General features: G+C 37.1%; 1 protein-coding gene across 1 annotated transcript; it reads left to right on the forward strand.

Moving 5' to 3' along the window:
- The first annotated feature begins 3,993 nt into the window (after window positions 1–3,993).
- Window positions 3,994–51,237, forward strand: LOC149142589 (uncharacterized). Its single transcript, XM_089451519.1, has 7 exons — window positions 3,994–4,050; window positions 50,131–50,263; window positions 50,372–50,443; window positions 50,533–50,676; window positions 50,786–50,857; window positions 50,971–51,042; window positions 51,156–51,237. Exons 2-7 carry the CDS (start codon window positions 50,142–50,144, stop codon window positions 51,235–51,237), a joined length of 564 nt encoding a protein of 187 aa, XP_089307645.1. The 5' UTR covers window positions 3,994–4,050; window positions 50,131–50,141.
- Window positions 51,238–72,089: the final 20,852 nt, after the last annotated feature.

Here is a 72,089-nt window from a genome sequence, read left to right on the forward strand (position 1 = left end):
GCGATTGAGAGCTAGTTGGGACAGATGGTACGCCGGCGAACATTGTTGGATTTGCAGCAGGTAATTCTGCCGTCGCCATGTCATTTGACACAGTCCTAGATGTTGACGGTTGTTCAGACATTTTTAGTCTATCCAATTGATCGCCTAGTGATTCTACAGGAACTTCGACTGGTGATGGACAAACTTTTGTTGTAGCAGGAAATAGAGTGACCCCTACTCCAAACTGAATTGGAGTGGATACTTGTGGTTCCTCTATAATTTCCTCTATCGCAATCAGACCAGGTGGAAGAGGAAGACCGTCAAGTCCGTAAAAGATTTCCGGTGCCGAAGAAGGGGTTGTATCAAAAGCGACAGATGTTTGAGGAACAAAACTCTCTGGACCAGTTACAGATGGAACTGGTTCAGTCATACAGGTATTTGCCCCCAGACTAGGATCAGTATTACTGTCCCTCTGTGGCGGTTGAACTTCTTCTATGGAGGCAGGGTTTCCGGAAATGTTTGGAGTGACCAGAATCTCAGATGTTGTTGGAACACTTGTTCTAACTTTTAAAGGAGATTTTGAACTGGTTCGACGAGTTCGCTTTGCCCGGATTGTTTTCGATTCCAGAGACAAAGACGGTTGACTCGCAAGCCTCCGAGAACGACGGATATTCAATTGACTTTCTTCCACGATTGCGGATTACTCGATCAACTAAAATATAAAGGGGAAAATTTGTGTTTCCGATTTGAATGAATTTTATTAGACGCTTTTAAACATAACTTTGCTTTTCCATGTTTTAAGAGTCGAGAAAAAGCTAAAGATGACTCTAGTCTCCTTCGATGTATTAACGAGCCCGAAGTGACAAATGCTCGGTTGGACCTTTTCAGTTATAGAGTTTGAAAAGGGCCAAAAGAAACTGCTCTGGAGATCTAGGCAGAGGGTGTGCCAAACCTTTCGCGAAACCACAGAATACGTTTTACGGTACGGGTGGTCGATCTTCGTGAATGTTGTGTTCACTGCATCGCGATCAGTAGGGCGGCCGACACGGCTTCCTATGGATAAAGGATAATTGCCTATAGGGGTCTCCCAATATATACGCGACGGTTCGTGGGAGCACAAGTCCGTATTAGTGCCACCGACTCTCAGGAGGAATCACCCACCTTCGTAGAGATCGACAGTCACTATGTTTAACGACGCCAGAACACGTCTCTACCTAGACCTCTAGATGTTTGCGTTATGTTACAATGCGTTGTTAGGTTCATTCAGTATATTTTAAGTTGATCTTTTTAAAGTTTGCCTTTCAAGGTTCACCACGAGATGTATATGACAAATTCCTAAATGCAGCCTAAGATGAGAAGCAAGCTTTTTCAAATCTTTTTGACTAATGAAAATCTTAACTACTGAGGGAGAAGAAAGGCAAATTCTTTTCACACAGCTCATACAGCACAAACTAATGCACTTTCTCCTAAATCATCATGCAAACTTTTTCAAATGCAAAATGCACAATGCATGTATTTTCTTTTCCCTTTCTTAATGTCAATGGATTACAAAAAGAAAGTGGTTATATAACTTTGATTTCGATTTAGAGCGAAAACAAACAAGTTTGTCCAAAATCAAAAGACACCTTAAGATTCACTTGCTTAATCACTGGAAATACATGAAATCAAACCATACTAACGAAAGTAAAATGACTAATCAGCTATGGACAACAAACAAGTTAGCTCTTTAGACCAGCAAAATGCCTAACACAGGTTCAGATCAAAGAGGCCAAAAGCAAGACTAGTTTACTCTTCGTTATGGGAAATTGTAAATGAGTAAGAAATACAAAGAACAAGTACAATTTCGTTATATAACAGAGGCAGAATGATGGCAAGTAATATAGGTTTCAGAATAGGTGCAAGACTGGTAACTGGCAGCCAAATCAATGGTGAAAACAGGCAAGAGAAAGGGAGGAAACCCCAAATGCACTAGGCAAATTTGGGCCAACGCAGGTGCTGCACAGCCAAACTGGCTCTCAGCGCAGGTAGCCCCTTCGAGACCTGCGTTGCAAAGCAGGTAGCCTGTGTACTACCTGCTTTGGAAAACGAGAATTGCGTTTTCACAGTTTCCGGGTCATAACTTTCTAAAAAATGCACGGTTTTTGCTCAAATCAGAAACAATCAGTCAAGCACACTCAAAGGGATGATTAGGAAGGTAAAAAGCTATCACTAAGAGCTTACAAGGATCTTTGTAGATCAGCTCTTCAAATCATGAACTTGCTCAGAAATGAGCTAGAGTAGCTGCCCTCTACTTCGCTTTTGATATAGTCAAAAGCTTTTCGATTTGGTACTCTTTTGTTCAGGAAATGAATAGCAAAATACTACAAACACAATCAAACGGATACGATCCCCAGCGGAGTCGCCATTTTGTTGTAGGGAAAAGTATCCGACTCGGATGACCCTATCCCACTCTAAGGGTGATAGTTCCTTAGCAACAACTGTAAAACAAACTACTTAAGGTTTACTTCTTTATGAAAGCAAAAGAGAATGGAGAAATGCACTAACCGTTGCCTTGCGCTTAATGTCGAATCCAAACTCTTCTCTTTGGCCGCTTGCTCCTAGCTCCTTGTTCTTTTGCTTGCCGAGCTACAATGAGATCCTGCAAAATAACAAAGAAGGAAACTACAAGAGGCATGCAATCATAACTGGTTCATGGATTAGTGTAAACCAAACATGCAATCATCACAATATATTATTGAAACAAGAGCACATAGAAGAACCTCAATAGCTTTTATTAATGAAGAAGTAAAGGTTCTGAGAGTATTACAACCATTGAAGGCTCCAACCCAGCAACACCTCCCAGCAGAAAGAATTGCTCCTCTTCACCTCTCTCAAACAATCACCCAATAGCTCAATAGTGAAACCAACAGCATGTCATTACTTTGCACGAAATTCTAGCCCCCTGAGCTCATAGGAGAGAGCTCAATATATAGATGAATTGAGAAAGGATGAGTCAGCTTGCAACTGATGTGTAGCTGCCTTGTGTCCTCTCTCTCTTCAGTTAATCTTTAGTTGATCTTCAGTTCTTGAGTCCACTTGGAGAACCTTGCTTCCACTTGGAGAAACAGAGCCTCTGACTCATCACAAGGCGAAATCCCTGATCCAAGTGTCATTTTTGGAAGATTCAAGAGCAATGACTCAGTGTGCCACTTGTCCCATCTCGCTCAGCGCAGGTGGCCTTTGTCCCACTTGCTTTGCAACGCAGGTACACCATGGAGCAACTGAGTTTCAGCGCAGAAACCTAGTGGAGCACCTGCTTTGATTTCAGGATTGCTTGTTTTTGAGTGTTTTCAGGTGGAGAACTGATCTGAGAGCTGTTGGTTTGCTGACCTTGTTCCTCTAGGGGTAGGAACATCATGTTTAGGGAACTTTGGATCCCTTGGATTATTGACAATTCATGCTTGTTGCTGTAAGGCACAAAATTGTCTATAACACTTGGGAGCCTTCTTTTTTAATGCGTTGATACAATTGACTCATCACCTTATGTTGTTTAAGTTAATCACTCCAAGATGCATTCAAATTGCATGAATTAACTTAAACTAGAGTTACGTAGTGTGATAGCTAGTACAATTACTTAATTACACTCTTATCTTTTAGGTGGCTGGTTTCCTTAGGATTACGCACCCACTGCCTCTAGAGCCTTCTTTTTTAATGTGTTGATACAACTAACTCATCACCTTATGTTGTTTAAGGTAATCTCTCCAAAAGGCATTCAAATCACATGAATTAACTTAAACTCAACTTACGTAGTCTGATAGCTAGTATAGTAACTTAATTACACTCTTATCTTTTGGGCAGGTGGTTGCCCTAGGATTGCAGACCCACTGCCTCTAGAGCCTTCTTCGTGGCTCCCAGTTGGTTCTTCATGCATAGGAAAGTGCGTTCAATCGATGATATTCTGGCATTCTCCAGATCGGACGATGGAGATGGTTGCCCACTGGTCTAAGCTCTTACTTAGTATGGAGTCTGTTCATTTGTTGCGTTTTCCTCATGGAGGTTTAGGCTTCAGGTCTCTATTGAGCTTCCTTCCAGGTAAATGACTCTGCCTTTTACCTTCTTACCTTTTGTGTCGCTATTAATTCTTGGTCTGAGATACTTCCATGGAGTCTAAGGGCCATCCTCTGATCCATAGTTCATCCTCCGTTTCTATTCTTACCTTCAGTTGCTCTTGGAATGTTATTCATGCTTGGTCAGGTATGTGTTCCAATTTCCACAGTCTTTGAAAATTCATTCTCTTTTTCTTTTTTTCTTTTTTTAAAGCTGATATCTATTCTCCAGTTCTTGTCCCTCTAGGTTTTTCCAGGTTTTTTCATGTTTAGTTGCTCAAGTTCTTGGAGCCCCTTCTCCACCTACCGGATCCCTCAATGCTTAAGCAAGGAAGCATCGGGTATGCATGAGGAATTTTTTTATGTTAATTCTGGAAAGGGTTTTATGATTTCTCCTCTATTGAGTGAATCTGGACTATATACATAATAGCAGTTTCAAGACTATATATTTCTTTAAGGCTCAAATCCAGTATTGTAACTGAATGGGTGCGACCTACATACTTGTGTTCTAACTTGTAATTTCTGACTTTCTACAGTTGAAATGTTTAATGAAGGATCTAGTGTTTAGACTCTGTGAGCACAATGATATATGAAGAAACCCTCGATTTGGGGTTTTGGTTTGTACTCGTCTTTTTTGGAACTAAACCTAATGGTTCTTCAGTTTATATTCATATATTTTCTTTGTTATTTCTTTTCTAGTTACTAGTTATAACGATGCTTGTATTCTCACTTTTTTGCCTTGCCGGGGATTTGTAGCTCTAATCCTCTGTTTTTTAAGAATATTGGAATTACTCTATTCGAAGTTTCGGTTAAGACTTTTACTGCATCACTATATTCTTTTGTTGACATGCGATAAGTTAGCATTCTGCGCTTTTCATTGTTATTTCTAAGCAAAGTTCTTCTCATTGATTATTATTTATGCACCAAGGGTTGTTTTCTTTTAAACAGAAGTATCATGCATCTAGTTTCTTGATTATAAAATTTAATAAGTTTAACATTTCGTTGAATGTAGTTTTGGCTCTACCCTTTTTTAGTCTAAATTTGGTTCTTGAGACCCTTCGACCTACCTTCTAAGATTTGGTTACCATTGTTCACGATCTTTCTTTTTCTCTACTAAGATTTAGGTTTTCCTATTCAGAGACTCAGAACAATTTCTCATATCTCTCCTAATTTTTTGGGTTTTTGGGTTATGCATGTTCTATATTTAACCTCTACGAATTACCACAATTTCTCATATCTCTCCAAATTTTCTGGGTTACGCAGGTTCTATATTTAACCTCTATGAATTAACAAAAGTATTTGTTTGCATTCTTCCTGTCTGCAAGATTACACATAGTCTTTTTCTTATCTACTGAATATATGAAATAACAGTAAATAACTATTTGGTATTTACCATATCTATAGGGTTAAGTACAGTCTTTTCTTCATCTATTGAGTCTATGAATTAACATAAATATTTTTCACTTACCCTAGCTATAGGTTCACACAAAGTCCTTTCTTTATCTACTGAGTATGTAGTTAACAGTAAATAATTATATTCGAAACATATTCAACCTGCCATTCAATAAGATAAATTATATGATTAAGTGTCTATGATTTCTAGCATATACTTATCTTCCTCACTAATGTTCTAGTTGAAGTGGACCTTAATCTTATGTTTTGTTTTGCCTCCCAACCATGAGAGTTGTAGTTACAACCTTCATGTTTCACCAAAATCTCCCCCCGAGCTACCCCTCATAGGGTCTTTCCTCAAGACTTTTTTTCTTGAACAATAGTAATTATCTAGTCTTAACCAGACTTAGGTCCTTCAAGCTGTCTATCCTTCCAGCACAGTTAACATCCTTAAAAATTTCCATTCCTCTCTTTTTTTATCTTAGATACCTTTGTCCTCTTGATCCCTTCCTTGGAATAAATTTCTCAAGGAAGAAGTTAGGATTAGGTAACCTCCCAGCCTAACTCCTTGAGAAAGTGAAACTGTCATCCTTCAGACATTTCACTCCCATGTAACTCTAATCAAACAATTACTTCCATCACTCTCTCATTCACTTTCGATGCATCTTTTAATCAAAATTAATTGATTATTTAAACTTAACAATATTCAGTTTGTTTTAAAATGTGGTAAATTATCTCAAAATTCTCTCTTTCTCGTAAGCTATATTCACTCAAAATTCTCTCATCCAACTTTGGCTTATTAATTTCAATTTCTTTCATCATCGAATTCAATATTTACAAATTTTAGGAAACGAAGATCATGTTAATAATTTCTTCTTTATGTTACAAGTGGTTGAATAACAATTGGTCGTTCGGAAATATTCCCACATCGCTCAGTTCCATTTATTCATTGCATGTATTGTAAGTTTTTTACAGCATAATTATACCGTGATTTTCATTATCATAATCATCAGTAAGCCCAGGGAGTCTTTTAGTTAATATAACATCATATTCTATGAACAAAGATTTGTCACAGAACAATCTGAGTGGTCTAGTTCCCACAAGTTTCTCCTTTGCACAATTTATTAGTCAAAGGTAACTTAAGTTATGGTAATGCTTATCATAGCCTGTAGTAAAACCACATCCCCTTATATATAATTTTTAAGGAAGAATAATAACTGTATGTATTGCTTTTGGTTCAGCTTCATAGGAAACCCTAACCTATGTGGCCAAGTTGTGGGGAAGCCATGTGGTCATCCACAATGCAATAGGAAACTGCACTAACGTCTATGCAGTGTGGCAAAGTCGCAGGTAATTCATTTGCTCACCGAAATGGTCTTACTCAAATCAAAATGTCAATAAATTATTGGTCACCCTAAACTCCATGGAGATTTTATTTCCAAATTTTGAAAACTCGCAAGTAGTAGGGTTTTATGTGATACTATAATAACACATAATAGATTTGAATAATCTATTATTGGTCCATGGAGATTTTGTTTATAAATTTGGAAATCCTTCAAGGAAGGATTGAATATTATATGGGGAGAGGTTCAAATATTGTAATGGGAGTGTGCAAGATAGATTTGAATATTGTATTAGAATAGTACGTAACTGTATAAATTTTTTATCATATTGGATGGTGATCTCCTTTTCACAATAGTACAATATATTGCATTTGCATGATGATTTTCTCTTTCACTTTAAAAATACCAAATTATTCTCACTTAATTACATGGTATTATGTAAAAGGATTTCTTTGAGGTCAAAATATATTCTAATAAATAATATGTCAAGTTTATTATATTATTATTCACACTTATATATATTGAATAATTGCTTGTTAGTTGTCACGTAGTCATTATATTAATACCTAGTTTATTATATTAATACTTTTATTATATCAATACTTAGTCTATATTTATATATTTCCACTCTATTTCAAAATGTATCTAGCCAAACAAGATTCATATTCATATTCATATATATTGAATGATTATTTTCACTTTCTCTTTAACAATCAAGTATTCATTAGGCTTCCTATTATGTTTATGTATGACATATATGGAAAGTAATATCTTCTACTTAATCTTTACTTTTCTCATATTGGTATTTAGTTGCTAATAAAAGTCTATAGCATACATGTATCTAGTTTGTTTAGTCTTTGTATGGCTAGTATCAAGGACCTAGCCTCCAACCTCATCCTCTACTTCATCATCAATAATATAATTGATTTTAGCCTCTTGATCTTCTCTCCCCATTTCATGAAGCCCACACTACACATATACAACACTCGAGCATTCCCTTGAACTTTAGGGCACCTTGACCTTGAAAATCAAAATTTTGTGCATACGAATGATATATAAGGAGATATGAGTTCATAATGTTCTTCAAAGGTGATTTGATTACAAAAGTGGAACATCTTTTGTGGACTAAAATTGTCACATATCCAGAACTCATCTATATAAAAAGTTTCCAAGACCTATTTAAAGACCTACATCATTTATCTTTGAAAGGAAATGAGTTCCTTGAAGAGAAGGATGTTGGCATATGCATATATATATAATGATTGAAGTAGCCCTAGCCATAGGAGCAAAGGTTTAACAATCTGAGAAATTCTAAAATTTACAAGTAGCTCTTGGGAAGACCTTGACATTATAAGAAGTCCTCGTCCTTAATATATTTGGAGTATTCTTAGCATCTTGAAGAAAGAATTGAAGTAAACATTGAGGACTAAGGTATCGATAATCATTTTTCTTATGAGTTTCACTCAATTGGATTACGGTTTTTAAATCATATTCTAAGGTTTGTAAACTTTTTGTGATAAGTGTTAAAATTCTTGTAAACCCTAGTTAAGAAACCCTAATAACGTGAGCTTGTTAGTCTCTAAAATTTGTAGATAGTCTAGGAAGAAGTTCTAATACCTTCGTAAAATATAGAATTGGATTCAAAACTTTGGAATTAACATCTTGAAATATGTCTTAGGGTTTAGAGTTTTTTGTCATACTCTTGTACTTGTATACTTTTAGCACTTGTCAAAATGAATGTTGCATGCACATGTAGAAATTTTGATCTTATACAAAGGAGTATTTCAAGACGAATCTTCCAATCTCTTACATAAGATAAGTATTATATATATCTATATTTACCTTTACTATACTTTCTCGTGTATTGTCCTTGGAAGAACAAGCTTGCACTTATTAAGATTATGGCTAGATTCATAGGGATATGTCGAAGGAAGGACTTGTATCAAAGCCTTGTTGTAGAATATACCCTACAACGTTTGTGATAGGAATATCTCAAGGTATGTAGCAAGTCTTCTTCATAAAAGAATGTATGATCATTTTTCATTTACTTTATATTACTAACTCCTTCATGTCTAGGGTTTTCTATAGAATTGTTAAGGTTCTATATTGGTAGGGTGATTAATCTTTATATTCAATCTACGGTTATCATATTATCTTCTTTTGTTTGTTCACTTTTGTAAGACACTAATCTATATGGTTCACTAGAGAACCCTAACATTCTGATGTTCAAGGTTAGCTTGATAATGAAACCTTAAACTACTTAGGGTTTGTCAATAAAGTCTAAAACATATGATCAAATCTTCCTCTCTTAGGGTTTGTGGATATTATGAAACCATATTCTTTTAAGGTTTGTTGCTCATGTCTAGGTTATATGATGAAACCCTAAACTTTTTAGGGTTTTCTAGATTAGGGTCATGTTGTTATGTTGTCTTGTTGGTTTTCTTTTTAATAGGTTGATCATTGTAAATACTGAAATGATCGAAGTTAGAAAGCTCCATGGGAAATATTGTTTTCTTTTAGCAATCTTGCTTGTTATAGTTGTCATTGAACAACAAGGATGGTGTTCCTCCAAGTGGGAGAGTTATGTAACAACCCTAGTAAAAATTCCATGTAAATAAAGTTGAAAAAAGTAAAAACAATAGCCAAGGTCATGGGACACTTATTCCAAGCTAAATGTTGGTAAAACATCCTAGTGTGGGTCTTCATTTGGTTTATTATGGCCAAGGAAATTGGAAAAGTAAATAGCAAAGGCTTTGGAAAGGCAAAGTGGCATTTATTGGCATTTTATTTATGAAAATAATGGAAAATAGGAGAAACAGAAGGTGAAATTTCACAAGCTGCATATGAGGAGGAAAATGAAGGAAATTAATGAAAATTTAAGAAATTAGAGGCCTCATTGATAAAAAGGCTTATGAGGATCAGTTTGTACCTTCTGTGAGTCTAACATTTTTTCTTTTCAATTTTGGAGCCCTCTCTCTCTATTACTTCTCTCCCACTCTTGGAGACTTAGATTTTTCTTAGTGCACTTCAGCATTGGATGAAGAAAAGAAAAGGAAGGACCAAGAAGGAAGAGATCAAGCAAGGAAGAGCAGGATCAAGCAACTATAATGGGATTATTTGTAGGTATCAATTTGCATGTGTGATTTCCTTGCTAGATTTGGTGCGCATAGTACATGCATGTGTGTATTTGGTTCTCTTGTTTTCATTCACATGGGTTTTCCTAGGTGGGACAATGTTTTTCAGCTTAGAATTTCCACCTCGAGACAACCTTGGTGTGATGGGGTTCTCATGTTTTGGTTGAGATGGATTGTTGGATGGATTTGAAACATAGTGACGTGGTCTCTGAAAGAAATAACACATGGCCTAGTGATCCCTGAATTAGACTGTGGATTATGGTAAATCCTTAGCCTAGCAACCCCTAAACTAGACTCTAGGTTTCAGTAAAGTTAGATTTTATGTTAGGAATCCTCGGCCAGTGAATGGAGGGGGGATATATGGTAAAGATTAGAGGTGGGTGCCCTTGATTAGGCCTAGGAATTCTTGGTCAGAGTATGGAAGGATATACAATAGATCTTGGAGGGTGGAGTCTATATTAGGTCTTGAGATCCTCAACCATTTTGTGGTGATATTTACGGTAAATCCTAAAGACTGGGGGATGGGAAAAATTCCTCATAGTGTAGGTGGATATATCTAGTGGCATCCATGCTTGTTTAAGGCCTAGTGATCCGATGGGGATTCCAGTAAAGCCCGATTCTATTGATGAGGGTGAGGTAGTTTAGCCTCAAGAATCCTTAGTTGAGTTTGGTTATGAGTCCTACATTCATTCTCAGAATATGGCAAGAGGCTGATTGGCTGAAAGAAAGATTTGGTTAAGCCAATATATGGTCACGTGGTTCGTGGAAATCCCATACTTAGTTGGAGTTTTAATTCATTAATAAGACTTTCTTCTCCTTGATATTTTATTTGTAAATGTATTAGATTATATGTGGATTTTAGGGATATTACGTCCTTTCTATTTTTGTTGATTATATGCTGGTTATGAGTATGTTTTATGATGGTTATGATCTATGGCTCTCATCATGTCTCGATTAGTAAATTAATGTATAATGAATACATGAACTAATATATGATAATGTAGCTACTGTGATAAGGCATCAATATTCCCTTTTGAATGTTAGATAAGTATGACACCCCTATGCTTAGATCTGTTGTTATCACCTATAGATTAGATATTTTTGATATGTTTGAAGAAATGCGTGTCATGGCTAGTAGGGGTCCATTCAATTCATTGATCAAATGTGTGAATTAGTACCATTTCTTTTATGGTATTTTATCATTTCTGAAAGTTTCATGAAATTTTGGGCAGTGGTATAAGCCTTGGCCCTAAAAAGAGTGGCACAAAATCTAGGGTCAATGGATTAGAACAAGCTTAAAAGGTCCCCAATTGTTGGAATGCCGTTGTTGTTGGAGAGGTTGGAGGCTCCCAGTCACATGAATTCCTTATCATGGGAGTGACTGAGGCTTTAGGGTAGTGGGAAAGCATGTTCTCTCAGGGGTTGGTCACTTGGAAGGGTTGGTTGGCTCCTAAGGATCCTATAGCATGTGTAGAATGTCACATTTGTCATATTTTTCAATTCCACTTCCTTAACTGTACATGGAGAGTTGAATCACATCATAGTAGCCTCAGGAAGGGTGTGACACATGACATAACTCGGGATAGTTTGACCCTGGAAGGTCGGAAACCTCGTAACTACTGATGGATGAATATCCTATGCAAATGTAGGTACCAAGTATTGTTACTTAATGAAACCCTACGTTGAGCGATTTTCTTGTCAATTAAATCCCTGCCATTTAATTTGTCAACCCGGGGGTTTCATAAACTTACAAGCAAGCAAAAATATATGGGACCTTAGATAAAGCTGGTGTAGGAAGTTTATTTATAATGGAAATGCATATTACAAATCTAAACTATTAGATGTATTTTATGAAAGCATAAAAATGTTTGATCAATGGAATTATTTTACTTTAGAAGATAGAGAAGAGTCTCTTGTTCAAGAGTCATAATTTTCCTTATACAATATTTCTATAATAACATTACCAAACATCTAAGAAAGAAGGAAAGAAATGAAAGAAAGTAAATATTGTTTTCAGTTCAGTTCTTAGCTCATGGAGAAGAGTCTCCTAACTTAGGAGGACTTTATTGCTCTTCTCATATAAAAACTAGCTACTGAAAGGAAACCAATATTCACATAAATGTAATCTAGGAAAGCATATGAGAAAGTAAATCTTGTTTTAGTTCAGTCTAGCTTATGGAGAAGAGGCTCCTAACTTAGGAGTTTTTGGTTTTCCTTCTCACGTAAAAACTAACTATTGAAAGGAGATCAATCTTTACACAACAAAACATGGCCATAACATGAATTCATACTAAAATTATCTACAAGTATTAGCCAAGAAATAATATGAACATTAGATTAAAATTAGTATATTCAAAACATTACTCTACAACAAAGTATACTTATCTCGACTTTGGGATCCTTCCATTCCTCAATGAACACACATGAACAACTATCGCACCATAAGAATCAAACAATGCTCATAACTCATGATTTGGAGAAAATGATTTTATTCATGTTGAACAAACAATCATAAATCTAATGCTAATGAAAAACTGAGAATTGTTCTCCTCTTATTTATACATGAACTAGCGATATCTACTTAATAAATGTAAATCCCTTAAATATCTATTAGATCCATACTTGTCTCATCTGATCCTTAAATACTAGATATAAATCCCATGACACATCAAGATCTTCATGATCTTTCTCCTTGGAATATGGGCCACCTCTTGAGTTGAAATTCGAATTTGATCTTGGGAAGCCACATAAGGGTGCCTTGGAAGCTTCCAAATGATCTACACATGTCATCAAACTCAAGCCACTTTTATGTATAAGCAAATACATGCTATTTCTCTAAATGTTAATCATAAATTCACTCTAAATACATAAAATTAAGAACTTTGGAAAATGTAGATGTGAAATCATGTAGTAATGATAATGTAGGTTTATGTAATGGTAATTTGATGGAATGAGGTGACAAAATGAGTATAAAGGTGAAAAATAGAGTGAAAGTGAATGTTAATTTGGTAGCCCAACACCCTAGTTGATGGATCACTTGGAGTTGTTAACCTCGAACTATTCTGATATAGGCCTCAAGGTTTAGGGACCAAAGGGAAATTGGCAGATAACGCATGGATGATTACGTCATATCGTGGAATACCATAATCTTGTAACTATTGCAGAGAGTGATAATGAAAGAGTCAAGCAAAGCGATTGATAGAGGATAGGTGGCCAGATCCACACCAATGTAGTAGGCCATTAAGAAGAGAGTTGGTTGTCACCTCAAAGGCATAACATGTTAGTTGAAAGGTCAGATTCAAAGGGGAACCTCAACATGAGGGCTTGAGATGTTATGTGCGTGTCAAAGACATGACACATTAGCTAAAATGCCAGATTATGGGGGGGGGGGCATCAATTTGAGAGTTCGAGATGATTTTAGGGTCCCAGAGTCATGACACGGCAGCCAAATGATTGGATTCTAGAGGGGACTCTAAGTTACAATTTTAAGGTGTGATGGGGTCCTGGAGGCGCACCGAATCAATCAACAAAAAAATTAGATTTATTACCCGATTCCTTGAATGTGAAAAAATGGGGTTAGGTACATTACACATGTATTAAAATCACACATGTAGCCACATAAATTTTGAACCATCACATGGATGTGACAAGAAATAGTCATTTAGGAGTTTGATCATAATATAACTCATTGATAGCTTAACCAAGGCAATTCCATAGCCAAAAAATAAATCTGTGGGCTAGAGGGCTTAGCAGATGAGGTTCAATACACATTCAAACCATAAGGAAGTATTACTAAAGTTAATGTGAAAACATGGGGATGGTCATTGCTAACCCCATTGTTTGTGGAGACATGCTCTACAACCTAGTATAGGGGAGATGTTTAGGTGTAATCTGAGAAAGTATGTAAACAACTTTAAATGTCAGTTTAATATGTTTAATTTCTATAAATATGTTCAATTTCAAAGGTGTAAAGGCTTTGTAAACATTTACATGTTGACTCAATCAAATAATAATAAAAGGTTAAAAGTAATATAGTGTCTATAAAAAGTTAAAAGTAATACAAACAATAAAATTCCATTTGTTGTATTGTAATTTTTTTTTCATTAATAAAATTATGAATAACTTTTTAGATAAAACAAAATCATAATACAGATATCATTAAAATATATAAGTGGTAGCTACAAGTTAAGATCCATTTTACCTTATAAATTAAAATAATGATTTTGTAATCATATTTAATTTTAATTGATAAATAGATAACAACTTTATACTTATAATAAACTTCCAATATAACAATATTTTTAGTCATGGATATTAAGGCCTACTTCACCGTAGATATTTTTTACTTCAAAATAGGCCTTGTTACAATACCATGGCTCATCAATATTAAATTTAGAAATTTAATATAAATAAATTTTGGATTTAAGTTAATTTTATAACACTTTCTCTAATTAAATCTAAAGGAAAAAATATTATGATTACTTTTGAGATATATGTAAACCCTCTATCACATTAAAATATTTAACATAGAAATTGATATAATAAGTTTGTACCCATATTTAAATATACACTAAAAATACTTACAATATGACAACATTGTTAACCATGGATATTCACCAGAACATTACCATGAATATTACTAACTTGTAAATAGATTTTTTTACAATATCATGGGCCAATAGCGTAGGTGATCCATACTAAATTTAAAAATTTAACAGAAATATTTTTTTCCCTTTACTCTTTAGTATGGAAACCAATTTGACTAGCTTTATTATTAATTTATTACTCTATACTCTCATTTCATTTAATATATAAATTTTTTTGTTCCTCTTAATCACATTCTCTCTACTTTCCTAACAATTCTTTCCTTTTATTATTTATTTATTTATTTGTTCAACATCTTGCACTCTTAGTATCATCAATTTGAGCTTTGAGCATTCAAATTAAGCACTATTATAACTGATACATTAAATGATACTCACAATAATAATAAGGTACATACCCATATTATGCACATTAGAACATAACAGCCAAATATCGAACTATAACTAATAGTTAATAAGAAATATGTCAATGGGATACTCATCTGTAAGAAAATGGAAACTCGCTATGAGATTTCCATGTTCCACCCATCTAGTTCATCACAATCAACCATGGATCACCCCTAAATTGGATTGGAAATTCCATAGGAAATGTAAAAAACTTATAACAATGACCAAGGCACCAACCCCTACAACCACATTATCAACCTCAATAGTTTGCTTCCCCTATATTTGTACCCACCAACCAAGGTGCCTTATGGATAGTTGGGAACTTGATAGAAATAGGGTTCCACTTCCCCCATACCTATGCCCACTAACTAGGATGGCTTACTTCCAACTGAGAATCTCGCCTCCAATCACATAATCAAAGGTAGAGACATTGCATTGTACTAACCTCATCATCAGCATAACATTTCAAAACCTACCCATTCACTAGGAACTTATGTATACTTTTCCTCTGCATGGCTAACCGTTGTCATGTTCCACATGCTAGGGCCAAATAGGTCCCTAGTTGTCATTTACCAAAACATCAATCACAACACTCGTTTCCCATTTCCATCGAGTTGCATCGACCCCCATACCCCTTTCGTTGATTCAACCCTACAACTAATCATTATTTTATTATTATATAAAGATGTAAAAAATACAATAACTACAATCTTGGCCTTCTAGGCGCTATGCCAAAAATAAGCATGACCTTTAGTCGTCTAACCCTAAAATCGATATCTATATGCACATGTGTGTACTAAGGAACATAGGACTATAAAATGACTCTATCTCACCTGCCTAATATAGACATATGAAAAATTACATTATGTTTACATTTGGCTTATGAGCCTAGTATGACAATACATAACTACATCCTATTTACATCTAGGAACAACAAGGGTATCACATTCCATCCCCCTTATTTTATGCACTATACTCAACATTGAATATATGTAAATACAAATATTTATAAACAAATGAGGGTACTCTTCCCTTATTATGTCCTTATGTTCCCATATAGACTCATTAGGGCCAAGTAGTGTCCATTGTATCACTACCATATCGTGGCTCAATTTTGGAGTGCTCTCGACATCCTATTGATAATTTGCATGGCTTGGACGTAGAAATATCCTTCTAATTCCATCTGAATCATATGCTTGCCAATTATGTGATCAGTACGAGGAATATACTTTTTAAGAAAAGATAAATGGTATCCATCATGAATATGCATGGAATCAAGTAATGCAAGTTTGTATGCCACTGATTTGATTCTTTCAAGGATATCAAATTGTCTGCAATAAGGGCCTGTCATCTTGGCACAATTTCCTAGTTTCACCGAGCTATTTTGTAGCCTGACCTTTAGAGATACTTGATCCCCAATTTTAAATTCCTAAAAATTCTATGTCTATATGCATAACTCTTCTTCTTATCATAGAGAACTTTTAGTTTTTTCCTAATTTTCACATCTTCCTCTTCCATCTGTCCAAGTAGCTCAAGGCCCTCCATAATCCCATCTATAAGATTTCTCTAACTGACATGAGTGTAACACTCCATAATATACAATGCTTCAAACAAGCTCATCTTAAGTGAATTTTGATGTCTATTATTATACAAAAATTATACCAAATGGAGATGATTCTCCCCTTTCAATGGTTTATCCATCACATACATTTATAACAAATACTCAATTACTTGTTGAAACTACATATTTTTTTCATTATATCTTGGGTGATATACAATACGAAAATTCAAACTAGTATTGAATCCAAAAATTAGAGGTAAATTTTGGATATTTATATAAAATAATTTTCGAAGGTTCACCATGGAGCCTAGCAACCTCCCTCATGAAAACATCATTGTATTAGCTACTTTATCCATAATTAGTTTAGCATATATGTATTAGTATAAATATACATGCAATTAGTTAGCTGAACACATATTTTTAAAAGACATGCCCTATAATTACTTATATAGAGCATAAAATGAAAAGGTCAAGCCCCATTAAGTGGTACAATCATAAATAACCAACAGTTCAAAGAGGATACAATGTTATCAATACCAAAATTATAACTCTATAAAAAACATGGATAACATTGTTCAAATTTAGTTTCTATTTTACACAAACATATTCAAAGAAAACTAATGAAATATTATGAAAGATTAAAATCAATTATGAGATATTTAGTAACGTGGAGTTAAGGTAAATCATATCAAATCTCACAATGGGTAAACAAAAAATACAGTTACATGTTTTTTGCACATATAGGAATAAGGGAAGTTAGGGTCAAGACTAGGCCGAATGTTCTTATTTCTTCCATTCTAAATTAAGAAACTTTAACAAAAAACCATGGAGAATGAAAGCATAAATCTCAAACTACGTGGGAAAACTCAAAAACAAAACACAAAAGCTCATCTAGGAAAAGACTCTAAGAGGGTCCAATACTACCCTATGAACAAGAGAAAGAGTCGAACATGTTAATTAAGAAGGAATTTAGAAGTAAAATGAACAAATGATTTAGGAAAAAATGTAATAGGAGGTTAAACCCACAAAAACTTCCCGAGAAAAGTAGAATTTGATTGAGGTATCTATTTGACCAACCAAATATGAATGTTATGAAATCTAGATGGTGGCCACAATCAGTGAGTTCGACTTTGAGATCAGGTACATTAAAGGTAAAGAGAGCAGGGTTACAGATGCTCTTAGAAAGAGGATAAAAGAAAATCACATAGAAACTATGATTTCTTATGGGATAGACTTACAAGATCAGATCTTACAGGTAGGACAACAGGATGTCAGGTACATAGAGCTTATGCATAGGTTACATTAGGGTACAGGTGGTTAGGATGTGCACTATCATCTTATAGTAGATTGTTTGGCCAGGTTTAGGGATAGCATATATGTGTCGAATGAAAATGAGATCAAGAATCTTATATTGGGGTAATTTCATGTTAAACCATGTTCAAGTCACCCAAGCTACTAGAAGACATTAATAGCAGTGAATTTTTTTTATCATTTCCCGAACTTGAAGAAGGAAGTGGAATAATTCGTGGCTATATGCTTGAATTTTCAACAAGTAAAGGTAGAGTGTAAGAATCTAGGTGATCTACTACAGTCGATTCTAATTCCAGGGTGGAAAAGGGAAGTTATTTCTGTGGACTTCATTATAGGTTTGTCAAGGAAAACTAGAGAACATGATTCTATTATGGTTTCAGTGGACATGTTGACAAAGGTAGCACACTCCATTCCAGTAAAATCCACATATTCAACTGGTGATGTTGCATAGGTATTCATCAAATATGTGGTGAGGTTACATGGTGTTCCGAATAAAATTGTATCAGACAAGGATGCTAAGTTCACTTCTAGATTTTAGAAAGAGTTATTTGCGAGTTTGGGTACAAAATTGGCCTTCAACAGAACTTATCATTCGCAAACAGATTGATAGACAAAGACAGTCAATAGGATATTAGAGGAAATGTTGAGGATGAATGTGATGCACCATGAGAGGATATGGGAGGATTACCATTCGTTGGTTGAGTTTTCATATAATCATGGTTAACAAGAGTCATTGAACATGAGTCTTTTCAAGGCACTCTATGGGAGTAGTTGTAATTCTCTTGTCGATTGGACGGCTATAGTGAATAATGTGTTTATAGGACTAAATATGTTGACTGAAATGGGGTAGGAAATGTAGGTAATCAAGAAGAATATAAAGGTAACACTCAACAGACAGAAAATTTATGTAGATAGGAACAAGTTTTCTATGGAATTTTAGGTTGGGAAACGGGTCTACTTGTGCATCAATCCCAAGAAGATATCCTTGAGCATTGGATCATGTGTAAATTTGGTGTAACACCCTCCTCCCACATCTGTCCAAGAAACTAGCCAGGCGGGGTGAATATGTGACGAGAGGCCACTATGATAGGATTCGACCCCCTAATTGACGTTAAGGAAGTGGAACTAATAGAAACATACCATATAGACATTAATTATCATCTATACGACCCTTCGGAAGAAATCAAATACTTTAAACAACTTGCCTTAGGGTCCCACTAATCTTTTGAGCAATTTAAGGCTCAGTCGCTCCCCTGTTATAAGTGTGATTACAGATAGCAACACAAAGTTGCTCTCATAGACTTTGCTTCTAGCGACCAAAGACCAAAATTGTCAGTGTTATGCTCGCGACTCTGGGATTTGAGCCACTTTTTCAGGCCCAAAGCCAAAGTCATTTCCCAGAATTGAACCATCTCTTCAAAACAGTAAAATAACATGGAAAGGATAGTACTAAATAAAATGCTTGTTCAAGACCTTAACTCGACCTCTACTAGGAATGAATAGGCATTTTGTCGAACATATTAAAAATGTGTAATCTACAAGTGTAATTAATTGTTCTGAGCATAGGGCTCTCATACTTAGCTGAGAATCACTACGAACCATTGATGCCTCAACACATCAACTGCCATTCCATCCATTAGGTCATAGATACATTGATAATTTGATTACAAGTAAAAACATTATGAGATCCACAAATGGCTACATTCATAAAACACATACATAACCATCATGATAGGGACATAAATAATCATGAAAGGATAGCCATATGGACCACATACAATCCATCAAAATTCTCATAGAAATACAAGGAGAAATAACCTTTCATTAATGATGCAAAATCCAAACCTGGGATGGGACTTCCACATTCCACCTAACGTAGAATGGTTGAGCCAAATATCTCTTTAGCCTTTCACCCTTGTGCCATATTCCAAGCATGAATGTGGGATATCGTAGAACACATCAATAAAAGCCATCCAGGGCTTCCGGATGCCATCCACCTGAACCCATCAAATAATGATTCCATCTCATAATCGATCATCACAAAATTGTCATCAAATCAATCTCTATCGAAGCCTTCCAGGTATCTAGAGCATTTGTCCAACCAAGGCTCCATGACTAGTAACTCAACCCACATATTTTACTTATCTCTAGAGAGTTTTTACAACCAAGGCTATAGGAATAGTAACACAACCCACCAAGGGCTCTAGAGTGTTTATCCAACCAAGGCTCCATGACTAATAACTACACCCAAGTCGTTCCAGTGCTCCATAGCGTTTGTCCAACCAAGGCTCTTGGAATAGTAACTTATTCCAAGTTACGAAACATGAGAACCAACCAAAAACAAAACAATGAAAATCAACCCACAACCACCATGTTTATCCCTGAAATGGCAAGGCTAGGCAATCCACTCCCAATCCCAGCCATCCTTGATGCCAATGACAGATCACAACCAAGAATCGACATGCATATTCCATGCATGCCAAAACTAGTGAAGGAAACATACATGCAAATTTGTACTTGCAAGAAAATCTTATGTAGTTGTTGATCTCGATGCCTTCTTGTTCTTTACTACTCTTCCTTTGCCTTCTTGCTTCAAGAATCCAAGAATTCCACACCCTCCAAGAGTGCTCCAAGAAAACTCTAAGTATCCAAGAGTAAGAGAGAGATATAATAATGAGAGAGCTCTAAAATTTCACTGACAAAAGGTTACCAACTAGTCCTCATAAGAATTTTTATGAATGGGGCCTCTATTTTCGTCATTGTCCATTATTTTCCTTCATTTTCCTCATCGCATGAAACTTGTGACCTTTCACATCCCTTTTCTCCTAATTTCCATTATTTTCATAAATAATTGTGCCAAAAATGCCATTTTTCTTTCCAAATCCTTAGCCCTTACCTTTTCCAATTTCCTTAGCCATAAACAATCACAATTAATCCCCATCACTAGGATTCTATCCAACATTCAGCTTACAATCCCATTGACTGTGGCTATTGTTTTATAACTTTTATTACATGGAATTTTCACTAGGGTTGTTACAGAATGCTCCTCCTTTGGGGACATCGTCCTTAGTGTTCAATCACACATATACCTCAACAACCTATTGAAAGAAGACATACTGCTCATGTAGCTTGATAACACATCTCGATGAAATATTTATAATGTAATATATGCTCAAAACAAAATGTCATGACAACATGATAACATAACACATAGTGGAGCTTTATAACACAACTCATTATGATATTTACAATGATCATCTTACTGAGTACCAAACCACATGACATCCTAACATCATGATAACATAACCACATGATAGCATAGTGACATGAAAACATAGTCATAATGTCATAACACACATACCGCATAGTGGAGCTTTATAACATAGCTCATGGCTATATCTACATCCATATACATGTGTACATATAGAAATATTACCAAAAATATATACCAAAACATATATCATATCATATAACAAAGCATATATCAAAACATATACTAACACCATATATAAGCATATATCAAAACATCATATAGCATATACCAAACCATCATAAAGCATATATCAACCATCATAAATCATATACCAAACCACCGTGAAACACATAACAAAACAACATAAAGCATATACCAAACCATTAAGCCAAAACTACTTTGCCTCAACTAGGAAATCAGGAAGGATACATAACCCGCATCTGATCCAGAATTTCCCATGTAGCTTCATTGGGCCAAAAGTGCTTCCATTGCACTTTAACTTGCTCAATTTATCGGCTCTGAATTATGAGCACCTTTTTCTACAATATACACTAAGGCTTGAGCTAGAATTCTCCATCTGGTTCCACCTACAATACAGACCGGTCAATCACATGATCAACATCCTTAATATACTTCTTAATCAATGATACATGAAAACCATCGTGGACTTTCATTTTTGGAGGTAGTGCAAGTTTATAGGCTACTGGCCCAATCCTGTCAATGATATTGAAGGGTCCACAAAACCATGGTTGCCAGCTTAGCACATGATCCAATCCACAAGGAGTTATTTTTTAGTTTGATGCACCAATACACCTATTCCCCAGCTTGGAACTCCTTGAACAACTTGTTCCTATCTATATAACTCTTCTACATATCCTATGCTGCTTTAGATTCCGTTTGATTACCTGCATTTCCTGTTCCATGTCTACCAACATATCTGGTCCAATCAACACCCTGCTAACTGGATCACTCCAACTGATGGGGGTGTTACAAATTTGCCCATATAAGGCCTCAAAAGGACTCACCCTCAGTTACTCTTGATAATTGTTGTTGTACGTGATCTCAACCAGTGGAAGGTACTCTTCCCACTTTTGTTGTTGGTGCATCACATACATCCTCAACATGTCCTTCAATATCCTACTGACCCTCTCCGTTTGTCCATCTATCTGCAAATGATAAGTTGTGCTGAAGGCCAAATATGTGCCCAAACCTGCAAGTAACCCCTTCCAAAACTTGGAATTGAACTTTGCATCCCTGTCTGACACAATTTTCTTTAGAACACCATGCACTCTAACCACATCTCTGATGAATACCTGTGCCACATCGCTAGCTAACAATGCAAACTTCATCGAAATGAAGTGTGAAATATTTGTTAATCTGTCCACAATGACCATAATGGAATCATGTTGTCTCACTATCTTTGGCAACTCCATGATGAAGTCCATGGAAATGACCTCCCATGTCCACTCTAGAATTGTGATCAGTTGTAGAAGTCCATCGAGATGTTTCATTCTACCTTCACTCGCTGACAATCAAAACATAGAGCCACAAACTATGCTACATCTCTCTTCGAATTTGGCCAATAGTAAAATCTATTGACTATTGTTAGTGTTTTTTTATAAGGTTGGGTGATCTAAATATGGTTTCACATGAAATTCCCTCAAGATCACCTTCTTGAGTTCATTATTTTCTGGTATATATATCATGTCTCGAAACCTAACCAATACATCCATTGTAAGACAATAATCCATACACTATGCACCTGCACCTGTACCTATACCTGTCCTTCCACCTTTACCTATACCAGCATCCTGCTGCAACCTATGCACAATCTCCATATATCTGACATCTTGTTGACCTTCTTGCAACATATTATCCTATAAGTCTGTCCCATAGGAGCTCATAGTTGCCAAGTGATTTACTTATACCCATCTTCTGAGAACCTCAGCCATCGTGTTCTCTTTATATTTAATGTACATGATATCAAAATCAATCTCACTGATCATGACCAACCATCTAGCCTGTCTCGCATTCAAATTCGGCTGGTAAAATTGTCTACCTTCGTTATATGAAGATACAACTTGTCCATGCCCAACAACATATTGTATGAACCCAACAGTAATACATTTAAATGTGTTAAGGTAGGCATACCATTCAAGTCAAAAGCACAAGCTCTTACCCAATGATGAACTCACTTCTTTGTACTTGTATCCAACTGCACTAACCAAGACTCTGCATGCAATTCCTTACTCAAACCACACTTATCCACCAAGTCAGAACTAACATAGCTATAATTATATCTAGGGTCAATAAAAATAGAAATAAATTCATCACAAAGCTTACCATCCATCTCAATGATAGATGCCAAATGCTCTTCCTTTTTTTTGTCCAATGTTGCATAGATACGTGGAATACTCTGACCAACATCTCGAACATTTTGTGCCTCCTACGCACTATATATATTAGCCCTACCACTCTGGTACTATGGAAAATCCTTCCTATGATGATCTCATCCACAAGTCCAACACCACATGCGATCCTTATTCCGCTCCTCATATCTATGTCCCTGCCCTATATCTAATACATTGAACCTTTGAGGTGGTGGAACATTCTCCTTGTTACCTGAATCCTGCTTTTACTCACTTCTTGTACCATTTACCTTTTTTCTATGCATTACCTCTCAAGTTTGGCTTAGTCTCAATTCTGTGCTTTGATTGTTCATAGCAATGATTCAATTTTCAGATAGTCTCCTCCAATGATCTAGGCTCATCAAACTCAATCCTATATTTGAATGCAACTGGTAAACCACTAACAAATATTTGAATCTTGGCCTTCTCCTCCTTGAGGTAAGGCACATACATCAAAAACTCTATGTGTACCCATCATCTGTCATGGACGCCATCTTTAGCTCTTCGAATTCTTTCACCCTATCATCAAAGTATCTTTCCAACAAATACTTATTCTTGAATAGCCGCTCGAAATCACTCCAAGTCAAATATTCCTTATTTATGCCTCTGACATTCTTCACATCTTCCCACCAAATGTTTCCTTTTTCTTTGAGACTAAATGTGGCCACTCTAGCTTTCATGTTCTATAAATATTCATGCAATCCAAATAACTTCTTCATGCCTAGGAACCATGCCTTTCCATCTTGTGATTTCTTTACTTCTCCATCAAAAGTAGGTGGCTTTTCTTTCTTAAACTCATATGGAAAATACCCCTTATGCCAATGATGATCATAGTGCTTATCTGAATCAGCACTAGAATCATAGTTGTGTCTATCCCTTCCCTGATCTAGAGTGTCCAACAATCTTCCATCTCTGATTGTTTCATCTCTATCTGATTTGTGACCACTTTGCGATCTACTACCATATGCCCCATTAGTTCTATTCTCCTGCTCATGGATAATCTGAAGTATTCCCTGTCACTGCAAATCTGGGAAGCTTTGAACTATGACTACATTTACCTCTGCTAACTTTTCATGTCCCTGTATGATTTTGCATTAGCTTCCTTACAACTCCTTATTTCTTGCTTTAAAATTCTCAATGTCATTGCCAAGCTAGAAGAGTTCCCTACACCATATTGCTCCTCAGATTCATATGGAGAATCTTTGTAGTCAACCATCTTTCTAGCCATTTGATATTACTTCCTGCAAGGTATATCAAGTTAGCTAAACTGAATCACAATAAACCAACATACCTTAGTATAGTTTGGGGAGGATATCTTATCTACAAGATCAACAAATCAGTGTGATACATGTATAACATAACCATGACAACGTATAGAAATATAAAGCATAAGCATATGGCCATGCAACCATCATTCTGGTTAGGGTCCAGTCTTCAATGTATGACCTCAACAACGCACACCATGGCCTCATGCATGAAAACCATCATTATTACGTCACGACACACTTGACCACATGCCAACATGAACATGCATAAGCAATGCATAACCATCCAAACATATACGTAAACATGTATGTTCAAGCATGAACAAAAAATACTTGAAATCAAACCTGCAAGAATGATACATGCAACCAAGCATAGAAGAATGTGACCAAGCATACTGAAACAATACATGTAAGTGACATAAATCAACATTAACTCGTCATGCACATACAATGATGCATTCCACAATCACACCTCAAATTTCACATAATGGCATCACTACAACCATGAATAGAATTATGCAAATGCAATAGGCACATGGAATGCAAGGGTGAGACACACACATGCAACTCAAACGCATGCATGACCAACACGTAGCCCATCCAGTTTGAGGGGTGATTCATGCTCTGATACCACTCTATAGCACCCTCTTCCCACATCTACGCAAGAAACTAGCCAGATGTGGTAAACATGCGATGAGAGGCCACTATGATATGATTTGACCTCCTAAGTCACATTAAGGAAGTGGAACCAACAGAAACACACTATAAAGACATTAATTATTAGCTACAGGCACTCATGAACCAATCCAATACTTTTGACAGCTTTCCTTGTGGTCCCGCTAATATTTTTGACAATTTAAGGCTTAGCCACTCCCATGCTATAGGCATTAGTGCAACCAGCAACCAAAGTCTCTCTCACAAGCTTCCCTGCCAGTGACTAGAGAGCAAAACTATCAGTGCTATGCTAGCAACTCCATGATTTGAGCTGCTTTTTCAGGACCAAAGCCCAAGTCACTACCCATAATTGAAGTGTCTCTTTAGATCAATAAAATAACATGGAAATGATAGTACTAAATAAAATACTTGTTCAAGACCTTGATTGGACCTCTATTAGTCATGAATAGGAATTTGATAAAACATATTGAAAATGTGTAATATACAAGTGTAATTAATAGTTATGAGCATAGGGGTCTAATACTTAGGTGATAATCGCTAAAAACCATTCATGCCTCAACACATCAACTGCCATTCCATCCATTAGGTCATAGATACATTGATCATTCAATTACAAGTAAAAACATGATGAGAGACAAACATCGCTATTGTCATAAAACAACTAGCATAATAAGGACACAAATACTCATGAAACTATAGCCATATGGACCACATACAATCCATCAAAATAATCATAGAAATATTAGGAGAAATAACTTTTCATTAATGATTCAAAATCCAAACCCGAGATGTGACTTTCCCGTTCCACCCAACAGTAGAATGGCTAAGCCAAATCTCTCATCATCCATTCACCCCCATGCCATATTCCAAGCATGAATGTGGGATCTCATAGAACACATCAATAAAAACCATCGAGGGCTTCCAAAGGCCATCCACCTCAAGCAATCAAATAGTGATTCCACCTAAAGGTCGGACATCACAAAATTTTCATCAAACTGGTCTTTATCCAAGCCCTCCAGTGCTTCATAGCATTTGTCCAACCAATTCTCCAAGAGTAGTAACTCAACCCAAAACTTTTACCAGGCTCTAGAGCGTTTGTTGAACCAAGGCTCCAGGACTAGTAACTAAACTCAGGCCAAGGAAACATGAGAACCAACAAAAAATAAAACAATGAAAATAAACCCACAACCATCATGGCTCTCTAGGAAATGGCAAGGCTAGGAAATCCACTATCAATCATGGCCACCCTCCATGTCATTAATAGATCACAACAAAGAACCCACATGCATGCGAAAAATAGTGAAGGAAGCTTACATGCAACTTGATACCTACAAGAAAATATGTAGTTGTTGATTCCAATGCCTTCTTGTGCTTTCCTGCTCTTCCTTTGCCTTCTTTCTCCAAGAATCTAAGTATTCCACACCCTATAAGAGTACTCCAAGAAAACTCTAAGTCTCCAAGAGCAAGCGAGAGAGAGAGAGAGAGAGAGAGAGAGAGAGAGAGAGAGAGAGAGAGAATAATGAGAGAGCTCCAAACCTAAACTAACAAAAGGTTACCAACTGATCCTCAAAATCCCTTTTATGAATGAGGCCTCTATTTTCTTCATTTTCCATTATTTTCCTTCATTTTCCTCCTCACATGCAACCTGTAACCTTTCACCTCATTTCTCTCCTAATTTCCATTATTTTTATAAATAGTTGTGCCAAAAATGTCATTTTTCCTTTCCAAAGCCTTAGGCATTTCCTTTCACAATTTCCTTAACCATAAAGAATCACAAGTTATCCCCGTCACTAGGATTCTGCCCAAGATTCAACCTAGAATAAGTGTCCTATGGCAGCTCAGTTTTGTGGACAACTCAAGATTTTTAGAAGGATTGGGCGAGTATCCTATCGACTTGCATTGCATCTGACAAATAAATTCCATGATGTTTTCCATGTTTCCTTGCTTAAAAAGTATGTTTAAGATGTTGATCATGTGATTCACTGGTTTGAACTGCAGGTTGACCCATATGGATAATTCCAGCAGGAAAAGTGGTGTATATTGCAAAAAATGGTGCTCATGCTCCGAAACCAAGAAATTGAGCAGGTTAAAGTGCAAGGAAAGAACTTTGGGCCCGATGAAGCTACATAAGAGATGGTGGATTAGGTGGAGGCTATGTATCCTTCACTATTCGCTTGTTGGGAAAAAAAATTGGTATATGTTTTGGTGTGATGTGTTGTTATATGTACATATGTATATGGATATAAACACTGCCATGAATTTTGTTTTTAATCTCAAATAAGCATTATGCGAGTCATGTCATTATGGTGCTCATGTTCTTATGTTTTCATGTTGGTTTTCTTTTCAGTGGGTTTATCATTGTAAATATTGGAACGAGCTATGTTATAAAGATCCATGGGTAGTATGTTTTTATTTTAGCAGTCTTGTTGGTTATAGTTGTCATTGAACACTGAGGATGGTGTTCCTCCAAGGGGGAGGCTTCTGTAATGGCCCTGGTCAAAATTCCATGTAAATCAAGTTAATAAATAAAACATTATAACCAAGGTCATGAGACAATTATTCCTAGTTGAATTTTGGGAAAAACATCCTAGTGTGGGTGTTCATTTCGTTTATTGTGGCTAAGGAAATTGGCAAAGGAAATAACAAAGGCTTTGGAAAGGAAATGTGGCATTTATTGGCATTTTATTTATGCAAATAATGGAAAATAGGAGAAAATGAAGGTGAAATGTCACGAGTTTCATGTGAGGAGGAAAATGGAGGAAAATAATGAAAATTGAAGAAATTAGAGGCCTCATTGATAAAAAAGCTTCTCAGGATCTGTTCGTACCTTTTGTCATGTAACCTTTTATCAATTCGGGCTTGGAGCTCTCTCTTTCTATTATTTCTCTCTCACTCTTGGAAACTTAGATTTTTCTTAGAGCACTTCAGCATTAGATCAAGAAAATAAAAGGATGGACCAAAGAGGAAAAGATCAAGAAAGGGAGAGCAGGATCAAGTAGCTACAATGAGATTATTTGTAGGTATCGATTTGCGTGTGTGATTTCCTTGTTAGATTTGGAATTCATAGTACATGAATGCGTGTATTTGGTTCTCTTGTTGTCATTGGCATGGGTTTTCCTAGGCGGGACAATATTTTTCAACCTAGCCTTTCCATTTCTAGATAGTGATGGTGTGATGGGGTTCTCATGTTTTGGTTGAGCTGGATTTCTTGATGGATTTGAAACTGAGTGATGTGGCCTCTGAAAGAAATAAAACATGGCCTAGTGATCCCACAATCAGACTGTGGATTGTAGTAAAGCATCGCTCTAGTAACCCTTGAACCATATTGTGGGTTTTAGTAAAGTTGAAATTTGTGTACCTTGGTGGGTCTAGGAATCCTCGGCTATTGAATGGTAGGATATATGGTAAATTCTAAAGGTGGGTGCCCTTGATTAGGCCTAGGAATCCTTGGTCAGTGGATGGAAGGATATACGATAAAGAATGGAGGGTGGAGTATTTATTAGGCCTAGGGATTTTGAACCTTTTTATGGTGATATTTACAGTAAATCCTAAAGACTAAAGTGGGAGGATTCCTCATGGTGTAGGTAGAGAAATTTGGTGGCATCCATGTTTGTTTAGGGCCTAGTTAAATAGTCGGGATTGTGGTAAAGCCTGGTTCTATTGATGAGGGTGAAGTGGTTTAGCCTCGGGAAGCCCTAGTTGATTTTGGTTATGAGTCCCACATTCATGCTTGAAATATGGCACTGGGATGGTCGACTGAAAGAAATATTTGGTTCAGCTAATCCATGGTTGGGTGGTTTATGGAGGTCCCATACCTAGTTATATTTTGCATTAATTAGTAATATCTTCTTCTCCTTGATATTTTATTTGTAAATGTATTAGATTATATGTGGATTTTATGGATATTATGTCCTTTCTATTTTTGTGGATTATATCATCGTTACGAGTATGTTTTATGACAGTTATGATATATGGATCTCATCCTGTTTTGATTAGTAAATGAATGTATTATGAATACATGGATTAATATATGATAATGCAGCTATTGTGATAAGGAATCAATGTTTCCTTATGAATCTCAGATAAGTATGAGACCCCTACACTCAGATCTATTGTTATGACTTGTAGATTACATATTTGTGAAGTGTTCGATGAAATGCATGTTATGGCTACTTGGGGTTTAGTCTAGTCATTGATCAAATGTTTGAATTAGTAGCCTTTATTTTATGTTACTTACCATTTCTTAAAAATTCATGAAGTTTTAGGCAGTGGCATGAGTCCTGGCCCTGAAAAAGTAGCACAAAATCTAGGGTCATTGGCTGAGAACTAGCTTAAAAGTTCTTGATTCACTAGCATTCACTTGTTGTGGGAGTGACTAGAGGTTCCTAGTCACTTGCATGCCTTATCATGGGAGTGACTAAGGCTCTAGGGTAGTGAAAAAGCATGTTGTCTCAGAGGTTGGTCACCTGGAAGGGTTGGTAGGCTCCTGAGGATTCTATAACATGTGTAGAAGGTCAGATTTGTTATAGTTTTGCAATTCTACTTCCTTAACTGTACATGGAGAGTTGAGTCACATCATAGTAGCCTCTAATCACATGCTTACCCTAGAAGACCGGTTAACATGGGTAAATGTAGGAGGAGGGTGCTACACATGACATAACTTGGGTAATGGTTAGACCCTATAAGGTGACAAACCTCGTAAGTACGAACGGTTGAATGTCATGGGGATATGTAAGTACTAAGAATTGTTAGTTAAAGAAACCCTAGTTGATAGATCGCTTGGATTCATTAACCCTGAAGTATTCTTATATAAGCACCAGGGTTCAGGGACCACCAAGACATTGGCAGATAGTGCATGGAGGAATAGGTGGTATCACGGAATACGAGAAGCTTGTAACCATTGCAGAAAGCAATAATGGAAGAACCGAGTAATGGGATGGTTAGAGGATGGGTAGGGAGACCCCCACCAATGCAAAAAGCCATTAAGGAGGAGAGTTTATTGTCACCTCAGAGACATAACACGTTAGCCGAAAGGTTAGATTCTGAGGGGAACCTCAATATGAGGACTTGAGATGTTATGAGGTTCTTGGAGACATGAAAAATTAGCCGAAAGGTCAGATTCTGGGGGGATCAATTTGAGAGTTCAATATGATCTAAGGGTCCCGAAGTCATGAAACACCAGCCAAACGATCGGTTTATAGAGGGGACTCTAAATTGAAATTTTAAGGTGCATTAGGGTCCTAGAGGCACACTGAATCAATTGTCAAAACAAATAAATTTACTACCTCATTCCTCAAATGTGAAACAAAGTGGTAACGTACGTTACAGATGTAATAAATTTGCACATATAACCACATATATTTGAACCATCACTCGGATGTGACAAGGAATACTCATATAGGAGTTTGATCATAATATAACTCATTGATTGGTTAACCAAAGCAATTCCATAGCCAAAAGATAAATTTGTGGGCTAGAGGACTTATCGGATGAGGTTCAATACTTATTCAAAGCATAAGGAAGTATTACTTATATCAAGCATGTTCATGTGAAAACATGGGGATGGTCATTGCTAAAGTCTTAAACCCCATTGCAGGGTGGAGATGTGCTCTACAAGATAGTATAGGGGAGATGTTTAGGTGTAATGTAAGAAAGTATGTAAACAATTTTAAATGTCAAAGTAATACATTGAATTTCTATAAATATGTTCAATTTGGAAGGTGTAAAGGATTTGTAAACATTTACATGCTGACTCAATCAAATAATAATAAAAATCTAAAAGTAATATAGTGTTTGTAAACAGTTAAAAGTAATACAAACAATAAAATTCTATTTGTTGTATTGTAATTTCTTTTTCATTAAAAAAATAATGAATAACTTTTTAGATAAAAGAAAATCATAATGCACCTATCACTAAAATATATAAGTGGTAGCTACGAGTTAAGATCCATTTTACCTTATAAGTTAAAATAACGATTCTGTAGCCTGTTGTAGTGGCTACAACCACCCTCCAAAATTTTGACCTACACCCAATTTCAAAGCCTCCCTTGAGAGTTTCACTCGATGACTACACACACTTGAGTTCACTCCGTAAGCTCGTGTGAGTCTTTGCATTCACCTTGCTTGTTTGTGTGAGTGTGAGTGAAAGTCATGCTTGCGACCATGTCCTAGTCATGCTCAAGGTATTCACATTGTGTGTACATGTTGTGCTGGCTATGAAAACATCTGTTGCACTCACACACACATTCACATTCATTGTCATGCAAGCATTCTCATGGCCGATCAACGATCAATCACAAGTGTCCTACTTGTTGCTCACAATGTCAGTTAGTCATCTTGAGCATGTGTGTCTAGATGGTTTGACTTGTCTCATCGTCAAGTCATGTGAGTGTGTGTTTGCAAGATCACATATGCGTCTTTCACTCGTTCACACACTTAGTCATTTTGTTGAAGCTCGAATGACCAAACTCCCCTAAAACGGCTGGACCAACACCTCGCTATCGACTCGATCGACTATCAGCCAAAACAATGCAAATGCACCAATCAAGCCATTTCAAGTTGTGCTACCCGTAAGCAAATCAATCAACCCTCATGTTGGTCAACTAGAGAGTTTGATCCAGCAGCCACCCCGGCACTGACTCCCCTCAAAAATTGCACAAAGGCTGTAGACCTTGCCTACTACACTGGCTGAGAAAATTGTGAAGACAGGTTAGACAAACACCTAGTGCTATCCCTGTATCCCTTAGAAAATTGCTCATTTTTTCCAACCAGCCCTCCAGTTAGTCGATCGGCTACTCACCCGGAAAACTATGCACTTTTCACGAGCATGCCCTCTATTGCTCAGCTGTCCACTCAAATTAGAAATTATGTAGAGGTGATCAGCAGGCCAGCCTCCTGCATTAGAAGATTTTTTTCCTGCTAGCAGCTACCTGCAGTTAACTCCAGTTCCCTCCAGGAACTGCTATTTTTTTCCAAGCCCCAACAACTAACTGTCTATTCCCTCTAGGAATTACGTAGTTCTTGCTGCTAAGATCTTGGTAGCGAATTGCCAATTTCCCTCCAGTAATTGCATAGCTTTTTCTGCCAAGCTCCTCACAACTAGCTACCATTTCCCTATAGGAATTGCATAGTTTTGGATACCAAGCTCCCACTACCTGCTCATTCTGGAAACTGCGCAAATCTTTCCTACCTAGACTTCCTGCAGCCCAGACTGTTCCTCCCAAAACTGTGTAGTTTTGTCCTACAACTGAGCTAGACCCAAAGGCAGTCACTATCAATCTGAATTTCCCATCTTCATCACCCAATGACTCTTGCGCAGTTTTCATTAGCAGTGCCCAGAGCCTCCACCCCGCCTCACAACCTTGTTACTTCTCCCAGTCACCTGCATCCGAAATCATCATATATCATGGTAGACTAGGATGTTTTTAGATTTGTTGTTGTTTCGGCATGAGTGACTCTAGGTACAGGTTCACAAACAAACATGGCACAATGACAAATGGGATGAATGAAGGGAGCACATGCAGAAGGAAAGGTTCACAAATGGACGAACAAACGATGCATGTGAAGAGATGTGCTCGCGAATAGATGATCATTCAAATATAAGTTCACGGATAGACGGATGGACAAGCAAACACGCAAGATGTGCACACAGATGGATGGACAGATGAACATGCACCTTTCACGAATAGAGGAACCTATCAAGCCTTCCAAAATATAAGAAAGGAGCAACATGCAAAAGCAACATCAAGCAAACCAATGATCATCGAAGACTCTCCACACTTTTCCATGCGGAGGTGAAACTGTGACACACCATGAGGAAATCCATCACCTAGCTCGACATGCACACCAACAACAACACAAATGTACCAACACTGTCATTTCGAGTCATGTCATGAGTCATGTCATCCACATCTCTATTGTGGGCCATACTGTTAATCAAAGTAATGTAATGTGGAAATAAAAGAAACCCACTTGATGTACAAAGAGTCATGTAAAGTCGAAAAGTCATGGAAGTAAAATAGTCATGAGGGTAGTTGAATCGTCATAAGGGTCAGTTTCACCCATGGCTATAAATACCCCCTCATTTGTACATGCAAAGGAATTTTCACCTGAGCTACTCCCACATAGCCTTGAGAGTGTGTAGTATTTTCTTTGAAGAGTAAGTAGTGGCTCCAATGCCCGCCCATGGGGTTAGTGATGTATGGTGTAATGATGTGTCTTAAAAATTCACTTAATTCAGAAGCCTACTAACAGGCTAGCAAGTTTTCACACATGTATTGTAACTATTGTAAGCCTAATCTTGAACACTTGTAATGCATGTTGCTTTAACCTATGTTTAACAATTGAACTCATTCACTTGTTGTAATACATATCTATTAATGAAAATGTGTTGTATATGCTATTAACAGTGTCTTGCCTGTGGTGGCTGCCTCCTTGGACATCAAACAAACCTTTCACATAAAACTTGCTATAACAATCGTTGCACTCGAGAGGACTCATCCATTAAGCATTGTACCTATTATCTTCCCTTGTGTGTTCTGACTTCCGTGTCCATGTGGATTCTTCCTTCAGAAGTTGTGCACATCATGTTGTGTTGTGTTTTCCTAACAGAGTTGGGGCTTCCTCCCAACCAACTTGGGACTCACTCCCACCCTCTCCCTCTACAACAAAAGAACCATTGACACAAGTAACACTAGTAATCACTAGGCACACAAACCTCACTTCTGGAACACAAAGAAGACCACTTTCCTGTGCTGACAAGCAAGATTTGAGGTAAATTCTTAAGATAATGGAAACGAGGCCATCACACCAGATAAGGCTCCCACACCAAATGGTGTGAGGTCTAGTTGGGACTTCATACCGAGGTGATCCCTTGAATGTTGGCGGGTCTAGCATCATCAACATTTCTGGTGCTTGAAGGAGGGCAGCCAGTCGTATGTGGTTGATCGTCCTCTCACACCCATTCATCAGCCATTTGGTCAAGGAAGTAACTCACACTCCCTCTCACCTATGCATGACTCAACAGTTGGTTACTTCTCATCTCCTAGGCTTAAACACAAAATTCCATATCATCACCTTCACTCCATTCGTCCCATCACCCACTAGTTCACAAAAGAAATCAGACTAATCCCAGACATTCATCATCTTCCATACGCATTAAGGAAGCCAAAAGCCACTCCCACAAGGGTTGTTGTATCATCAGTGGAAGAAGCAGTCCTTACCACACTTAAAGGTATGGTAGAAGCTATTGAATATGGAGAGGAACCTTGGGTCTTCTGGTAAGGAGAACAAGACGCTCTTGTGACCTAGGTATCAAACTATGGTACAGGAGGTGGAGGGGAAGGCAACAGTGGAGGCAGAGGCAGAGAAAAACCAACGGAATTAGATCCAGAATCATCAGATTGTCAAAGAGGGGATGAGGATGAAGAAGAAGAAGAGATGGCTGACCCAAATTTGGAATGGATGACTCAGGAACCATTGGCTCTCTGAGGTGTCTTGCACAAGATGCTGAATCGCATGGAGAGAATGAGTGCCAAGTTTAACCCTGACAGCACGGTGAAGGTAAGAGATCACTTAGACAACTTCTACCTATAATTGCAGACCCTTGAGGTATGGTATGATGATGTAGCATGTATACTAATTCAATGTACCTTGGACTCCACCAAACTCCATAAAAAATTGGGGTATGTTCAAACGCATGTTCATTGAGAAGTTTGTTGATGACAGGACCCCAACCATGCTACTGAAAGAATTGGGAAGCCTAAAGATGGAGGGAAAATAAAAAGTAAAAGGTTTCAATCAGAGGATTACACGCGGATTGAACAAATTTGTAGCGAACACCAAACCTCATGACTCCATCATTGTTGATTACTACACATCCGCACTGCCAACGAGTATCGTGCAATTCATCAAGTGAGGTACGAAAGCAACAATCTTGGAAAGATGTGAAGAAGATATTGTTTTTTATAAATATTTGTGCACGATTAGAGTCATCAAGGATGATGAACCAACAAAGGAATCCAAAGACGTGAGCAGGAATTCCCAAGAAATGGAAAGCAAGGGTAGATACAAGGAAACCTTGACATTGAAACCCTCACTCCCCTCATCAAGAACTTTACAACATAAGTGTCCGAGCTTAAACAACATAAAATGAACACATCTGCAAGCAGCCATCCACCCAAGCAGAGATAGGCAAGCAGCTCATCAGGCAACAACTAGTTCGCTCAAAAAACTGCGCAGAAATTTGTGGTCTAGGTTGAACAGTACCTAAATCCTAATTTTTTTTCATTCCACAAAGAACATCAACCCGAGAACTTTTTTTCAATTAGGAATCGAGTCATAAGATTTGTATGTAGTCATACACTCAATGCAGAAAGCAATATGAAGGAGAAATTGGAAGACACTGATGATGGCGAAGAGGTTTCACTTGATGAAGCATCAAGTTCTGGGAATGCGATGAACATAAATTAGTGCTCGCAAGTAATGCCGAAGATGAACACCGAGAAGTAGCCTTGATCCAGGTGGATGTTGGTGGCCACCCACCTATCCCATTTGGACCCCCACAACTGTCTCTTTCAGCTTTTTCAATTTCCTAAATTGTAGCACAGTTTACTATTTTTAGCATATTTTCGGGTCCTGAACTTCCGGAGCCGTTTTGAGGCCCTAAACGATGTTTTTGGGAAATCTGGGGCAACATGGGTCCTTCGAACCATGTTGCCTCCCAAAGTGGTAGTACTCGGGTAGATCTTTCTAATGAGCTATCGTACATGTCAAACGGAGATCGTATGCCAAAGTTATGTCCCTGGGAAATTGATGTACCAATTTACCCAAACGGGGCCCACAATTTGGCGTTTCATCTTCTAGGGTTAGGTTTCAGGATGTGAAGGGTTTTCCATTGTTTCTCAACAATAAATAGGCCTTCGAGCCTCATTGTAACACAGTTCGGAACAATTCAGAGGCATGTAGCCGCACACCTCTTCTCAGAGATAAGTTACCATCGCCCTAGCTGTTTTATTTTCATTTCTGGTTGTAAGCATATTTCAGTATTTTCCATTAATGAAATGAAGTATTATTTCCGCTGCATCTTCGTGTATATGGTTATCTCTGTAATTTGTTGCGTTCCTATTTAAATTTGGATCAGTGGTATCAGAGCGGTCTGCATTTTCTTTGTTTTTCTTTGCATGTCCCCAACAAGGTCGGGATATAAGGAGTTAGGGCTTGAACTGGTCGAACCTTTGCAAGACCAGCCTCGCAAATCCCGACGGCCTCCCATGGAGGATGAGAAGAAAGAAGAGGGTGCAGGAGATCCTATCAAAATCTTGCTCAAAGAAGCGCTCGAGTGGAAAAGGAACGCGATGATGGATAGCTTTGCGCAGATCCTTCAACGGCTACCTAGAGGCGACGCATCGACTTCGAACAACGACCCTGGAAATGCCACGCCGTTTAAGGTACAAGTTAATTTTGAAATCCCGATCCTCGAGGGTCAAATAGACGCAGACGTCGTAGATAAATGGTTAAATCTGCTAGATGGGTATTTTTCTGTTCATGAATTTTCAAGTGAGGAAAATATTGTTTTCGCCCTTCTCAAAGCAGCCCCCCACGTCAAGGACTGGTGGGAAACCTACTGTGTTATGAAACTAGCTCACAAAAAGATAGAAAAGAGAGATCCACGCCTTAGAATTCAGCCTCTTCGAGGGGGCAACCTCCTTTACATTACATAAATGAACAATTCTTGGATGATACAAATGAAAATACCTCCTTTCTATATATAGGAGTCTAAGTGGTCCCAAAACAATCAAAGCCTACATAACAATAATATTGTAGGGCACAACAATAACAATAGTGGGCTTCTATGTGGCACAATAGTAACAATATGGGCACTACATGGATACATCAATATAATAAGTGGGTTGTAATAATAACAATAAGGGGTTACACTAGTAATATAGGGGCCTAACATGCCCCTCTCCTTCAAAAAGCGTTGTCCTCAACGCTTGAGTAGTTATTGATGCTTCTGTATAAGATTCTTGTCCTTCCATGTGGAATCTTCAGCGGTTAAGTTCTTCCACTTGATAAGATACTCTGAAATTGATCGATTTCGTAGCTGTTGGGTTCTTGTTTCTATGACTGCTCCAAGTTCCAATATGATTTTTCCTTCTTCTTCAATTTTTGGCAATATTGTTTGAATTGGGATCTTTTGCAACTTTTGAATAAATGGCCATACTTCTTCGTCCTTCTTCCATTCATCCCTTGCTTTGTTTATCCAATCTGGATGGATAATAGAAATAGCACAAAAAAATGCTTCCACATCCTCATCCTTGAAGAGTCTTCCCATTCGGTGAGGTCGCCATTTTTTAAGTGCATGTAGTATTGCCAACATTTCCTTCTTATAAATAGCTTGCTTTAGATGTAGCCGTAAAAATACCCAATCACCTACATCAAAACATTTTCCACTATGATATTGATCTACCTGTTGTTTCATTTGATGTTGCGCCGAAGTGGCGTTATCCTTTAAATGTTGGAGAACTTGTTGTTGATGCTCGATGTGATCTTTCACTGCTTGAACCTTTTTCTTCTTGATATGTCCTTCTATCTTTAGAGTTTGAGGAGTGGTAATTTATTCCAATCCTTTACAAGATATGGTCGGATTCATTTCTTGACGCTTGATATGATCTTTCACTTCTTGAATATTTTTCTTCTTGATATGTCCTTCTATCTTGATAGTTTGAGGAGTGGTAATTTCGACCAGTGAATTACAAGATATGGCTAGATTCATTTCTTCTTTCTTGATGTGATCTTTCACTTCTTGCACCTTTTTCTTCTTGATATGTCCTTCTATCTTGAGAGTTTGAGGAGTGGTCATTCTTGCCAATGCTTTACAAGATATGGTCTGATTCATTTCTTCTTTCTCTGGGGTGGTGTCCTGACGTATATCCTCTTCTTTTGATGTTTCTTGATCCTTTTCTTCCTCCTCTTCATATTCTATGTAAAATAATTTCTTCTCAGCACACCTATGACCTTTAGTGCATTTGATATCACAATTGTAACAAAGCCCTTTTTCTCTTTTTTCTTCCAATTGTTGTGGTGTAACCCTTGTAGGTTGTGGAAGGCTGGGAGAAACAACACTTCCATCTTTATAGTTGTGAGGGGTATGCTTCCTGGTTTCCATAATTTTGCTTTCCATTATGTCACAAAGCCCTTTTACTCTTTCCAATTGTTGTGGTGTTGCTCTAAAGAAGGTGTTGCTCTTTATATCCTCATAATGTGCTATCATTTCCTCCGTGAAAATTGACCACATAACAAGTTTTTTACGAGAACAAAGCCCTTTGTACCATAAAAAATTGATCTGGTTCTAAATATGAAGATGCAATACATACCTTTTGTAACAGTTGTACACCATGTATATCAAAATATTGCTCCATCTGAAGTATCCAATTTACCGGATCCTTGCCATCAAACTTCCTCATGTTGCTTTTTCTTGATTTTAGGAGCTCTACCTTGAAACGACTGTAGCTCTGTACTTTCGGATCCTTAAGTTCTGAATTTGTGACCTAGAGTAGCCCTCTGTGTCCTCTTTCCAATGCCACAAGTCTGATCCAAATTGGATTCTCCGAGAAAACGTTATGCACAATCTCCCGCAGTGACCTGATTATAGACTAGTTCAGTAGAGCAAACTTGTATGAAGTTCCACGTGTCACTGTTTCAACATTTGACTCTAAAAAATATATAAACAGCAACTAAAGTCCTTCCTCTTTCTGCACCTTCTTACGAAATTTCAATCCGATGCTCAGAAAGAAAGTTATGACGATTTTCCCCAGGTCACCTGTTTTGAGTGTAATTCAGGAGTCTGCAAAAAGACCAACTTCCGCAGATCATATCTCCGAAACTATCACGCGAAAAGATCTGAAATTCGGACACAAGGTTTAGCGCGCGTTCTTCTCAAATGGGTTTTTTTTGCGACTTCTGAAACGTCACTGAAAAAAAATTATAGCGAACATACCACGATGACCTGTTTGGAGCAGCGAAACCCTAGAATCCAAAGCTCTGATACCAAATGTTATGAAACTAGCTCACAAAAAGATAGAAAAGAGAGATCCACACCTTAGAATTCAGCCTCTTCGAGGGGGAAACCTCCTTTACATTACATAAATGAACAATTCTTGGATGATACAAATGAAAATACCTCCTTTCTATATATAGGAGTCTAAGTGGTCCCAATACAATCAAAGCCTACATAACAATAATATTGTAGGGCACAACAATAACAATAGTGGGCTTCTATGTGGCACAATAGTAACAATATGGGCACTACATGGATACATCAATATAATAAGTGGGTTGTAATAATAACAATAAGGGGTTACACTAGTAATATAGGGGCCTAACATACTGCGAGCAGAAGGATGAAAGTACAGGCTCACTATTTTCAGCCGCACCCACTTGGAATGACTTCCGAGATGCCATCAAGGAGCAGTACTACCCTATCAGAGGCTATGAGGACAAATACATCAAATGGACCACACTGCGGCAGGGACGAGACCAATATGTGCCGGAGTTCACAAACATTTTTCATACCCTTCGCACACAGTTGGGTATCAAATATTCTGAGCTGCATTTGGTACTCAAATACCGTGGCTGCCTACACAGATACATCCAGGAAGAGATGGGGTTCTTGAACATCTCACTCGGCACAACATACCGATACGTTGTCAAAATCGAACAAAAGTTCAAACAGAAGAAGCGAGACTTTGGATCTGCAAATTCGAAGCCCAAAGGACAAAGCCAAGGCGGGGTGGCCCAAGACAACCTGTCGAAGCCGCAAGAAAAGAACGACACCATGAAGCCGAAGAAGGACACAGGAAAGTGGTGTGAGTTCCACAAGAGTCCCACTCATAACACAAGTGAGTTTCGAACCAAGCAGTCACTGGTGGCCGAGTTGAAGGCTTCAGAATCAGATTCATGTTCCGACCCTGAACCAGAACCCGACAAGGGGAATGGCAAAGGGAAGCAGATCGTTGATGCAGATCCCAGAGCCACTGTTGCCACTGCCAAGGTCCAGAAGAATGACCCTGCAGATCCAGAAGAGGGGGAGCTTCTTTTCCACTCAGAGATGTGGGTGAAGGGTTCGCCGCTGCAATTCATTGTCGACAGTGGCAGCCAAAAGAACCTCATTTCAGTAGAGGTCGTCAAGCGGTTGGGCCTACCGACTACACCGCACCCGCAGTCGTACAGTATTGGGTGGCTTCACAAAGGACGAGATCTGAAAGTTTGCCAGCAGTTCCGCCTTCCCTACAGCATCAAGCCCTTCAAAGATGAGGTATTGTGTGATGTTACACCTCTGGATGTTTGTGATGTATTACTAGGCCAACCATACTTGTGGAGGCGACATGTTGTGTATGAGTCTAGGCCTCGTACTGTCATTATTTCTTTGAATAATTCATTATACAGGATACCAGAGGTAGCCCCAGCTACCGCCACATCTTTGATTACTACTAAGAAAGGCAGCAAGCTCATCTCCCAAACTAGGAAATTCATATGTCTGGTTCACTCCCAAAGTAAGGGGAAGATCGTTGCTACATTCATGACCCATCCAAAGGATTCCTCCATGCAGCAACAACAACAAAGGGATACGGTCATGACAGCACACAGGAACAACTTCTCCTCACCCACAGGGATACCACATAAGTTTCAGGTGGGCAACAAATTTTGGTTACATCTGTAGAAAGAACGCCCTACAACAGCCCATCAGAAGCTCCGATCACTACGACATGGTCCTTACACCAGTACCAAGGCTACGGGAAACAATGATTTGAAGCACAACATTCCTCCATTCCTTCGCTTGCACCGAGTGTTCAATGTGGACCATTGCCAACCATGCTTCCCACCATTTCTGGTCACAACAGAGATTGCAGAACAACTCACCAGAGACCCAGCTCAGTAGAAGCTTCCTCATCTCAGGGAGGAACTCAATGCAATGGGGACCATTACTTCCTAAGGGGGGAGGAATGATCCAGGTGGATGTTGGTGGCCACCCACCTATCCCATTTGGATCCCCACAACTGTCTCTTTCAACTTTTTCAATTTCCTAAATTGTAGCACAGTTTACTATTTTTAGCAGTTTTTCGGGTCCTGAACTTCCGGAGCCGTTTTGAGGCCCTAAACGACGTTTTTGGGAAATCTGGGGCAACATGGGTCCACGGAATGATGTTGCCTCCCAAAGTGGTAGTACTCGGATAGATCTTTCTAACGAGTTATCGTACGTGTCAAACGGAGATCGTATGCCAAAGTTACGACACTGGGAAATTGATGTACCAATTTACCCAAACGGGGCAAACAATTTGGCGTTTCATCTTCTAGGGTTAGGTTTCGGGATGTGAAGGGTTTTCCATTGTTTCTCAACAACAAATAGGCCTTCGAGCCTCATTTTAACACAGTTCGGAACAATTTAGAGGCATGTAGCCGCACATTTCTTCTCATAGATAAGCTACCATCGCCCTAGCTGGTTTATTTCCATTTCTGGTTGTAAGCATATTTCAGTATTTTCCATTAATGAAATGAAGTATTATTTCCGTTGCATCTTTGTGTATATCGTTATCTCTGTAATTTGTTGCGTTCCTATTTAAATCCAGATCAAGCCCTAGAATCCAAATGATTGTTACAATCTTAGGAGTAAAGAGGCTCCCCTTACACTTGGGGAACCATAAGAAAATATGAGATTGTTGTTGAGGATGGTTGATCCACCAGCCACCCCAAAGTAGAAAATGCAGAACAAGTCCAGGAAGATGACAACAGACAGGAGTACCTCCATGAGTAGCAAACTGTAGAACACTCCATTGGATAACACGAACATCAATCCTACCCGAGACACCTCGGTGAGCCTACCACCTCTAGACTACAACATTGTGGATGACATGAAGAAAACTCGAGCAAACATCAATTTGTTTAAGTTAGCTAAGATCTAGAGTCAGCGAGACATCCTGCTGCATGCATTGGGATAGACAGTAGTAGACAACACAACCACTACCAACAAGGGAGAAAGAACACCCCCCAGATCAATTTCCACTGTGCTCAACACACTCGGGGTGGAAGAAGAAAATTCAAGTTGCCCTCCATTCTTGCTATCATTTGAATTTTTTAACTACAATGTTCACAATGACTTGGTTGATTCTGGTGCAACAGCCAATGTCATGCCACTCTCCATTGCGAAAAATATCAATGCACAATGGAGCGAGACATCTGTGCAAATCATTGAACTTGATAGAACATCGGTACGAGCCATTGGTGAACTGTCAGACATGATCATCTGACTATCTCATGATAGTCGAGTCCACCAATGCATCAGCATAGTTGTTGTGGACATACCAAAAGCATATAGTCTACTACTCAGTAAAGACTGGTCTATCAAGATGGAGAGATGTTTTGGTACAAGCTAGTCCCATATGTGTCTTTCATACAAGGGAAAATGCAACCAAATCCGGGTATTGTCTAAGAGGTATATGAAGCACAATGTTACCCCCCTTGTTACAGGGAAAAATGTCTATATAGAACTGCTCTATACCACTAAGGTGTGACAGCTGCCTTAAAAACAAATGGAGAAAAGCTACTCTCATTTTTCCTTTATGAATTATAGATAGAGGAACAGAAAGACCAACCACTGTCTTGCGCTAATCTCCTGATTTGATCCTTCTCTTCTTTGATAGTCCTCAGCCACTTGCTCCCTTGCACGCCCAGCTTCACAAAGTACCTGTAAGGTCACAAAAGCATAGCACTATACAAAGACATGGATCTATAATCATAAACAATCTAGGATCATATGTAAATTGACCATACAAATGTAGCAAGCATCAATGACACAAAAGCATGGAGGAAAACTCAAATAGCTTTTATTGATAAACAAGAAAAGAGCCAAGAGGAGTTACAACCAGTTGTTCTGACCCAGCATCAACCTCCCAGCAAAGAAGCCCCTCTTCACCTCAAACAAAGCTTAGATCACCCAACAATCTGATGTTTGTCTCAAGAAACCAACAACAATTCCTTACAATATGCAAAATTCCAGCCTCCAGATCTCTGGGATGAGGGATCCATATATAGATATATGTGAGGGGGATGAGTCAGCTTGTGATTTGATTAGTGTCTTCTCTCTGATAGTTCTTACTTCCACTTGGAGACTAAGGGTCTCTTACTCATCCTTGGTCGAATTCAGTGAGGCAAGTGTCACAGGAGAAGATTCTGGAAGCTTCCATTGCCTCTCCACCTTGCAGAATGACACTGCCATTTGTCATTTCTTGCCCATCGCACCCCACAAAATGGATTTTTGAAATGCAACGGACCCACACAGTGTATTTAGGTGGGATGTAATGCACTTAGCCAGCGGAGAAGCTGCAATGATCCTGTTTTGACCAATTCTCAGTAGTTTCTCATGGAGAACTTCTGGGAGAAGCTGTAATCTATTGACCTTGTTCCTTTAGGGGTTATAACAACACTTTTAGGGACTTAGGAGCCCTTGGTTTATGGAAATTTCATGCTTGGGGTTGGAGGGCCCAAAAATGTCTAGAATAGTTGCCCCCTTATGCATGAGGTCGTTAATCCTTTGATGTCGGGTGAAATGCTTTCTTATGAGGATCCAAAGTTCTTTCAATGCTGAGAGGAGACCTATAATAAGATACAATACAATACATTATCTTCATAATATTTTCATGATCTAGCTGAGGCGGGCATTCCCATGCTCAGCTTTATAAATTCATTTTCATGTACATAGGACAGACAATCCTCTGAGTGTAGACTGATGATTCTGATAGAGCTATCATCCTTTTGAATGGATGATTATCTGTGCAGCAATGATTTACATTTAATGTCTTTATTTCCTTGAATATATATCGCAGCTTGGATGGATGAAACTAGATCCGAGGTCTTCAATCTCGTCTGATCTTCACTCGAAGTACAAGTTGATCCATGTGAGAAATGTTCTGAATTCAAACATGGAAAGACATCGCTTGATTACCAGCCACTGATGTAAACTGTTAACAAGCGCGAGAGGAATCGCCGATAATGATAATGACCCTCAAGGTACTGCAGTACAATTCACGTGGTGTGAATAAAGGACTTGGCGTCGAACACCACGCAAAATCTTTCGGTCAAAGGCCATTGATGTAAACCTGTCATCGGAAGTGAGAAACTTGCCATTGAGGCATGCAAGCTTCAAAGTACTGAATGGGGTGTTCCTAGATCAACTTCCTGGATAATGAGCTGATGTCGACAAGAAGTGATCCGTCACAGGAGGGCCTTAATGAATCCCACATCAATGACACGGAACAGAGTAAATGATTTTAATGGAGGTAAAAACGGTCTGGTGATATAAGTTCAGGGTGGCGGTCATGAAAGAATGGAGCATAAATGTATGGTAGTGGGTGAGACACAGGTGAATTCTCTGAATGACTTCTCTTGAACATATCGGCAACACTGATGTGATGGATTGGTACCATTAACCCCAAACGTGGATGGTATGATGTGACCATGGTGATGTGACCGGTGAATGAAACAACCTAACTCGACTCGGACACGGAGTGGAAGTGTCATGTTCAAGAGCGACTTGCTACCAACAAAGTTTCTTCAAGTTTTCTTCCCAATTTTCCCCAGTCATTGCTGACCAGTACCTCTTTATTTTTGTCAAGCTTCAGGAGGATAACATATGCTTGTTCTATAATTTTCCCTTCGGGAAAACCCATCGCTATGTTTTAACAAGCCTAGCAATAGTGAAACTCGTTCTCGTCTATAGACAATTTGTCGCTATTATACTTTTAACGAGTTTAACGACAAAGATAACGCGGTCCTTTTCAATTTTAGAGAGTCTGAAAAAGAACGTAAAGGTAACTCCAAAATTCCTTTTTCGTCATCTAATCCCTTAAGTCAGAAAAAGTATAAAATAATACAAAAGGGATGAATTTTCGATACTTTTAACGAGCCGAACAAAACAAGCGCTCGATCTTTTTGTGTAATAATCCCTCAGGTCCAAAAAGATTAAAATCTAGAGGAGGGATAGCACTTCCTATCCCTTTAACGAGCTGGAGAGGCCAATGGCTCGACAATGTTTTCATATTTTACGAGTCAATTGAAAAGAGCTTAAAGGAGACTCGTCTTTTGAGGAACGAGTGATAAAATGGGTAGCAGCTAATTCCAGGTAAGGTTTGGAATTTTCCAATCACGACAGTGTCACAAAGGATGGCTAGTGAGATCACTCTTTGCAGTTGTTCCTCAAAATGGGTAAACAATCAAATGGAGGTGAATGATCGGCCAATGAAAAAGTGGAGGTGACAGTGCAAACACGACCAAGGCTTTACTGGCTGAAGTACTACATTCACGACGGTTATTTACTGGGGAATAGTTCATTTTTTAATGAGCTTAAATGCGGGAGGAAACACTTGCTCATGGCTTATGTTTATTTTTTAACGAGCTTGAACTATGTGCTAAAAGTGCTCGATTAATCCAGTCGTGTGATAAGAATGTCTCATATAAAACGGTAATTTTTAGAGTTTTGCCCCACATCCTTTCTTTATGCAAGTTACGAAACGACCAATCCTACGATTTTAAAGGGTTAGAGGTCCTATAAATTTAAAAAATAAATAGTCGCTCTTCGCTTGCACTCCAAAAGGCTTGCATGCCCCCAGGTATAAAACAGAGTTTCAAGGTTACCCCTTCTTTAGCCTGTTAAAACATTTGTTTTACCGAGAGAGGCCTACCTCTTACAGGTTACCCAAAGATTGTTCTATTCATAGCACAAACAAAACACTTGTTCGGTGATGTATACCGAGATAAACAAAGGTGATTGAAGGAGGCTACTCCACTCACATAACTTTGACAAGAGAATCTTGTTCTATAATAACCCCCTCTTCCAATCACGGATGGGAGTACAGACTAGTCATATTCTCTCGCGGAAACTTACCCTATACCCGAAGTTTTCCTGCTGAAGCAGACCAGGGTGCATGCCCCCTGGGTTTCAATCATGTCCCCCCGAATCACTCGCGCTCATTGGGTGGACGGACTGGAGATTGAGACATTTCTTGCGTGAAAATACCATTCAGGGATGGTATATGACTATTTTCTCTGTATGATTCGGGAAATGAAAGCTGGTCTACGAGCTTGACCACTCTTCCTTCGTGCGGAAAACACATTACTCTAAAGAGTGAGGAGACAATTGATCCCATGCAATAAATATAGTCTCGTCCAAGGAGTAGATTGTAATCCAGGGGTCCTTGGACTACCATTATGTTCATGTGAACGGTTTTCCCCCTCAATGTTATGGGCACATTGGGAAGGATCCCTAACAGTCGACTGGTTCCTTTATCAAAGCCTGTTAGATTTCTCATCTCAAGCAAAAGCAATGGCGAACCAAGCGCTTTCCAAGCAGTTGAGGAAAGGATACTCACATAAGCCCCCTCATCTATGATGGCACCAACCATAACCATTCTATATATTTGAACAATGATTCAGAATGGTATACTAGCTAGTAAACGGGGTTTGCCTAGTTGATTCCAGTCAAAGGAGACAACTAGGTTGCTTGGAGGTGGGACCGAATAGACGACCGAGTACGACTCTGACGAACTTCCTTCCTGTGGTAAAGGAATGGGTAAATTACCCCCATATTCGTTGGAGTCTGTGCTTATGAAAATAATTTGGACGGTGTCATCCTTGTTCAATTGTTGTCCTCGGGCCCTAGACCTTGACATTTTGGAACATAGACTCATTTAGAAATCTTCAGGGTATATTCCTTTAGGTAATATTTTCTTTAACGGGAATTCTTGTGTAGAACTCACATTCCATATCCTCACTCGTTTTTATGCGATAGACTCTTATATCCTTTAAAACTAAATCTTAGCCTTCAATATATATTCTCATATTCCTTCTATTTGCAAGATTTTAAAACAATAATCCAACTCCAAATCATCCTTTATCCTTCAAAATCCCTATTGAATCATCAAGCTTTGACTGTGCTCTTTCTCTAACCAAGTTGGATTGTTGACCTGACTCATTGATCAACAATCAACATTTACTCTTCATTGGTTGTGAATGGAAGGTTTTTGGGCTCCTCTATGTATTATGTTTCCTATGTTGTTCCTCTAAAGTGATCTTCCTCGTAAGCCTCTTTTAACTCGGAATTATCTCGGAATTATCGTAATCCCTCCTAAGATTAATGTTACTCAACCTCCATAAAAATTTATTAAAATGAATTAAAGTGATCACAAAAATAGAGGGTACTTGTAACAATGAACAAGGATGTTAAAATTACCCAATGACGTGAAACAAAGTTCTCTCCTATTAACAAATAATTTACATAAAACATTTTAGTCTCATTTATATTGAATTTGACCCTTCTTTTATTGATTTATTAATTGCACCATATATATATATATATATATATATATAATTTTTCTAATTAATTTTATTTATTAATAAAATAATAAATAAGTAATAATATTTTTGCTTTATTAGATATCATTTTTGGGATTCAACTGCGTTAAGTAAGTCATTCAAAGTATGACCATTTCCATGAGAGGTAGTCGTAAAGTGACTAATTTCTCATGATTTTTGAATAGTTCACTTAGCACTCATTGCATCGGGTGATGCTCACAGGGGTGAAGAAGTGGGATTGAAACTAGTGAAATGTGGAGAACGAATCACATAGCATCAATCATCACTTCCGGGGCTTGCACCCGGTAACCAGGACTTCCCAGGAGGTCACCCATCCCAGAACTCCTCTGGCTCAAGCGCGCTTAACTGTGGAGTTTTTCCCCACAATCAAGCCCACTTAGCTTGCTACCCCATTTGCAAAACCTTAGCAAGTATTGTGCCTCATGAACCATTCAGGTAGAGATCCCTTGACTCTTTTTGAATTTAAGTATGGGGGATTTTTGAAATATTTTTGCTTTCAACCTATAAATTTTGATAGAGAACTAGCAACCTCGAGAGATATATGCAATATTGGGCAAGCCACATATATGAAAAACTCATAGTTCAACCTAGGACCAAGAAGAAGCCCTAATCCTTCATGAACTTTTTGTTTAATATATATTTGTCTAATTCTTTTAATTAATTTTATTTATTAATAAATAGTAAATAATTATTCATATTATTTTTTTAACATGGGTGGATGAGATGAAAATCCACCATCCCCACTTGGATGGTTGATCTTCACCACAATATGAGGACTCAGATCTAGGCAATGGAATAAATAGATGATGAGCGCAGCTAACTAGCCTTTAGAAAATAACAGATAGTTTGACTAAGTTCTTTTTCGAAATAACTAATTAAGCCTCTAACCAAGAATTAAAAAGGATTTTAAATTAATATTTAATATTATTTTTGAATTAAGTTAAATTGTTATTTGTATAATAAATAAAATGAATAGAATAATTTCATTTTAATATTAATTAATATTAATATTATTAAATTATATTTGTAAAAAAAACCATTTTATAGAAGTATTATTATGGAGAAAATATATTATTATGGAGAAAATATATTATTATGGAGATAATATCAATAAGAATTAGTATTTGAATAGTTAAATAAATAAAAAAATAATAAGAAGTAAATTTATGGAAATACCATTAGTAAAAATTAAAATTCAAAAAAATATATAATAATAATAATAAATCAATAAATAAATAAATTTATGGAGATGCTATTAATAAAATTTAGAATTCTTATAGATAAATAATAAAAATAACTAACTAACTAACTAACTAATAATAATAATAATAATAATAATAATAATAATAAAGGCCCATGTGGGTGTACTGTTAAGGCACGCCTTGCTATATGTTAGACAAAAATTTAAGAACAAAGAGGAAGGATCAAACACATACTCCAACTGTGGGTGGATTGAGGAGACAAACCTTTTTTCGATCTCTAAGGTTTCTCTAAATTTCCGATGATGAAAGTGGTTAATATTATAAATCGAACCTTTAGGTTCTCAAAATGAGTGAAATGTTTGTCCAAAAGTAAAATGAGATTGACACACTATTCTAAAAAATAAGTCATTTTTAACCAAGTAATAAAAATCCTTTAATTTTTGCTCTTGACCCAATAATAAAAATCCTTCAGTTTTTGCCAAATATATCTCTATTGCCAAATATTTTTACCGAGCGGGTTTAAAAAAAATCGTTAAAAGACACATCTACATCTCATCAATTGGAATGGTAAAGTTTCAAATTTAATCTTAAAGATTTAAATTAGTGGGGCAGATTAGAATGGGATAAACCACAATCATGACTAACAACCATAATGGACATTGCGAGTGGTGTGGTGGTGGTGGTAGAGTTGGTCAAAGATAGCTATGTGGACCCTCACTTGGGGAGATGATCTTATAATTATAATTATATATTGAGGAGGTGAGGCGGAGGTGAGGCCTATTTATACGGACACTGTGGTACTCAATCAAGAACATTGTAGGTGCTCCACGATTTTTCTTAGTGTCGATATTGTTCAGAGACGAGATGGATTCGATCGTATACAAACCTGCATTTTTTCTTTTTCTTATTTTAGCATGCATCCTTGCAGTCCAAACCATGGCAAATCCTGAAGGTTTTGTTTATTGATTCTTCTATCCATCATATGTACTTTGCAATTTTTATGAGCGAGCAGCAGACTCGGTTTATAAATTGCGCTATATAAAGCATGAGATCTACTTTGCAATTTTATTGAATGAGCAGCAGACTGAATGTATATTGATAAACAGGGGACGCGTTAATGGCAGTGAAAAGCGCTTTGCAAGATCCGGATAAAGTTTTAGCAAGCTGGGAAGAGGACATAGAAGACCCTTGCACTTGGTTATATGTCACATGCGATGCCTCCCGCCATGTAATCAGGCTGTAAGTACGTTTGACCTCGCATTGGATTTATGACATCAACATAGTTTTTCCATCTTTTACTTTTTCTCTACTCTAATGAACAGAGATTTGCCACTTAATAATGTGCAGAGATTTGCCACGCAGAAAGCTGAGTGGAACATTATCACCCAAGATATCTCAGCTCTCGCATCTGCAATACCTGTAAGCAAGCATTTCATTATCTTTGCGTCTTGAAATGAAATTATTTATTTGTTGAAGGGCTGTTAATAATGTTCTTGATTGAACGACAGGTATATGCCGAAGAACACTCTGAGTGGTTCTATTCCAGAGAGCTTGGGAGACATGAAAAGCTTGATCAGTATTGATTTGTATGAGAACAATCTTAGTGGACAGATACCTGCCTCTCTTTCGCGCCTGCGGAGTCTTGCTTTCTTGTAAGCTATATTCTCTCATCATTTCAATTTCTCTCATCGTCGAATTCAATATTTACAAATTTCAGGAAACGGAGATCATGCTAATAATTATATCTTCTCTATGTTACAGGCGGTTGAATAACAATCGGTTGTCCGGAAATATTCCCACATCGCTCACTTCCATTTCTTCGTTGCATGTATTGTAAGTTTTTTTACAGCAAAAGCTGGCATAATTATAGCGTGATTTTCATTATCATAATCGTCAGTAAGCCCAGGGAGTCTTTTGGTTGAGATAACGTCGTATTCTGTGAACAGAGATTTGTCACACAACAATCTGAGTGGCCCAGTTCCCACAAGTGGCTCCTTTGCACAGTTTACTGGTCAAAGGTAAGCTAAGCTATGCCAATCTTTATCATAGCTTGCAGTTCAACCACATCCCCTTATATATTATTTTAAAGTTAAAGGCAGAATAATAACTTTATGTACTGCTTCTGGTCCAGCTTCGCACGAAACCCTAACCTCTGCGGCCAAGTCGTGGGGAAGCCATGTGGTCATCCACAACGCAACAGGAAACTACACTAACGTCTATGCGGTGCGGCGAAGTGGCGGGGAAGTCATGTGCTTATTCAAATCAAAATGTCAATAAATTATTGGTCACCCTAAACTCCATGGAGATTTTATTTCCAAATTTTGAAATCCGGCAGGCAGTAGGGTTTATGTGATACTAGAATAGCACATGATGGATTTGAATAATGTATTATTGGTCGACCATAACTCCACCCAGATTTTGTTTATAAATTTTGAAATTGCACTGGGAGTGCGAGATAGATTTGAATATTATATTAGAATAGTACATGATTTTATTATATTGGATGGTGATCTCCTCTTCACAATAGCACAATATTGCATTTGCATTTGCAGGAAGGTTTTCTGTTTCACTTTAAAATTAAGAAATTATTTTTACATGTTATTATGTCAAAAGGCTGCCTTGGGTCAAAATATATTTTAATAAATATTTAATATTCACATTTATATATATTGAATAGTAATTCTCTCTTTCTCTTTAATATGGAGGACTAAGGTATGTATAATTATTTTTCTTATAAGTTTCACTCAATTGGATTAGGAATTTTAAATATAATTAAGGTTTGTAAACTTTTTGTGATCAGTGTTAAAATTCTTGTAAACCTTAGTTAAGAAACCCTAATAACGTGACCTTATTAGTCTCTATAATTTGTAGATAGTCTAGGAAGAAGTTTGAATACCTCAGTAAAATATAGAATTGGATTCGAAACTTTGGAATTAACATCTTGAAAGATGTCTTAGGGTTTAGAGTTTTTTTGTCATACTCTTGTATACTTTTGGCACTTGTCAAAATGAATATTGTACCCACATGTAGAAATATTGATCTTATGTAAAGGAGTCTTTCAAGAAGAAGCTTCCACTCTCTTACACAAGATAAGTATTATATATATATCCATGTTTACCTTTACTATACTTTCTCTTGTATTTTCCTTTGAAGGACAAGCTTGCACGTATTCAAATTATGGCTATATTCATAGGGATACTTCAAAGGAAGGACTTGTATCGAAGCCTTGTTGTAGAATATAGCCTACGAGGTTTGTGATAGGAAGATCTTGAGGTATGTAGCAAGTCTTCTTCATATAAGAATATATGATCATTTTGAATTTACTTTATATTACTAACTCCATTTCTAGGGTTTTCTATAGAATCGTTAAGATTCTATATTGTTAGGGTGACTACTCTTTAGATTGGATCTACCCTTATCATATTATCCTCTTTTGTTTGTTCACTTTTGTAAAACCCTTAACTTTAGGGTTGACTATAGAACCCTAACATTTTTATGCCTAAGGTTAGGTTGATAATGAAACCATAAACTACTTAGGGTTTGTTAATAAAGTCTAAAACATATGATGAAATCCTACTCTCTTAGAGTTTGTTGATATTATGAAATTGTATCCTTTTAAGGTTCATTGCTCATGTCTAGGTTATATGATGAAACCCTCAAAATTTTAGTGTTTGGTAGGTTACGGTTTATGGAAAAGCCCTTGTAATACTTAACGCAAAAGCCTATGAATGCAATACTAGGTATATATGTTCATGTTGGATTCAAATGCTAGTTTGGTTGAACTATTGTATATCTAACTTTAATGTTTTGATGCTTTTGTCTCGGATTCACGTCAAAACCCTATTAGAAATTGATATGAGATTACAGGATTTGATAATGGAACCCTAGATGTAAAATGCTTTAGGTATGCTAACTTGGTTGTTGATATATATGGTTTAGTTTTGATGATGAAATCTAGGGTTTGTGAAAAAACTTAGCTAAAGTTGTTGAAATAAGTGTAGGGGATCCTTGTTTATTATAAACCTAATGAGGTTTACATTTTTAATATCTAAAGTTTTTTTTTTCTTGTTCAAATTTTTATGCTCGCATTATGATAAGATACTAACCCTATATTTATAAATTTAAATTCTCTTGTATACCTGTTGATAAAATTTCGAGGTATATAATCTCCAAGATGTTGAAGATGATTGCCTGATTCATATGTTAGTTGTAATTGATCTTCTCGATCCATCTCATTCAAGTTGATTTTTGAGTTGACATTTCGCACCTACGACTCAGGTTCATCATGAGGAAATGAAACTATCGGGAAAACTGATTTGACCAAGGTATGATAAATATGAATGTATTTTAGGGTTAAATGAGAAAAATTGGCCGACATTACAAATTGAATGAGAAAGGTTTTATTAAGAATATAATGAAAATGAGGGATATGCTTAAATTTTAAAAATGTGAATAATAGAACAAAACGAATGTGTATTTAATATGATGTTTATATTAACTATAATATTTGAAGAAATTATTAATATTCATGAATAGGCCATGTTTATCATGATATAAATAAAATATTTATTTATATAATTCATACATGTTGATAAATTGATGATAATGTTGAACATGATGGAAAGAGGGAGCTATAAGAACCTTGAGAACATTAAAGTATACATTTGTGAACGAAATATAACCTTGTTTCCATATGAAGGAACGATGTTTTGGAAAAAGAAATTTCTTTGATAATATTATGATAGAGAAAGAAAAAGCGTGTATAGCTGAAAGAATAGAGTTATTGACCTCCCTAAGTTGAGAGGGAGGTTGGATGAAGTAAAGTGTATATCCTCCATATTAAGAAAGAGGGCATTATCTTGGAATTATGAATATTATCAATAAGGAAAGAATCAAATCAGATAATGGGTAAAGCACTATAGGTGATTGTTCTTAAATTGATGAAGCTGCAAACTAAACTTGGATGTATTGAATAAGTGTTGAGGTTTAGGTTGGTACTACTAAAGAAAATGAATAAAGTAGCTTCCATAGATATAATTCTAGATATAGGGATGTCGTGAGTAGCATTAGAATGATTGAAGACCCTTAAGGTTTGTGCTAACACACACACAAACACACAGACACACACACACACATATATATTTTGAAATTTTGATACTAATTGGGGTTGTGATTTTCCATGATCACTGTATATGAAGTTTGAATATTTAGAAGCATGATTGAACTAATGGATATATATGATTTAGTTTATAAGGAGAGATGAAGCATCTTGGGTTGCGTGCCTATATGATGCTTGGGAGGAGATATGGCATACTTGTGATAATTTCCAGATCTTGAAGTAGGTAGGGTGTCATTGGTCTTGTGGAACTCTGACCTGTGATAACACCTTAGTTCAAACCACACAAATAACTTGGTCAAGTATTTGGTCCATAGCACTACGTGTGCTAAGACTTTCCCTCGAACATGTCAATATGAGTTCATCCTTGAACCTATCTGTATAATTATGAATACCTCCCTAGTTAAGAGGGAGTGTTGAGAAATGTCACTAGTATCAAGGACCTAGTCTCCCACTTCATCCTCTACTTCATTTTCAATAATAAACTTGATTTTAGCTTCTTGAATTTCTCTCCCCATTTCATGAAGGTTGCATTCAACATATAAAATAGGTGAGCATTCCATTGAACTTTAGGATGTGGAGCAAGGAAGTGAAGGTTTAGTTGTTAGTATCTTATGGAACTTTAAGTGTGCATAAAGTAATGGAAAGTTGAGTTGTTAGTATCTTGCTACCCTAGGATGATCGAGGAAGACCACATGCTAGTAGTTAAGTGTTATTAAAGAAAATATCTATAGAACTTGCATAATTATATAGTGATTTTCATTATAATAATTGTTAGTAAATGCAGGGAATCTTTTGTTTAATTTAATATTGTATGCTATGAACACAAATTTGTCACACAAAGATCTACCATTTCCCATAAATGGATTGTTAACTAATCAAAGGTACACTAAGCTATGTTAATGTTTCTAATGTTTCTAATAATTACCAATTAACAATGTATATAAAATAACAACCTACAAATTAAACCATTAATGAGTGGGGGCTAACTTATATTGCAGAACAAAAGTATTTTGTAGGAGTCAAGTTTAATAAGATGTTGCAGGACTAAAGTTTGCTAAGATATTGCAGAACTGAAGTTTTCTAATAAGAGTTTGACAACGTTTTCCCCTTGCTAATAAGAGTTTGACTCGTTTTTCCCTTTAGAGGGGTTTTTCCCTGGCGAAGTGCCTACATCTTGTGTTCTCCTTTTAAGCTTATGATCTTCATTGTTTGGAATTTGTCTTGAAAAAAATATAATAACTAGAAAGAAGAATTGGTAAGAAGAATTACAAGAAAGTGTCAATTAGAAAAAAAGAATTAATAAAATCCTAACCATGCTACCCTAAATAATTCTCAATATGGTAAGGGAGCTAAGAAGAAAACTAAGAAAAAATAGTCTTGAAGTTCATATGGGTTTCAAAGAAAAGCAAATGATTGTGTATAAATCAACACCATATATGTCTCAAAACTATATTATGAAACTTAGGACTTCTGTAAGGACAGGAGAAGCTAGATAAGAGGCCTAAGTAAGGCGAAGCTCCTCATGATATAATTCATGTTTTGTAAAGTATAAGACTTGAGGGTACAACATTGTCAAAGATCATAATTTTGTACTATCCAAAAACTGTGATCTATGATATGAATCTCCTCAAGTCTTATGGTTAAAAAATTGGAGTATATTGCAAAAAGACACTACAATATTTAGGTTGTAAATGTAAATGTAATTCCTAACATTTAACATTTCTAATCTCATGTGGGCCCTATTTAAAAATCAATCTCATTATTAGTATGTATGTTTCAATATAAATTTAAGACATAAAGAGGTTTACGAACGCTAAAAAAATATGTATGGTAAATAAATATAAATATAAATAAACTAGAGGTATGGTAAACAATCACATAGTGATTGGGCTTCCTATTATGTTTATGCATCACCTTTATATATGGGAAGTAATATCTTTTACACAATTTTTACTTTTCTCATATTAGTTTTCAGTTGCTAATTAAAGTCTATAGGCTACATGTATCTAGTTTGTTTAGTCTTTGTATGGCTAGTATGAAGGACCTGAACTTGATTTTAGCCTCCTGAATTTCTCTCCCCATTTCATGAAGGCTGCACTAAACATATACAACAATGGAGTATTACCTTGAGCTTTAGGATGTCGAACAAGGAAGGGAAGGTTGGGTTGTTAGTATCTTATGGAACTTTATGTGTGGAGAAAGTAAGGGAAACTTGAGCTGTTAATAACTTGCTACCCCATGATGATCCACTAAGACCACATGTTAGTAGTTAAGTGTTATTAAAGAAAATATCTATAGGACTTGTATAATTATATAGTGATATTGATTATAATAATTGTCAGTAAGAAGACCGAATATTTTGGTTAATATAATATTGTATCCTATGGAATGGCATAATTATATAGTGATTTTCATTCTTATAATTGTTAGTAAGGTCAAGGAATATTTTGGTTTATCTAATATTTTATGCTATGAACAAAGATTTGTCACACAACGATCTACCATTTCCCATAAATGGATTGTTTACTAATCAAAGGTAAGCTAAGATATGTTAATGTTTCTAATGTTTCTAATAATTACCAAATAACAATAAATATAAAATAATAACTTAAATATTAAATCATTAACCAGTGGGGGCTAAGTTACGGGGAAGTATATTGCAAAACAAAAATATGTTGCAGGACTGAAGTTTGATAAGATGTTGCAAGACCAAAGTTTTCCCACATGTTGCAGGACTAAAGCTTTCTAACATATTTTAGAACTGAAGTTTGTTAAGATGTTGCAAAACTGAAGTTTGCTAGTGAGATTGTGGACATAAGTATACATGTATGTTGCAGTCAAAAGTTAAAAGGAAGATGGAGACCGTGAAATCTATGGTATAAAGATAGTTGTATTAAATTAATTTTGGAAGACTTACTTAGTGGATGGAGGGAGGGTCTTGCTCTGGGTTAAAGGGTTTTGGATGTCTCAAATTGATTTGGTTCTACTATCTAATAAGAGTTTGTAGGATTATGTATAAATAAATACCATATGTGTCTCAACACTATATTATGAAACCTACGATTAGTTTAAGAATTTGATAAAATAGACAACTGACCTAAGTAAGGCCGAGCTGCTATGATATAAGGAAGCTTTTGTAAAGTATCTTTAAGACCTGAGCATACAACATTCTCATATATCATAATTTTGTGCTATCCAAAGGATGTGATCTATGATATGAATCTCCTCAAGTCTTATGGTAAAAAATTGGTGTATATTGCACAAAGACACTACAATATTTAGGTTGTTAACCTGAACAAGAATAAAGCCACCAAGAAGATCTCTCTAGGTCTTGTCTATCACCTCTTCTAAGGTATGTGAATTACAAACACCTTCAGAACCGAAATTGTGATAATAAGAAGAATGTGAATTACAAAGACCTTGAGAACTGAAATTCTAAGAATAAGAATGATATATAAGGAGAAGAGTTTGTTGATATTATGAAATTGTATCCTTTTAAGGTTTGTTGCTCATGTCCATGTTGTATGATGAAACCCTCAAAATTTTAGTGTCTGGTAGGTTAGGGTTTATGGAAAAGCCCTCGTAATACTTAATGAAAAAGCATATGAATGAAATACTAGGTATATATGTTCATGTTGGATTCAAACGCTAGTTTGGTTGAACTATTGTATATCTAACTTTAATGTTTTGATGCTTTTGTCTAGGATTCACATCAAAACCCTATTAGAAATTGATATGAGATTATAGGATTTGATAATGGAACCCTAGATGTAAAATGCTTTAGGCATGCTAACTTGATTGTTGATATATATGATTTAGTTTTGATGATGGAATCTAGGGTTTGTGACAAAACTTAGCTAAAGTTGTTGAAATAAGTGCGAGGATCCTTGTTTATTATAAACCTAATGAGGTTTAGGTTTTTAATATCTAAATTTTTTTTTCATGTTCAAATTTTTATGCTCCCATTATGATAAGATACTAACCTTAGATTTATAAATTTAAATTCTCTTGTATACTTTTTGATAAAATTTTGAGGTATATAATCTCCAAGATGTTGAAGATGATTGCCTAATTCATATGTTAGTTGTAATTGATCTTCCAGATCCATCCGATTCAAGTTGATTTTTGAATTGACATTTCGAACCTACGACTCAAGTTCATCATGAGGAAATGAAACTATCAGGAAAACTGATTTGACCAAGGTATGATAAATAGGAATGTATTTTAGGGTTGAATGAGAAAATTTGGCTGACATTACAAATTGAATGAGAAAGGTTTTATTAAGAATATAATGAAAATGAGGGATATGGTAAAATTTTAAAAATGTGAATAAGAGAACAAAATGAATGTGTATTAAATATGATGTTTATATGAACTATAATATTTGAAGAAATTATTAATATTCATGAATAGGCCATGTATATAACGATATAAATAAAGTATTTATGTATATAATCCATACTTGTTGATAAATTGATGATAATGTTGAACATGATGGAAAGAGGGAGCTATAAGAACTTGGAGAACATTAAACTATACATTTATGAACGAAATATAACCTTATTTCCATATGAAGGAATGAAGTTTTGGAAAAGGAAAATTCTTTGATAATATTATGATAGAGAAAGAAAGAGCGTGTATAGCTGAAAGAATAGAGTTATTGACCTTCCTAAGTTGAGAGGGAGGTTGGATGAAGTAAAGTGTATATCCTCCGTATTAAGAAAGAGGGCATGATCTTGGAATTATGAAGATTATCGATAAGGAAAGGATGAGATAAGATAATAGGTAAAGCACTATAGGTGATTGTTCTTAAATTAATGAAGTTGCAAACTATACTTGGATGTATTGAAAAAGTGTTGAGGTTGAGGTTGGTACTACTAAAGAAAATAAATAAAGGAGCATCAATAGATATAATTCTGGATATAGCGATGTCTTGAGTAGCATCAGAATGATTGAAGACCCTTAAGGTTTGTGCTAAAACACACACGCACACACACACACACACACACACACACACACATATATATATATATATATTTTGAAATTTTGTTACTAATTGTGGTTGTGATTTTCGATGATGTCTCTATATGAAGTTGGAATATTTAGAAGCATGCTTGAACTAATGGATATATATGATTTAGTTTATAAGTAGAGATGAAGCATCTTGGGTTGCGTGCTTGTATGATGCTTGGGAGGAGATATGCCATACTTGTGATAATGTCCAGATCTTGAAGTAGGGAGGTTGTTTGTGGAACTATGACCTTGGATACCACCTTAGTTTGAACCACACAAATACCTTGGTCAAGTATTTGGTCCATAGTATTATGTGTGCTGAGACTCTTCCTCGAACATTTCAATATGAGTTCATCCTTGAACCTATCTGTACAATTATGAATACCTCCCCTAGTTAAGAGGGAGTATTGAGAAATGTCACTAGTATCAAGGACCTAGCCTCCCACCTCATTCTCTACTTCATTTTCACTAATAAACTTGATTTTAGCTTCTTGAATTTCTCTCCCCATTTCATGATGGTTGCATTGAACATATGAAATAGTGGAGCATTCCCTTGAAATTTAGGATGTGGAGTAACGAAGTGAAGGTTGAGTTAGTATCTTATGGAACTTTAACTATGCAAAAAGTAAGGGAAAGTTGAGTTGTTAGTAACTTGCTACCCTAGGATGATCTAGGAAGACCACATGCTAGTAGTTAAGTGTTATTAAATAAAATATCTATAGAAGTTGCATAATTATATAGTGACTTTCATTATCATAATTATCAGTAAGAACACAAAATATTTTGGTTAATATAATATTGTATCCTATGGAATGACATAATTATTATAATGATTTTCATTATAATAATTGTTAGTAAACACAAGGAATATTTTGGTTAATTTAATATTGTATGCTATGAACAAATATTTGTCACACAACAATCTACATTTCCCATAAATGGATTGTTTACTAATCAAAGGTACACTAAGCTATGTTAATGCTTCTAATGTTTTTGATAATTCCCAATTAACAATGTATATAAAATAACAACCTACAAAATAAATCATTAACCAGTGGGGGCTAAGTTATGGGGAAGTATATTGCAGAACAAAAGTATTTTGCAGGAGTCAAGTTTAATAAGATGTTGCAGGACTAAAGTTTTCTAAGATGTTGCAGGGTGAAAGTTTGCTAAGATGTTGCAGGACTAAAGTTTTCTAAGATATTGCAGAACTAAGTTTGGTAATACGATTTTGATAAGGTTTTCCCCTTGCTAATAAGAGTTTGATTCGTGTTTCCGTTTAGATGTGGTTTTCCCTGGCTAAGTGCCTACATCTTGTGTTCTCCTTTTAAGCTTATGATCTGCATTGTTTAGAATTTGTCTTGATAAAAATATAATACCTAAAAAGAAGAATTGATAAGAAGCATTACAAGAAAGTGTCAATTAGAAAAAAAGAATTAATAAAATCCTAATCGTGCTGCCCTAAATATTTCTCAACATGGTATGGGAGCTCAGAAGAAAAATAAGAAGAAAAGAGTCTTGAAGATCATATGGGTTTCAAAGAAAAACAAAGGATTGTGTATAAATCAACACCATATATGTCTTGAAACTATATTATGAAACTTTGGATTACTGTAAGGATAGGAGACGCTAGATAAGAGGCCCAAGTAAGGCAGAGCTTCTCATGATATAAATCATGTTTTTTAAAGTATATTTAAGACTTGAGGGTACAACATTCTCAAATATCATAATTCGTGTTATCCAGAAACTGTGATCTACGATATGAATCTCCTCAAGTCTTATGGTTAAAAAATTGGAGTATATTGCAAAAAGACACTACAATATTTAGGTTGTAAATGTTAATGTAATTCTTAACATTTAACATTTCTAATCTCATGTGGGCCCTATTTAAAAATCAATCTCATTATTAGTATGTATAAACACAATATAAATTTAAAACATAAAGAGGTTTACGAACACTAAAAATATATGTATAGTAAATGAATATAAATATAAATAAACTAGAGATATAGTAAACAATCAAGTAGTGATTTGGGCTTCCTATTATGTTTATGCATCACATTAATGGAAAGTTATATCTTCACTCAATTTTTACTTTTCTCATATTGGTTTTCAGTTGCTAATAAAAGTCTATAGGCTACATGGATCTAGTTTGTTTAGTCTTTGCATGGCTTGTATCAAGACCTAAACTAGATTTTAGCCTCTTGAATTTCTCTCCCCATTTCGTGAATGTTGCACTGAACATATACAACAGTCGATTATTCCCTTGAGATTTAGGATGTGGAGTAAGGAAGGGAAGGTTGGGTTGTTATTATCTTATGGAACTTTAGGTGTGCAGAAAGTAAGGGAAACTTGAGCTGTTAATATCTTGCTAACTCATGATGATCCATTAAGACCACACATTAGTAGCTAAGTGTTATTAAAGAAAATATCTATAGAACTTGTATATTTATATAGTGATTTTGATTATAATAATTTTCGGTAAGCACACCGAGTATTTTGGTTAATATAATATTGTATCCTATGGAATGGCATAATTATATAGTGATTTTCATTCTAATAATTGTTAGTAAGGTCAAGGAATCTTTTGGTTTATTTAATATTGTATGATATGAACAAAGATTTGCCACACAACAATCTACCATTTCCCATAAATGGATTGTTTACTAATCAAAGGTAAGCTAAGCTATGTTAATGTTTCTAATGTTTCTAATAATTCCCAAATAACAATATAGATAAAAAATAACTTAAATATTAAATCATTAACCGATGGGGGCTAAGTTATGGGGAAGTATATTGTAGAGAAAATGTATTTTTTAGGAGTCAAGTTTAATAAGATGATGTAGTACTCAAGTTTGTTAAGATGTTGCAGGACTGAAGTTTGATATGATGTTGTAGGACTGAAGTTTGCTAAGATATTGCAACATCAAAGTTTGCCTAGATGCTGCGGGACTAAAGATTTCTAACAAATTGTAGAACCGAAGTTTGCTAAGATGTTGCAAAACTGAAGTTTGCTAGTCAGATTGTGGACATAAGTATACTTGTACGTAGCAGTCAAAAGTCAAAAGGAAGATGGAGACCATGAAATCTATGGTATAAAGATAGTTGTATTAATTTTTTTTAGGAAGACTCACTTAGTGGATGGAGGGAGAGTCTTGCTCTGGGTCAAAGGGTTTTCGATGTCTCAAATTGATTTGGTTCTACTATCCAATAGGAGTCTGTAGGATTATGTATAGATAAATACCATATATATGTCTCAACACTATATTATGAAACCTAGGATTAGTTTAAGCATCTGATAAAATAGACAACCAACCTAAGTAAGGCCGAGCTCCTATGATATAAGGAAATTTTTGTAAAGTATCTTTAAGACCTGAGCATACAACGTTCTCATAGATCATAATTCTGTACTATCCAAAAGATGAGATCTATGATATGAATCTCCTCAAGTCTTATGGTAAAAAATTAGTTTATATTGCACAAAGACACTACAATATTTAGGTTGTTAACCTATACAAGAATAAAGACACCAAGAAGATCTCTCTGTGTCTTGTCTATAATCTCTTCTAAGGAATGTGAATTACAAAGACCTTTAGAACCGAAATTGTGAGAATAAGAAGAATGTGAATTACAAAGACCTTGAGACCTGAAATTCTGAGAATAAGAATGATATATAAGGAGATATGAATTCATAATGTTCTTCAAAGGTGATCTAATTACAAAAGTGGAACATATTTTGTGGACTAACAAGAGTATGACTTTGTTTTCCCATCAAAGAGCGTTTTTTCACTGGCTAAGTGTGTACATCTTGTGTTCTCCTGTTACGTTTATGATCTTCATTGTTTAGAATTTGTCTTGATGATAAAAATCTACTAACTAGAAAGAAGATGTGATAAGAAGCATCATAAAAAAGTGTCAATTAGAAAAATAAAACTAATAAAATCCTAACCATGTTGCCCTAAATATTTCTCAACATTATATAAGAGATAAGAAGAAAACAAGGAAAAAAATAATCTTGAAGATCATATGGGTTTCAAAGAAAAAAATTTTAAATTTGGGTACGAGAGGACAAGCGGTTCCCTAAGGCTTTTATCTTTGGCCTAGGGAAAGGTGTCCAAATTTATTTGTACTTTTCTCCTAAAGTGACTTTATAAGTGGTAAAGTCAATTTAATTTAAAAGTGATTTTAGAAGTGATATAGTTACATTCTAATTTAAAATTGACTTTATAAGTGGTAAAGTTACATTCTAATTTAAAGGTGACTTTATTAAATTCAATGAAGAATTAGAAAGTGAAAAAGTGAATATGGAAATAAAAGGCTAAGTGGGTCTTTATTTAGGTGGGTGAGTTAAAAAATAAAAGCTGAGAATTAAATGCACACTTGTTTTCATCCCTAGGTCTAAATGAATCTAAACCATTAGATCTTAGGGTAACCCAAAAGGCCATTTAAATAGTAAAAGGAGAAGAGAAGAGAAAAAAATCAATTCGTTCTTTCATGAACATTTGAGAGAAAGAGAGGATAGAGTAAGGGGAAAATTTCTGAGCATTGAGGAAGTGAAGGAGAGTAGCAAGAAGACATTTCAGTAAATTTAGCATCATTTATTGGCACGTATTCCAAGGAAAAATTGTACTACAGGAGAAAGGCACATAAATCAAGGAAGAGGGAAAACAACAAGGGCACGAATTACAACACAGGTTTTGGGCGCAATTTTCAAGGCAACCGTACTACTAAAAATATGTACGATCCATATAGTCCTTTCAACAATTTCGGGGCATGATTTTGGAGGTAGGTCGTACAACATTTAATGTTGTTTTATTGCTGGAAAAATTTCTATTTTCGTTGTTTGCTAATTGGAAAGATTTTCGAGGCAGAGTTCAAGCATGGAAATTGAGATAAGTTGTAATTTGTGGTTGCTAGAATTTTTACTATGTATTTTAGTTTCTCTATAAAATCATTTTCAGAAATAGAGAAGAGATGTCAAATTGGTTTTCCCAAAGAGTTGTAGGTGGGTTCTTCCAAGGTCACATTGACCAAAAATCACTATGTTATTTTCTGTGTGTAGCTGTCATAATTTTGTTGTGTTTTATTTTTGCAATTTCAACTGTTGTTAAATCTCTAAATTTATGTTTCCATAAAAAATATTGTCATTTCCAGATTTTTAGAATTTTTATCATGCTTGGATTTAAAACTAAATGCATGGAGTGATAAGGAAAACTGATAACCGAAGCGGGGTTTGAAATTTCTTCATGGTATTAGAGCTTGGTTGGCTGAAAAGTGTAGTTTGGGACAACAAAGTGAAAATCACAGCAAGCTGATTTTTACGCAGAAAACAGAAACCTTTACCACAGATTTGAAATTTTCAATTTGGTAGGACATTGAAACATGTCTTTGGGTTTGAGAGTTGAAGATAGGTTGGATGGGCAGAACAACTATAGTGCATGGAAGGATAGAATCCATAGAATAATTGAGGAATAATAAGTCTAGAGAATTATGGTAAATACCACATAGAACCCAGTAGTAGTACCCGCTGACCCTGTATAGAAGGAAGAGTTTAACAAAAATAATGACAACGAAAAATGATTGATTCTGGAAGGAATCAAATGTCATGTCATTCCTCATGTGAGAGGAAAGACTTATGCACATGATATCTGGAAAACCTTGACCAGTCTTTGCCAGAGCTCAAATGGAAATAGAAAAATGGTCCTAAAAGAGAAATTGAGGGCCATTAAAATATCTAAGGCTAACAGTGCTACAACGTACCTCACAAAGATCGCTTCAGTGAGAGATGAGTTGGTATCCGTAGGTGAGATCATTGCACCCACTGAGTTGGTGAGGATTACTTTGAATGGTCTTCCTAAGACTTAGGAGAATTTTGTGGATGGAATTATTGCACAGAAAAACCTTCCCGATTGGGAGAGGTTGTGGGATGATTGCATTTGGAATGAGATCAGAAAGAACCATATTGGTGAATCCAAACAGGTGGAGGAGGATGATAATGTGGCATTGTTAGCAAGAGGAAAGAGTGGCAGAGTAAAGAAGAAAGCTTCCAATGGTGGAGGCAAAGAAAAAGGTAAAGGCAAGTAGCAGAACAAGGAGAAGGACTATTCCAAAGTCAAATGTTGGAATTGTCAAAATTTGGGACACTATGTTGTTGTGTGTCCAGAGAAGAAGAACAAGAAAGGTAGAGACAAACCCATGGCAACTTTGAAGAGACAGAAAGCTTCTCAGAGAGCTTTGATCGGGAGTTTGGGTTCATACCTTGTGAGGGAACTAGTGTAGTATGACCTTCCATATAGGTTCAGATGGAGTGTGAACTCCGCGCTACTAGCAGAGCATCTTGTAGCATTTGGTATGTTGACAGTGGCGCTTCAGGCCACATGACAGGAGTCAGAGAGTACTTCTAAGAGGTTTTAGGGGATGATACTAATATGGATGTAGTACTTGGTGATGACAACATGGTTAGAGTAGTCGGTGTGGGGACATTGACATTTGATAGGTGACCCAAACCTCCCTTTAAAGTGTCAGATGTTGTATATGTGCCTACAATGAAGAAGAACTTGATAACCATCTCTACACTTGAGGACAAAGGGTATGATGTGTTGTTCAGGATAGGGTAGGTGATTATATATCCTAGGCGAACTCCAACTTCTTCAGCTAGAGTGGTTGGTGTGGACCTTGCCAAGGTGGACAAGTTTGTATTCTAGCCCCTGATGGCATTGAGTAGCAGCACCTGAGATAGGACTGATAGCATATCTAGCAGTTCAAAGTTGTGTGAGAGTTAGCACCACAGAATAGGGCACACGTATCATGGGACCTTAAGTACATTGTGGGAGATCACCATTGGTGTGCCAAATTCTAGCTTTTATCACCATGATGTATGCAGAGGATGTGATATGGAGAAGTTTTCTAGATCTCCTTCTCTCAGCAGTGGCAACAGAGTGATGGGGATCCTTGACTTGATTCATACTAACGTGAGTGGTCGGATGTCTCATGTGTCCTTGAGTGGCTATGAGTACTATGTTCTATTCATTGATGACCACTCCAGGAAGACCTGGATTTATTTCTTTAAGACCAAGAGTGAGGTCTTCGAGCGGTTTCAAAAGTTCAAAGCTCTTGTGGAGACCCAGACAGGTAGGAAGACCAAGGTCCTCAGGTCAAACAATGGAGGGGTGTATACCCTTGGTGAGTTTGTTGATTTTTGTGCTGAAGTAGGCATTATGAGGGAGTTCACAGTTCCTTACAACCCCCAGCAGAATGGGGTTACAGAGAGGAAGAACAGATCCATTGTAGGGGTTGCGAAAGCCATGCTTCATGATCTGGGGTTACCTTTATTTTTGTGGGCAAAGGCCTGCAACATTGTTGTGTACTTGCAAAATAGGAGTCCACATCATGCCTTGGGGAATGTGACTCTGAAGGAGGCTTTTTTTGGGAAGAAGCCTAATGTTGGGCACTTTCGTGTCTTTGGGTACATCACATATTCCTTTGTCCCCAAGGAGAACAGGACCAATCTAGAGCCCACTGCAGACAAGGGCATATTTGTGGGTTATAGCAAGACCTCAAAATCTTATCATATTTATATTCCTACAGAGAGGAAAGTGGCTGTCATGTGAGATGTGAAGTTTGAGGAGGAGAGAGCTTTCAGAATATCACGAGAGTTAGAGTATCCAGAGTCACTAGACCCTTAGGAGTAGTTGAGTTAGCTGTTGGCATTATGGCTAAAGTGTTGTCCTTGATGGCAACCCATTCAGGTGGTAGTTCACTATTCTTCAAGTCAGCAGCAGAGGTTGATGATCCGCTCTCATTTTATTGAAAAATTATGAAGGACGCAGGAAGCCAGTTCAGAAAGTGCGTCCCCGCGGGTATACCATGCAGAACCCGCGTCCAAGGACGCAGGCCAGCCGTTCAGGGGGTGCGTCCACCCAGTGCACACATTTCAAGGCAGAGAAAAGCACGTGGGGGTTTCTTGTGTGGTATCTAGTCGACGGTTTTATGTTTCTATGGTGTCGGCTCGTGGTATTGTTCCATGTTTTGGGGAGGAGCTTGCCTATATAAAGCAAAGGAGTTCATTTGGATTGAGCAAGTCTTGGGTTGAATATCTTATGAGGGCTAGATCTGGTCTAGATCTAAACAAGGCGAATCTACTGATGGACCGAGATCTCTTCGGCGCATGTTCAGATCTGTGGATCTGATTGTCTGGGTTACTTCTGAAGTCTTGAAATCATCTATGCCCGAAGGGACGCAGGTGCAGTAAGGGTTCAGGTGCGTCCGGGACGCAGGAGCGAAGAGTTTCAGGTGCGCCGGACGCAGGCGCAGAAGGGTTCAGGTGCGCCGGGACGCAGGAAGTTCAGTAGACTCAGTGCGACGGACTCAGGCTAGCAGTTGAGCAGAGTGCGTCCGGGACGCAGGCCAGCAGTTGAGCAGGGTGCGTCCAGGGACTCAGGCCAGCAGTTGAGCAGGGTGAGTCCGGGACTCAGGCTAGCAGTTGAGCAGGGTGAGTCCGGACTCAGGCTAGCAGTTGAGCAGGGTGCTTCTTTCTCTTAAAATCTTTGTTTATCATTGTTGTGCTCTGGGTTTGGTCCTATTATTGTTGATCTGGTTACTTCAGTTGATTGGGTGTTTCAGAAGGTTGTTTGAGCTTCAATGTTGTTGTTGGGTCCAGTATGAAAATTGGATGAAATGTGGCCTTTCAGTTTATGAGTTGTGCTTCAGTGTATCCAGTATGAAAATTAATGAAACGTGGTACTTGAAGGAGAGAAGATTGTAGGCCGGCGCCTACGTACTAGTATCTGAGCTAGTACAAGAGCTAAAGGAAATCTTTGGAGCATTGTAGCAGGTAGTAGCCTGCGTACTAGTAAATGGATCGGCTAGTACAAGAGCAAAAGGGGTTGTAGCTCCCGTACTGGTATAAGGCTGCACCAGTACAAATATTGTAAAAGAATTTTCTTAGTAAGAAGAAGATTGAGATGACTTGCAGCAGGTGGTTTTTCTCCCGCATTGGGTTTCCACCTTACATCATTGTGTTCATGTGTGTGCCTTATGTGTGATGATCTACTTTATGTTACTGCATCTGTTAACTGATAATATGGTTTATAATGTTCTAATGCACTCATTGAAGATTGATTAACTTAATCATAAGAAGTTGTGGAAGTAGCATATATGAATCTGATTATGGAAATAGAAAAGTTTTATTAATATGATAATACTGATTCACCCCCCCCCCTCTCAGTATTATTTCCAACAATTGGTATCAGAGCAGGTCCTTTGATAGAAGCTTGATCGCTTGAAGGAGATCCGTGGAACAATGGGAAAGAAGCTTAAGAAGAAAGCTCATAAGAAAAAGAAGTCATCTCAGAAGAACTATGATAGTGGAAGAATCGATTGGGGATTAGGCATAAGAAGCTCTTCAGATTCAGAATCAGATTCAGAGTCATTATCAGGTATGAATGTGTTATCCTCTGATGTTCCAGCTATATTTCCTTGTGAAAGAGATGAAAGTGATAGCGAAACTACTGAATTTGCTCTTATGGGTGAACAAGAAAGATATCAAATAGAGGCAGAATTTATAAAACTGACAGACAAAATTAGAGATCAACAAGATCTATTGAACAAAAAGGAATGTGATTTCAAAGAAGAAGCTACCAAACTAAGGGCACAACTAGAAGAAGGAAACAAAGTAAGAAAGCTACTCAAAGACAAGGAAGACCAATGTCAAAAATTGCAGCATGAAGTGACATCATTAAGAAAAGAAGTCAACGAAAGAAGCACAACCATCAAGAAACTCAAAGATAGATCCAGCTACTATGAAAATCTTGAAGCTACAATCCTCTCACTAAAAGGAGATCTTGAAGAATCAAAGAAGCAGAATACAGACCTTCTCCAAGCTATTGAAAAACAAGAAAACGAAGTCATCAGCTTAAAATCTCAACTAGAATGTGCCTTCCGAGTTCGTCAAATGCAGCAGGATCTGAATGAAGAACAAGAAAAGGAGATTCTCAAACTAAGGGAACAAATGGAAGAAGGAAGGAAAGCTGAAGAAGTTTTGAAAAAGAAATCTCTTGAAAAGGAAGAACAGCTTCAGGTTGAGGTAAATATCTTGAAAGGTAAACTAGAAGAAAAGGATAAGCTTTTACGATTTCAAGATAGCTCTAAAGTATTGGATGATATTCTTAGTAGTCAAAGGTCCCCTGCTATAAAGACTGGTCTTGGTTTCCATGAATCTGTTGAAGGTGAATCTAGTTCACAAGGTGAGGCAAGAAACTCTAAAAGGAAATCTAAAGTGATCAACGAAGAAGTGAAAGATCAATCTCATCATCAACCAAGGAAAGAGATTCCTCAAAGAAAATCCTTTACTCCTCCTATGAATAATGTTGAATGTTATGTATGTCATAATCTTGGACATGTTGCAGCTAGATGTAGAAGAAGAAGAGTTCAAGACCATTATGCAGAAAGGTCATCTCAATCAAGGTACTTTTATGGATATTGCTTTGCTTGCAATATGTTTGGTCACAAAGCTACTGATTGTTACAGGAGGAATATGAAACATGTAAGATGTTATGCATGTAACAAGCTTGGACATATAGCCAAGGAATGCAGGAACAAAGTTTGGGCACCATATCAAAAGGAGAAAATGTCATCATCACGCTTGAAGATATGGAGGAAAAAGGAAGTACAGTTAGAAAAGGATGGCACAGTACAATGTACAGACATACCAGAATCAGAGGAAGCTGAAAGTACAGGACGCAGTGCAGTAACAGGAGACCTGCGTGCGAACGCAGGCCAGACCAAGTCCAGGTGCGTCCAGGACGCAGTTCAGTAACTGAAGATCTGTGTGGGGACGCAGAGCGACTGAGGATCAGGTGCGTCCCTGAAGCAAAAGGACGCGGCGCGATAATAATTTTGGGTGCGTCCCTGAGTAAAAGTACGCGGCGCGATAGTGTTTTTGGGTGCGTCCCTGCAGCAACAGGATGCAGCGCAGCAGAAGATGAAGTGCGTACCTGTCTCAAAGCATTTATTGGCTGATTCTTCTTGATATGCATGATCAGATTTAACAGATGGCACTGGTTCAGGGGGAGCATATGTCCTAAATTCATTGTTGGCATTATGGTCCTTGATGACAATGCTTATGATTCATCTTGCTATTATGAGTTGGTCACATGATCAGATGTATGGTTGATTCTCTAATGATGCTTGCATGAAGTCTTTATTATCCTTGGCACATATATGGATGAGGTTGGCTGATTTCGTGGATGATTATTCAAAGTTGCATTGTTGGAGACATGATGATGATGAGTCACTCATATGCATTTCATGATGATGTTGACATGAGCATGATGCATGAATTCTTTTGGATGAGGATTGTTGGCTGGATACAGGGATGATTATTCATACATATGTTGATTGATGATTTCTTTTGATGGCTCTTGACTCATGTAGATCTGGATGGTTATGATTTGATGGAGCAGATTATACAGTGCTGTTGTTTGTCATGATCTTTAGATGTTTGGAAGGTCGTAGCAAGACTCATGTTGTAATAGTCTATCTATTATCGTCATCTCTTCAGGTCATGTAACGGCCTATGTCCCCCCACTATGCATAGGATGAAGATGTAATGTATTTGGTTTTCATATTTCTGATGTATTCCCACTTGGTTGGATGGATGATCCTTATTGAGATGGGTGATGGATGTATGTATTTTATAGAGCAGACATCTCAGCTTGTTCTCAGAAAGACCATTATCAGATTGGAGCACCATGACATATTCAAAGGGGGAGCCCTTTCAGAGACTTCAGCAGATCTGGTTTATAGTCAAAGGGAGCATGTTCTTAGGGGGAGCATACCCTTTGCCCTTGATGTCAAAGGGGGAGAGTGATCTGGTGTTGTTGCCATCAAGTCCAAAGGGGGAGATTGTTGGCATTATGATGCATGTGTTGTACTTGATGGCAACCCCCCTCATAGAAGACCATCTCACTTATATACATTCAGAAGAGATATCAGATGTAACATAATATATAGATGTAGGACAGCTCAAAGGAATCAAATGGCAAGTTCTTAGTAAGCTTTGCCATCAAGTCCAAAGGGGGAGATTGTTGGCATTATGGCTAAAGTGTTGTCCTTGATGGCAACCCATTCAGGTGGTAGTTCACTATTCTTCAAGTCAGCAGCAGAAGTTGATGATCCGCTCTCATTTTATTGAAAAATTATGAAGGACGCAGGAAGCCAGTTCAGAAAGTGCGTCCCCGCAGGTATACCATGCAGAACCCACGTCCAAGGACGCAGGCCAGCCGTTCAGGGGGTGCGTCCACCCAGTGCACACATTTCAAGGCAGAGAAAAGCACGTGGGGGTTTCTTGTGTGGTATCTAGCCGACGGTTTTATGTTTCTATGGTGTCGGCTCGTGGTATTGTTCCATGTTTTGGGGAGGAGCTTACCTATATAAAGAAAAGGAGTTCATTTGGATTGAGCAAGTCTTGGGTTGAATATCTTATGAGGGTTAGATATGGTCTAGATCTAAACAAGGCGAATCTACTGATGGACCGAGATCTCTTCGGCGCATGTTCAGATCTATGGATCTGATTGTCTGGGTTACTTCTGAAGTCTTGAAATCATCTATGCCCTGAGGGACGCAGGTGCAGTAAGGGTTCAGGTGTGTCCGGGACGTAGGAGCGAAGAGTTTCAGGTGCGCCGGACGCAGGCGCAGAAGGGTTCAGGTGCGCCGGGACGCAGGAAGTTCAGTAGACTCAGTGCGACGGACTCAGGCTAGCAGTTGAGCAGAGTGCGTCCGGGACGCAGGCCAGCAGTTGAGCAGGGTGCGTCCAGGGACTCAGGCCAGCAGTTGAGCAGGGTGAGTCCGGGACTCAGGCTAGCAGTTGAGCAGGGTGAGTCCGGACTCAGGCTAGCAGTTGAGCAGGGTGCTTCTTTCTCTTAAAATCTTTGT

This window comes from Pinus tabuliformis, chromosome X (genome assembly GCF_031772625.1).
Source record: "Pinus tabuliformis cultivar Carrire ecotype Pingquan chromosome X, CPIR1, whole genome shotgun sequence".
NCBI lineage: Eukaryota > Viridiplantae > Streptophyta > Pinopsida > Pinales > Pinaceae > Pinus > Pinus tabuliformis.

What these genes read in the sequence shown, in the direction of transcription:
- LOC149142589 (XM_089451519.1), top strand. Translation starts at nt 50,142, where the DNA reads ATGGCAGTGAAAAGCGCTTTGCAAGATCCGGATAAAGTTTTAGCAAGC. An exon ending in TCCCGCCATGTAATCAGGCT is followed by an intron (nt 50,264 to 50,371) that starts GTAAGTACGTTT and finishes AATAATGTGCAG; the next exon opens with AGATTTGCCACGCAGAAAGC. An exon ending in ATTTCTTCGTTGCATGTATT is followed by an intron (nt 50,858 to 50,970) that starts GTAAGTTTTTTT and finishes TTCTGTGAACAG; the next exon opens with AGATTTGTCACACAACAATC.